This window comes from Gopherus evgoodei, chromosome 11 (assembly GCF_007399415.2).
Source record: "Gopherus evgoodei ecotype Sinaloan lineage chromosome 11, rGopEvg1_v1.p, whole genome shotgun sequence".
NCBI classification, from domain to species: Eukaryota; Metazoa; Chordata; order Testudines; family Testudinidae; genus Gopherus; species Gopherus evgoodei.
The window spans coordinates 67,144,987-67,205,751 of NC_044332.1; the positions used below are offsets into that span (position 1 = coordinate 67,144,987).

A 60,765-nucleotide genomic window follows, 5' to 3' on the forward strand; every position below is an offset into this window, starting at 1 on the left:
GAAAAATTTAATCAGAAAAATCTGAAATGATTCCCAGTTATCATTCATATCACCTTCTACATGTTCCAAAAGCTAAAATACCTCAACTGACAAAAAGACTGCATTCACTACAAAAATAAACAAACAACCTGGTTTAGCGGGGAAGTGAAGGCAGCTGTAAAATTAAATATATATTTAACAAATGGAAAAAAGGGGAAGTTGATAGTAATGAATATAAATCACAAGTTAGGACTGTAGACAATTGATAAGGGAAGTCAAAGTTCACAAAGATAAATCCCCTAATACTAACAAATCAAAGCAGATCCCTACTCCCTGAAGTTTGTAACACTGTTCCAAACAATTTCAAATGTAAAAAGAACACTTTGGGGGGGGGGGAGAGAATATTTCACCACCATAGTGATCTACACAACGCTAATACTCAGATGCAAAATAAAATCATTTTCATCCTCTGATTTCTTTCTTCAGGCAAGTGGCTTGTTTCTTTAATTCAAATTAGCTCTTCATATTCAAGTCTCATTTTATTTAATCTTCTTTTTCAATTAAATTCAATTGTCTGTGATCTTAACTTGGTTTGCTTCTCTGCATTGCATATTCAGAACGGAGGCCAATTTTTTATTTCTCTCTTTACTTTAAAACAAAAATTGGAAGATGTATTACTTAAAAAGACCATCTTCTGGAAGAGACAAAAGTGTTGTTCCAGCATCCCAATGTTACCAAAGGCTCTGTGACACTTCACAGATGTGCAATGGTGATGACTCAGCTTTATCTGGATATAATTTGCCTCATGTACATGTAAATAATAAGACTAAGGATGTTCAGAGGTGGATTCTATTTTCTATTAGATGAATGCATATAATTAGCTTATAGCAGTTACGGCTACCCAAATGCAATGAGATTTGCTTAAATAAATCCCGAAACTCAAACATAGCTACAAATCTAGAAGCTTTCTGCCTTGACCTGTCATCATGGAATTAAAGGAAAGCAAACTTCCCTCTGTTTTGCAAAGTGTCCCAAATGAGTCCCTGTCTCTGATTTACTGTGCTGTGACACAATTGCCATGGGCTTGTAAGCTACTATATGATCTTAAGCTGTTTATAAAAAGATAGAGTCTTTGTTATTCATCCTCTTTATATTCATAAACTAGAACTCTCCATATGATAGACACTTGTTATCTGATCACCCTAGCTCAGTGTTTCAAGTACCATGTGCAAGGTAATAATATGGAAGGACCCCACATTTCTGAAACTAAACTAGATCTTTATGAAGAAAACTATTTACAGAGATGTTGCAGCTGCAACTAGCATTCCAGCCACATGCACACAGAGTGACTTTCCAGTGCCTCCTCCAAACTCTTCCTTCTTGCAACCTGTGCTCCTCCCTCCAAGTTCCCTTAATCATTTTTGTTGCCCTCCTCTGTACCTTTTCCAATTCTAATATATCTTTTCTGAGTTGGGGTAACCTGAACTGCAAGCAGTATTCAAGGTGTGCGCGCACTATGAATTTATATCATAGCATTATGATATTTTCTGTCTCATTGTTTATCCCTTTCCTAATGGTTCCCAGCAGTTTGTCAGCTTTTTTTGACTGCAGCTACACATCTGATTTAGGGGCCATTGTTCCTCTGCATTTACACAGGTGGAGGGGAACTGGAAAGAGGAGTGAGACAGGAGAGCCACCAGTTCCACGATGTGCATATCTCACCCCCATCTATGCAGTAGCTAGGCAGCCCCATCCACACACAAGATTCTGTAGATCAGGGCCATCAGCGTATAACTGGAAAACAGACACTGTCAGCAGTCTGCTGCCCTTAGGACCCATGTGAGAGGTGATGAAGCTGCTTCAGTGGCGTCACTCCTAATTTACAAAGTGAGTTCAGAATCTGGACCCTTGTCTACCACACAGTTTATTGCTCATTTATAAATTCCAACAAAAACCGGATTTACAATGGAAATGCTGATAGCTGCTTAGTTACAGTGGAACTTGCGGGAGCTGTTATAATTAGGAGTTTTGGCTGTACTGGAAATCAAAGTGATTCCCGTTCCCTCCTTTAATTAATACAGGCTTTTTTTATCCGTGAAAGTGGAGCTGAATTAACATCGTGCTCTGGGCAAAGTGCCACCACTACGAAGCAATCCCTGGCACAGTGAGACTTTCTGTTTCCAAGGCACTCCAGAAATTCCCTGTAACTACAAACACATATTTGCAGTTTTTGCCTTCTGCCATAAAACAACCAAGAAAAATATTTATTAAAGGGTAACAAGCCTCAAATAAAACCACCAGCTTAACATTAAAACACCAGAGTATTTTGTACTGAGCATCATAGGTGAACATGGGTCTGTGCAAGCATAGAAGATGTAATAAGGAGCATAAGACTGATAAGTATTTAGGAGAGATGAATTTCTGTTAGGTATATGAGTAAAGTAAGGTGGCAATGCAAGGCCTGCAGGCTGAGGCCTGTAAGATTTCAGCTTTGGGCAGGTCAGGCCTCAGGTTTATGAAGGTTTGACATAAGTAGGTGACCCAGGAAATAGCCTGTGCTAGCAAAGTTACAAGATTACTGTGGCAACAGGCGATGTTCAGGAAAGTATGCCTCACTGTACCTGTCTAGACCACAATACATCTGATTGTAACATCATGGAAAGTTGTGCTCTCACCGCAGGTTACCATGGGAACATGTTTACATAGATACTAATGAGAATGGACAACCTATGAAAAGCAGGGCACCCCAAAATGTATGGGGTGTGGAAATATAGATAAGAACATGGGTGAGACGGCCCCAGAAGAAGACTCTAGCAGGAATCAGCCCTCTATCGACAGCCACTTGTTGAGAAATCCACCAGACTCGGTGATAACTTGGGGTATGTGAGTATGAATACGGCATTGGTTGCTGCATGGACTCACTCCAATTTTATATATGTACATGTGAGCATAACTTATAATACAAACAAGATTTCTTACTTTAACTTTGTTTGTGGTCACTGTCCTCGTTCTTCATATGTTCCTAGAATGTCCCAATCTAAGAGAATCACTGAAGGTAACTTTCACCCTGTTGATCTTAAGACTGTAGCAACACAGGAGCTAGACTCACTCATTAGGGACGCTGTGGTTTAACCCACAACTATCAATTCAATTTTAAATAGCAGCTACAATGGGATTCTAGCAACAGCAGCAACAACTACAGCTCCAGAGTCCAGCTCATCTCAGCTAACGTCCTCTCTTTTCCCTGAAAGGCCCGTCATCCCATCTTTAATAACCTCTAAGAGACGGTCGGACAAGGGGTATTTCCTTCTAAAATTCTCCCCAGCTAAGGGGAAAGGGAACGAGGGATGTTGGTAACACAAAAGCCTCACTTACCACTTTACATTTCAAATGCTGTAACTGTTTTTCTTTCTTTGTAGTATCTTTAATACAAGGTTAAGAGGATTGTTAATGGTGTGTTTGCCATGGTACTAAGCGGTCTCTGTATACCAAACCCCAAACCTTGGATGATGCTGTTTCATGTCCGAAAGTGATGGGGTTATGGTAACATCTTTGGCCCATTTATTCCATTGGGTTAATACAACAGTTAACTGTGTTAAAATCACACATTCCCCAGCCTGGGGAGCAAGGACTGGAACCCTGAACATACAGCGTGAAAATGCTAGCAGTGGCCAGGCCCATCATCCCCTCACTCTCACCCACACTTTCACTCAGCCAAAGCCAGGGTGATACAATTATCCCCAGAGGACTTTCCAATCTAATCCAACACTGATAACAGTTAAAGGCCTGGCTGGAAAGTATTGTTATTTTCACAGTTTGCTTATCCTGATCAGCTCTGATTACATATATAATGCCCAAAATATGCTAGGCCAATATCCCTGCCCCATTTATGCATATAATCTAACATCCATCAGTTTCAAATAGGGCCACAGGAAGATTTCACTTTCCGTCAGTTAAAAGGTGCTACCTGGTCGCTGTGTAGTGTCTTTGACATAATGTTTCTGTGGAGTTCTAGTTTTTTAATGTTTGGGCTGGAAGCTGTTGTACTTGAGCAACTGTAACTCTTACATATTAGAGTGGCTTTGTGTTCGGATAAGCCATCTTTGGGTCACCAGCAGAGTGAAACATACAATTGCTTAAGGGCTCCTAAAAGAAACCCATTATTTCCACTTTAGTCACTAGGTGGTGCTCAACATAACAGCACTGAGTCCTAACAGCACTACACAAAGCAGTCACTATCAAACTTCATAGTCTCATAGAAAGGTAGGGCAGGAAGGGCCTGTGAAAGTAGAATGAATTATATTGTAAAAATAAGAATGGATTAAAGAAATGTTGTATATACCTTTAAGCAGAAATAAGAAATGTTGAAATACAGGTGCCAGGAAAAGAAACATTAGGCATAAACAATGGTGCTCATGGCGAAACATTAACAGAAGATCGGTAATAGTTAGTAAGGAAATAAGATATGCATGCCTAGCCCAGGTAAACAAAGGAAGCAGAATCTGAGACGTTATCTTGTTAAGTTCTCGCCCTTTTATCTGTATAAATAAGATAGTTTGTGTCTTGCATGGTGCTCATATTATCTGAGTGTTATTAGCAGAGTGCTGTGCTAATAAAACAGAGTGGTCTGACAAACTGTGAGTCCTGAGTCTAACTTTGACAGGCCCTTGAAAAGCCATCTGATCCAGCCTCCTGGACTGAGGAAGAAGCTGGTAAACCAAGAGCCTCCCTGACAAGTGTTTGTCTGACCAGCTCTTAAAAGCCTCCACAGAAGAAGATTCCAGAATCTTTTTTGGAAGTCTAGTCCAGCACTTAACTAGATGTATAGTATGAAAGTTTTTCCTAATATTTAACCTAAATCTCCCTTGTTGCAGATTAAGCCCATCGCTTCTTGTCCTACCTGCACTGGAGAAGAAGAAGAATTGATCACCGGTTCCTTTTTATAACAGCCCTTAACATATTTGAAGACTGTTATCAGGTTCTCCTTCACTCTCCTAACCATGCCCAGTTTTTTAAACTCTTCCTCATAAGTCTTATTTTCTAAACCTTTTATCATTCTTGTTGCTCTCCTCTGGGCTCTCTCCAGTTTGTTCACATCTTTCCTAAAGCGTGGTGCCCAGAATGGATGCAGTACTCCAGCTGAGGCCTCACCGGTGCTGAGCAGAGCAGAACAATTACCTCCCATATCTTATATACAACACTCCCGTTAAAAACACCTGAAAATGGAATTAGCCTTTTTTGCAATTGCATCACATTATGGAATCATGTTTAATTTCCTTGAAGAGGAGCTCAGAGTAATCATGGCTAGCCAGAAATTAGCTGAAGAAGGCAGCCAATTAGTCTAAGAGGCCCAATTTCTGATAGGTTGACATTATATTCCTTTTAGAGGCAGTTTCCTGGAAGACATTGTCAGAGATGGTGTTAGACACCCACAACCCTTACCTGAAATTATACGGAGTGCGATCCATGGGTGGATCTCAGAGCACTTTGCCCACCTAAGAGCCCTGTGTGGTAGGGAAATAATATAATCCCCACCATACAGAAAAGAAGCTGCAGCACAGACAGTAACACTGTGGCAAAGCTGGGAAAAGAACCCAGATCACTTAACTCCGATTTGTGCTTCAGCCAATACTTCATGCTGCCTCCATTAAAGCAGGGGACTGGATTCAAGGATCCCATCATTTCATGTGCTGTAATATGTTGTCATACAGCATGGCCAGAGAGCAGCAGGAAAGAGTTAGAAGGGAGCTTTATTCCCTGTAGAGGGAAGAACGTTTGCTATAGATTAATTAAAGCACCTGAAGCCAGTCACCTGATAAAATAACCCCTGCATCAATCAGACAAGGGGAGGAGTTGAAGCAGAGTGGATTGGTGTTGGAGCAGAGAGCAGTTTGGAGGGAAGCACAGGAAAGTTTGGAGAAGTGCTGTGGTGGGCTAAGAAGACCAAGACCCTAGGTAAAGGGACACCTGGCTTGTGCAGAGGGAGGGCAGGAAGCCCCGACAAACTGAAGGGCAAGAGAGGGAAGTAGCCTAGGGGAAGGAACTGCTAGTTCAAGTGGTTTACTGCTATGCCTAGGGCTGGAACCCAGAGTAGAGGGTGGCGCTGGGTTCCTCCCTCTCCACTCCCCTCCTCTAAGACATTAGTGGGGCAGTTAATATCCCAGTTCAGGGGCAAGAAATGATGCCCAGAACCCCATCACCCCCAGAAGAAAAAGTGCAAGACCCATCATAGTAGTGCTTGCAATTTGCCACAATATATACTGCTTATTGTATTTTTTCTCTCCATGCATCTGATGAAGTGGGTTTTAGCCCATGAAAGCTTATGCCTAAATAAACTTGTTAGTCTCTAAGGTGCCACTTAAGGTGGACTCCTCACTGTTTTTACAAAATTCTCTGTTGCTCAGACACTCTAGGGCACCCACCTTTACCCAGTTCCTAGGGCTCAAGGCAAAAGGCACCTAACTTTACCTCTCTGTGGGCTCTGGGCAAACACCCTTTCCCTGTGGGCTCAGAGCTTAATCTTTTAGTGTCTCTTACCAGCGGAAAGAGCCTTACACAGTAATAGCCTATGTAATCTCTATTTATTAACAATCAGCAAAAAACAGAATACACTCACTACACATACAATGCTCACCACTCCCAATGAGACAGATGAACTTTCCTTGATGGCCAGTCACGGTCAGGTCCATCTGGAGGACTCCAGTTTTTGCATGGTGTCATTGGCAGAGTGTTGAGGTCTGGCAGCTCTGTTCTTGGGGCTGTTTCCTGGAGTTGGTTTCCCAAAGAACTTCCTTTTGGATCCCAGTTTATATAGTGAGACTTGAGCCGTGCTTAGCTATAACTTAACCAATCATTATACTAAAATTTTACTAGCCAATCGGACACAGTGTAACAAAATTCTCTAACCAATCCTATCCCACCACCTTAATTAATTTTGCTAGGGGTACATTAATTACGTAACATACAGGAACAATCAAAGTGGGGACCATAATGACAAAACAATAAAGAAACCAGGATGTCACAACCACAACTATTGATAAGTGATTTCTTGCCAGACAGGATGCTATTAAACTAAGTTTTCTTTAACCATCTTAAGATCTGTTTCTTTATCTGGTACTAGTGGGTGCTGTTAGTACAGGGTCTCCTTCTTAGCAGCCTGATATTACATCGTTTTAATGTAATTTAGATGGAATGTGAGGATGTGACTTCCTGCTTCTCAGCTAATGGCTGCTGCCTTCTAATCTGGCTGCAGACAAAGGCCTTAGGCCTTACAATATGGATGGCTACAGGAAAAGGCCTTATCCTTTCACGACTACATCCAAAGTTATGGGCCAAAGCGAAAGTCCATTGATTTCAGTGAAGTTGGCGCAGACCCAAAATGAGGCATGCGTCTCAAAATGAAAAGCACCTGAGACCTCTCCCCTCCTCTCATCCCCACCCACTGACAATAAATCATCCGACGATAGAAAAGCCACCACTATCCAACACTGAGCCCGTCAGCTCAGAAGCCAGCCTGACAAGACGAGTCTTGTGCTGAATCCTAAAGGATGCCAAGCTTGAGTTCTGGCAGACCTTGAAGGGAACAAGCTGCAGAGCCAAGGCCCACATACTGAGAACACACCGGGTTCAGCCTAGTGGACTGACACCGGGAGACTTGCAGCTGAGTACAAATAACTGCCTCTTCAGCTTGGAGCTGTGATTTGTGTGAGTGGAGACATTTAATCTGTACTAAGCACTGTGCAAACATAATTAATCCTCCTGGCTCCCATGTGAGGTAGGTGCGGAAGTATCATCCTCATTTTACAGTTGGGGAAATGGAAGCAGGCAAGTCATACCATAGCAGATGTGGCATGCAGAGTTCAGCTGAACCGCAGGGCTTCTCTCCTCTAGTTTGTTCCTGGTTTAGTTTTCTTTCAGATTTGGTCAGGCTCACCATGTCGATCTGGGTCGCCTTTCCTCTGCAATCAGGTCCCTGATGTCATCAGGGTCAGGGTATATTCTCCAGGGTTTCCAAATATTTCCGCAATCTTCTTTAGAGTTGTTTGGAAGGTGCTTCCTCCGCCATTCGTGCTCTATTTCTTGCCAGCGTTCTGAGCTGCCAGGCTCTGAGCCAGGCTGAGGCATTGCACTTCTTCCCCCGTTAGACTTTCTAACCTCATGTTCACGCGTTCTGCACATGCTCTTTCTTTCCTGGCTGGAGTTAGATTTATGTCCCTGGCAATAATTAACTCACACTTTAGATCCTACTCTTTGTCTAGTGTCAGAGGGGTAGCCGTGTTAGTCTGGATCTGTAAAAGCAGCAAAGAGTCCTGTGGAACCTTCTACCTGCATCTGACGAAGTGGGTATTCACCCATGAAAGCTCATGCTCCAAAACGTCTGTTAGTCTATAAGGTGCCACAGGATTCTTTGCTGCTTTTACTCTTTGTCTGAATCAAAGTCACTCACTTCTAGCTTTTCAGCCTCTTTCTAAACTATTATTACTGAATCCATGCACCAATGCACAGTTCTGGGAGTGAATGCTGCTGTCACTGGCAAACAGTAAATTCCTTTTCAGCTCGACTATGTTTCTGATTCCTCTGAGACAGCAAAAGGAATGAGGCTTTGGCTTTGTCTACACTATGCAGCTTTTAGCGACATGGCTGTGCCGCTACCGCCATGCCGCTAAAAGGCGCACAGGGCAGCTGCTGTTTGTTGGCAGGAGAGAGCTCTCCCACCGACAAAAAACTTCCATCCCCCAAGAGCGGCGGTAGCTGTTCACACTGGTGCAACTTTTGTCTTTCATGTGTGTATGTATGTGTGTTTTTCACACCTCTGGGAACAACAAAAGTTTTGTCATTCAGTTGCCCATGTAGGCAAAGCCTGATGGTAAAGCTGCCTGCAGGAGATGAGAAGCCTGGGGCAGACTTGCTAACCCAACTAACCCCACACCTGGTATGGGCAGGGAACTTCAAGCAGAAGAGAGCTGAAACCGTTGTGTGACATGGCTGACTCTGGGAAGGACTCTCTGGCAGAACCATTTAAGTCCCCCAGGCTCTGAAGTAAGAGTCCTGCCTCAGGGCAGATTTGGGGGACTTTGAGTTTGACTTTTGAGTTATTTGTCTGGATAAACCCAGAACCCCCAATAATGGTGGGGACTGGAAGAGCTGGAGCCTCTGAAAAAGGACCTGGATGAGGGAGAATAAAGGGCAGGGCATTCCTTGGCCACAAGAGGGAGCCAGGGGGGCAGTCAACTTATTTACATACCAGATACAAGTTAGTCCTTAGAAATGCAGCCTGGCTCTGAAAAGTGCAGATTCCACATGTATTGTGTCTCAATGATTTTCTACATCCGGTTACAAATAAAGAGACATTTGCCAGCTAAACGCATCTCGAGACCTGAAAGTCAAGCTGGGTTCTTTCCTTCTAGCATAGGCTCCCCAATAAAGAAGATCTCACCGGTCAAACTAAGCCCTCAGAGACACCTGTGCAACTCCACTGCTATCAAAACATTTGCACAGGTCTGACTGATTGACCCTTTCTTGGGAACTTAGCCGACTATTCTGTTGCTGCTGCACAAGAAGGAAAGAATCCAGCCTACTCTCTTGGTACCGCAGTGGCCCTGCTAGGCAAACTGTTTAATCATCAAAATGGGCATATATACAAATACACCCAAAGCAGAGCTGTTCAGAAAGACAGGGACATCTTTTCCACAGTGATTCTCCAGAGCTTAACTGCATTTTGATGTTACTTTTGCAGTTGCGGTGGAAGGAGGAATAACAAAGAGCCAGAGATGGGGGGAGGCACAACGGTCTTGCTTCTCCTGCTAGTGAGCATTGTTAGGTCACTTCTAAAAAGTTGAAATCAGCATGAACATTCTTCCACTGGCTCCAGGAAGATACTTTAAAATACTCAGATAATTTAATAATGCAAACCCCTTTAAGCCATCTTGCGAGTCAATTCTCTGAGAACAGAGTGACTCTCCTGTTTCAACAATTGAGGAGTTCTTTGGCCAAATGCACGTGTTGTTGGGTACGGCAAAAAAAGACCCATGGCAGCCAGGGCCGGCTCTAGCCATTTCGCCGCCCCAAGCACGGCGGCAAGCCGTGGGGGGCGCTCTGCCGCTCGCCGGTCCCGCGGCTCCGGTGGACCTCCCGCAGGCGTCCCTGTGGAGGGTCCGCTGGTCCCGCGGCTCCGGTGCACCTCCCGCAGGCGTGCCTGCGGATGCTCCACCAGAGCCACAGGACCAGCAGACCCTCCGCAGGCACACCTGCAGGAGATCCACTGGAGCTGCCTGCCACCCTCCCGGCAACCGACAGAGCACTCCCCGCGGCATGCTGCCCCAAGTATGCGCTTGGCGCACTGGGGCCTGGAGCCGGCCCTGATGGCAGCAAGTCTCAGAGCCCGGGTCAGCTGACTCAGGCTCGTACTATGGGGCTAAAAATAGCAGTGTAGACATTTGGGCTCAGGCTGGTGCCTAACCTCTGAAACCCAGTGTGGGAGGAGGGTCTCGGAGCCCACACACCAGCCCAAGCCCAAACATCGACACTGCTATCAAGTCCACAAGCTTGAGTCAGTTGACCTAGGCTCTGAGACTTGCTGCTGAAGGGTTTTTTGCTGTGTAGATATTTACCCATAACATCTTTTGTGGCCTGTTCCATGGGTAAGCTTTATTTAGCCTAGTGCTACCAAGAACAGCACTCTTATATGGTGACCTTTGACCTCTGCATGAAAATAATAATGCAAAGCAGGCCGACTGCACAGAGCTAGACAATGTCACTCAGCTGTAGGGGCCTTGGGTAATGTGCTTCTGAGCAGCCCCACTGCGCTGTTCTTCCTCTGCACCTACTGCTTCGATCCTACTGGAGGAGAGAGACTCCTCCCCAGCTCTGCTGGGGAAGCAGCAGTGTGAGCCTTGGAGACAGAAAGGAACAAAAATTGGGGGGAAATCCTCTCCTCCCTTCCTTATTCTATGAGTCATACACTGCCACTGGTTTTCAAATAGATCTCTTCTCTGCTCATGCTATTTGGCCTCCTAATCTGCTAGCAGCCTGACTACGCCATATCAGACTAATTTCTCATTAGACTATTTTGCAGTCACTGAGGATGAGGACTGAGTTTCTGCCTGAACCATGAAGGTTCCCTTCAGTGCCAGCTTTTGGGATAATGGAACTGAGCTGTGAGTTGTTAGTGACATGTGGTTGTTTTAATACACCAGTTCTCTCCCCATCTAGGGGTAGAACCCTATTATCTCCACCCACAGCTGCTTGCAGGGCTTTTAAGAGCCAGTAAGTGCATGGCCAGAGATAGCATGTACAGAGGCTCAATAAACCACACCCTCCCATCAAAACAAAACACTTGGCACTCTAAAATGCACTTGCTAACAGAAAACGAAGGCCTGCTTCAGCCTCTCGCCTGTAACGGGTACAGGGTCTGTCCGACCCAGTACACTGACAGGACAATAATCCTACCTTCCATATTTAACATCCAGGGGGCACTTTAGACTAGAGTCCGCATCATGTAATCTGGTCCTTGGAAACAACCTATTTCCCTTTCCCCGAAGTGACTGGGTAGCTAGGAGCATAACACAGCAGAATCAGAACAAATGCCACATTATGGGCCATGTTTTGCCTTCCAAGCCTAGTCTGTGGTCAGGTACAGTGAAGAGGAGCATGCCTCCCTGGCACTTGCTCAATGCCTCCAAACCCAGAGGGAGGACATGGCCTGGGTGCCACCCTTTGAAAGGGTGCAGAGTGTTCTGCTTTTCTGTGGGGGAGAGAAGGGGCGGTTAGACTGCTGGGAGTGGCTCAAGACTGGTGTATTCCTGGTGCTCCCTGAATGCCTGCCAGGTTCTGCCTGTGCCCTCTGTCTGGGCAGGAGAACAGCATAGCACGGCCCTCTGTGCTCCCTTCCCATCCTCCTGCTTGCAGACCTGTAAAGAGCCACTGGGCCAGACACTGGACAGAAGCATGGCTTTCCTCTCTGCCTCACAGAGCTCCACACTCCCCTCTACTCTGCCCCATGCTGCAGAGGGGAGCAAAGTGGGTTTGGCAGCAAATGGGCGAAATGAGGACAGTGACTCCTACTCACACACCGTGCATGCCCTTCCACTCCAGCTCAGTGCTGTCAGCCTCTGAGTTTCCCACAGAGATTGGAACCTTCCTGCCCTCCAGGCTGGTCCAATCTCCTCCCCCAGAGATCACTTTAACTTTGCAAGTGCTGTGCCAGAGCACAGGGGGCATTTTCTGCATCAGTCAAATTACAGGTAGAAGGGGACTAGTCACTCCACTATTGCACTCTAGCATCATTCTCAGTAAATAATCAAACTGAAAGAGAACCAGCAAAAACAAAGCACTTGCCAAACTGGATCAAACCTGAGTCCATCTCTTCTCAATTTTTGATCCATAGCAATACTTTCTCTCTCGCCTCATGACTACTTAGCTTCCTCAGTAGCCGCTTCTGCAGGACCTTGTCCAATGCCTTTTGGAAATCTACATAAATTATAGCAACCAGTTCTTCTTTATCCACTAGGTTATTGACACATTCAAAGTATTCAATAGATTAGTTGGACACCATTTGCCTTTGCAGAATCCATACTGGTTAGATCCTATCACATCATAATCTTCTGGATGTTTTGTTGTTCCGTTTTTAATTATCTTTCCAACCAATTTGCCAGGTACAGCTGTAAGGCTTGTTGGTCTATAATTCGCCAGATGACCCCTAGAACCAATTTTAAATATAGAGACATCATTGGCTGCTCTCCAATCCACTAGAAGAGCGGCTGCTTTTAATGACAGACTGAATATTTTTATTTGCAGCTCAGCCACTTCATACGTAAGCTCCTAAGGACTGCTGGATAGACCACGTGAGGCTGGTGACATACTGCTTTAAATTATCAGTTTGCTCCAGCAGCTCTTTTCCTGACACCTCAGTCTCTGACAGCGTTTCATCTTTGTTACCAGACGAGAGCAGGTCCACGGTAGGAATCTCCCCATCATCCTCAGCGGTGAAAGCTAATGCAAAGAAATTGTTGAGCTTCTCAGCAATGTCCTTAATTACTCATCCTTAATTGCCTTAATTACTTCCTTTAAGCCCAAGGAATCAAGAATACCCACCAATTCTTTCACAGACTTCCTGCTTCTCATACACGTAAAGAATCTCTTGTTACTTGTTTTTACACCTGTGGGTATTTGTTCTTTGAAATCTATTGTGGCCCCTTTGAATTCTTACTTTTTGCCTCCTGTAAAATAAAAAAAGCGACGGTCATGCACAGACAGACAGGAAGTCTGGGCTTTTTGCTTATGTGCTCAGATAGCCATTCTGGACTTGAGAACGTCCCCATTGTGTAGAAATCAAGGAAACACTAAAGGACATGGTAAAGTCTAACCTAGGTCAGAGACAAATCATCTATTATCATTGTCTGAATTAATAGAGGAATAGAGGAAAAGAATGCAGGGCTTCAATCCTCTTTTTTCAAAAATAAAAATCATTACCCCTATTCCATATGCATTATATTGTAATTAACATGAGTGCCACTATCCCCCACTGTATCGGCAGGTAGCAACCGATTGCTTGGGGATCGATATATCGCATCTCATCTAGACGCGATATATCGATCCCCGAACACGCTTATATCGATTCCAGAACTCCACCAACCCGAACGGAGTTGCGGAGTCGACATGGGGAGCCGCAGACATCGATCCCGCACCGTGAGGACGGTGAGTAATTCGATCTTAGATACTTCGACTTCAGCTACGTTATTCACATAGCTGAAGTTGCATTTCTGAGATTGATTTCCCCCCGTAGTGTAGACCAGCCCATAGGGCTCACACTAACAGTAATTCTCCTTTGGTAAGTAGCAAAGGCTTATGCTTGTGGGGCAGGAAGTTCCAGCTCCCATCCCGGCTGCTCACATTAAGTTCTAACTGGTCACTCTGTGAAATTCTGCATGGCCATGGATCTGCTACTAGCGTTAAGCATTACACCTGTACACAGCAGAGTACAGCCCTACTTACCTGAAGGGAGGCTCGGGGAGACATTGGAAGCCCACATTTAGATAAGGTTTGAGATCAACAGGGCTGTGACCAGCTTTGAACAGTTTGTGCCCCAAGTCCAGAGTTCAGGGAAAACATGCTAGCCAGTCATTGCTGTGAAACCTGCAGGCTGGGGACTGAAGGGGAGGCCCACTCAAGCCCCAAACTTTCCTAAGTCACATTCCTTGCAGCTGTGAGGGAGAAGAGGAGTTCCTGAAAAGTTTGAGCTCCAAATGTCCAGTCTTGGATCTCAGTAAAGAAACACCAGGTTTAAAAATCACATAGGGTCATCATACACATACTCTGGTTATCGCCCATTGCCCTCGAACAATAGCTTTGTTATCAAGCAAAGACTCTAATGCAGGGGGGAAATACAGTGGCTGTTAAAAGCCTTTGTGCCTCTAAAACAGGGGTTGGCAACCTTTCAGCAGTGCTGTGCCAAGTCTTCATTTATTCACTCTAATTTAAGGTTTCGCGTGGCTGGTAATACATTTTAATGTTTTTAGAAGGTCTCTTTCTGTAAGTCTATAATATATAACTAAACTATTATTGTATGTAAAGTAAATAAGGTTAAAATGTTTAAGAAGCTTCATTTAAAAATTGAATTAAAATGCAGAGCCCCCAGGACCGGTGGCCAGGACCCAGGCAGTGTGAGTGCCACTGAAAATCAGCTAGTGTGCCACCTTCGGCACAAGTGCCATAGGTTGCCTACCCCTGCTCTAAAATCACAATCCTACCAGTAGGATTGCATCTGATGAAGTGTGTATTCACCCACGAAAGCTTATGCTCCAATACAGTCTATAAGGTGCCACAGGACTCTTGTCACTTTTTACAGATCCAGACTAACATGGCTACCCCGATACTTGAATCCTACCAGTATGAGCACAAAATCCCAGCATTAACAAAGAGCATGTGTGTTTCAGAGGTGTTTTGTGTTTAATATTGCAGCAACTTCAAGGCAGCCAGGGCTTCCCTGTTGCACACCTGATCTGGGAAACCTGAAGGAATGAAGACTGGGCCGTCTCTTGGTGCGGCTTGTACAGTGCCTGGCACAATGAGGAACCAGGCAACTGCCATAGACAGAGCAAACCATGAGAAGCCAGGAAGAAGCTCCATTCCCAGCCAGCTGGCTCTGGTCTGCGGCATGCAGCAGATCAACCTGGCTTCACAGCCGCGAGCTGGCCCCGGAGATGAAACCGGCGGAGACAGTCACCGTGAAGCCTGCCTCGTGCTCCAGCCCCAGCCCGCAGCTCGGCCGGCCTGCACCCCGGCTAGTCCCCTGGCCCCGTGCCCGCAGCAAGGGGCAGGAGCCCGGGGCGGGCTCCGGATGCGGGAGCGGCGGCTGGCACATGGGGCCCGGGAGGAGGAGCTCCGCGCCGCGCATCACGGGGCGTTAGTCGCAACTACCCAAAGTAGGCGCCCCGCGCTGCCCGCTCGCTGCCCGGCCCCGGCGGAGGTGAGTGCACGGCCCCGGGGCCCGATCCGGCTCCGGGCTGGTGGCGCCGCGCCCCTTGCCGGCCCGCCTGCCCTCGGTGGTAAATGGGGACGGGGCGGGGGCAGCCGGAGTTTTGCTGCTGCCCGGGCAGGCAGAGGGGGGCTGGGGCGCGCGGATCCGTGCAGGGCTCCGGGGAGAGCGGGGCTGGTGATCCCGACCCCGCATCCGATCACCTGACCGATTGTGGGGGGGAGGCGGGGGCTGTGGCCGTGCTGCGCTCTCCTCCCACCCTGCTTTGGGGTGAGGGGAGTTTCTCAGCCCCGGGGTCCGCCAGAGCCCCCGCTATAGCCCCTCCTGGCTGCTCAGAAGCCCCCGGACACAAGTGGAGGGGCCAGACCCTGCGTCCAGTGTGACTGGATCGCACGTGGCCAACCCCTGTCCTTTTCGATTCGTCCTGCAGTGTTAGCGCTCCGGCCCGGCCCGTGGGCGTTGTGCCCTAGGCGCTCGGATGGCCACCAGGATGGCCTGCTGTTACTGCCGCCGGGGCCTGGCTTTCTTAAAACAAGTGGGGTGCGACTGGGCGTCTGGGTCATGCACCGCCCCGGGCAAGAGCCACAAGCAACACAGCTTGAGCCTGATTTTTCCCTCTGTGACTCTAGTTGGTGTATTCAAGTAACTTGTTTCAAATCAGGGAGATGGTATTGAACTTTAATTGCTTAGTTATTTGTGCGTTAATTCACGGGTGTTTGAGACATCATCTGGTGTCCGTGGTTTTCGCGATGGAAGTATTTGGTTGTTTTTTTTTCAGATCACAGCATCCTCTCAAACGAAGTTGATTTAGAAAAGAGTTAGAAGTGCTTTCGGGAAGTATCTGCCCTGAATCCTCCTGCCAGAGTCTGTGGTTTTACAGTTATATATTCCATTTTATTTTTTTTTAATTCTTCACTGTTGCTGTGTGAAACGCCCAGACAAATGGGGGCAGGGGAGATTGACAGTCTACATCGGGGAAAAGAGAAACTGACTCTACATTAAGTGCTGTCAAATGGACTCAGAAAATAGACTGAAACCAGATAAAATAGCTTTTCTCCTGCCCAGCTGTAGCCATCTTAGATGTGTCAACAGTTGGTTTAAGAAAAACACTAGACAGATCTGTACATTTTAAATTGACTGTGTCCCTTTAACAATAATTTACCCTTATACGATATATACTTTAATGCAGGGCCCCCAAAGTGCTTTGCAAATGTTACAATCTTCATGTAATAGATGAGGAAACAAGCCACAGAAGTGAGATGACTTGTCCAAGGTCACATCGGTAGCAGAGGGAGGAATAGAAATTCCATTTGAACAGAGAGATAATGGCAATAATTATATTATCACCATAGCTGCTCTGTAAAAGGAAGAATGCTTGAAGGCCACAGGGGAGTTTAGTTTGTGTTCAGTCTCAGATTAGTTAGAAACAAAGAACAATATATCAGGGTATAAATTAAAGAATCGGTGTGGGAGTTGTGGTCTGATTCTGGAATGACGTTTGTTCCTTGCCCAGGCCAGTAGAAACTCAGGAGATTTCTGAGTGCCATGCTTGTGATCCAGGAAAAGGAGGAAGTTTGCCTACCACTTAGCTATAGAAACATTTCCTTCCAGAACACCCACTGGGTGGATTGGCACTGGCATTTGAGTAGGCTGTTTGTCTTACCTGTCAGATGGTTAACACCTTGTTCGCAGAACACTGAAAGAGAAGGAAGGGAGAAAGGGGGGCACCTGGTAGGGTTCCTCAGAATCAGTCATTCTCAGCCAGTCAGCACACCACAGAGCTGCAGCCCATGTGACATCCTCAGGGCCATACAGCATGGCAGTGGGTGAGCCATGGGCTTGGGGAGGCTAGCCCCCACCCTGGCCCACTCTTTCCACCTGAGGCCCAGCCGACCCTTCCCCTCCAAAGCCAGAGGCCCTCCCCATGCAGCCGCCAGCCCTCCCCCACACCTGCAGGTCACCCGAGGACATCCAGTTGCAGAGCACCCGGTGGGTGGCACGGCCCCCCCCACCCCCAGCTCCAGAGTGCCAGACGGGCAGGTGGCACACATCCCCGCCCCACCCAGTCCCGGAGTGATGGGTGGGCAGCACGCAGCCCTTCCTTCATGGCCCCCCACCCAGCGCTGGGTGATGTGGCCCCAATGCCAGGCCCCTCCCCCAGCGCTGGGCAGCCCTAGCCACCCCAAGTCCCAGCTGCCCTAGCCCCAGCAGGCTTCCCTTCCTAGAATAGGAGCAGCCTGCCTGGGCTGGGGCCAACTAGCAGCAGGAGGGGACTTTAGGGCAGGATGTGGCCGGGGCCATGCTGGGCTGTTTGGGGAGGCACAGCCTTCCCCAGCCTATTATATGCATCACCCATGCATGGGCTGCAGGTATAACAGCCCAGGGAAGGCAAAGCCTTCCTGGTGCAGCCACTCCCGTGGGACACCTGGGCTGCAGTGGTCCTGCTCGCTCCCAGGGCCCCCAGCCTCCTCCCACTGCCTGCCTACCTGCACTCACCTCTCCACCCCAGCTCCCTGCTGCTTGCCGCATCACTTCTCCTTGGGCAGGGGAGTGAGAAGGGGCGCTGCAAGTAAGCGGCAGGAGCGGGGGTCTGGCAGGGGAGTGAGGCAGCTCCGCTGGACATGGGGCCACTGGCTCAGATGAGGGGAGCATCTTGGCTTGGTGCTCAGGGAGGGGGCAGGGGGGAGTCACTCGGCTTGGCGCTCAGGCAGGGAGAGTGCACAGCCTGGCACTGGGGGGAGGGTCGGGGCTCTGACGTGCAGGAGGGTGGAGCCTTAGGCAGAAGGGGTGGGGCCTGTGAACTAGCCTCACCGAAGCGGGGCTTCACCCGCCACCCATGCCATACAGGTAGTATTGGATGCGTCCCACAATGGTAAATAGGTTGAGAACCACTGCTCAGGCTCCTCAAGGAGAGCAACCTTTTTTGGAGGTTAGATGTGCTGAAAGAAAAATATTCCAAGAAAAAGAAGGGAGGGAAAGGGCACCATATATAATACAGGCCTTGATCCTGCAGTTGACTCCATGCAGGCAGGCCCACATGGACTTAAGTGGGACTCTGCACAGGCCAAACTAGTTGCAGGATCAGGTCCATAGGTTTTAAGATTTTTTCCTATTTACATCTGTGTATGTATACATAAATGTATTGTTAACACGGGGCTGTCCTTGTATAGTAACAACAGAACACTAACTTGAGTAGAGGCAGGAATCACAGAGCCAACCGACTGTGATTCAGAGAGCCAGACATGCAGGACAAGTGTACGCTTCAAATTACTTCATTGGGACCATCCAGAGAACTGACCACTCTGTGTAGACCTGAACACATAGATAAGAGTTTACAGGATCTGAGATCCAGGTGTGGTGAGTTGTTGGTTAAAAGGCAGGAAGTTCATGAAAGCATGTATTATTTATATTGCAGTAGTAGCACCTAGAGGCCTGCTCCTGCAAGCTGGGTGTGGCACAAGCATATCATAATGCACCAATGGGCATTTAAATCGGTATCTTCCAAATGAGATTTGTGCATTGCAAAGTGCCATCCTATGGAGAGAAATAAAACCTAAACATGCTGGGAGGAGGAAGAAAGTAGGTAGCTTATAGTATCAAAATTCCTGTTGATTTAGGATTTTTAAAATAAGATTTAAATACCACACCAGGCCTTAGTTTCCTCATCTCTTTTAACAAACTACAGTTGACATAAAAACCAGGTACAGTAATGCCAGATCTGATATTAAATATACATGTTTGATTTGCTGTGTAATTGTAAAGGAAAAAGTTGCAAGTGATGACTTAAAGATACTTATGCAAGAAATCACAGGAAAATGTGCCATTTGAAAAGCTTTTTAAAAAAAACCCAGCATATACACACACCTCATAAGGAACTGGGCTTTGCAACTTTACATAAAAAAAACCATAGAAACGCCCTCAGAGTCTAGTAAAAGGAGTGAAAATTTTCTTCTCTCAAACCCATTTGGCCAAGGTTACTAATGAAACCGACTTGCTGGAGAAAAGGAAAAGATGCTGATTGCTATGGTGATGAAATATGACCTTCCCAGAATAAATAAGCACCAGCTTTTGTAGGAATCAGTTTATCATCCTTGATTATGACATTCACCAAGCCAAACTTGTAATGGAGGTAGATGCTAATTGATTTTCAAACTGAAACGCTATTGTTCTTCATGGTGTGGTTTCTCCTCCCTCCTTACACTGACTAGGGCTCTTCTCTTGCTGAATGGGCATTAGCAGTAGTGTAGACAGGGGAAACATTTTCAAAAGCAACAAGTCACCTGGAAGCTTCTGAACATTTTAACCAAGGTCTTAGAAAATAATACAGAAAGCACAATTCACCGTTAGTTCTCCAGCTTCTCCTAACAGATTTTCAAAATCTCTACCTGAAGCCTGGATCATGCAAACATTTTATACATGGTCACCTTTATCCATGTGAGCATTTCCACTGAAGTCACTGGAAGTACTTGCATATGTAAAGTTACTCATATGTACTGGGGCACAAGGCATTTCTAGTGTGTCCATTACCAAAGTATCTGGGCACCAATTATTTATAATAAAAAGTACCATCACATATCAGTAAGCATCATTTATTATTTAGAATGAATTAACTTATTTCAGGACATTTCTCTCCCAGAGGGAGCACTCTAATAAACTTAACTATAAAATATGTATTAAAGACTCAAGAAAATAATACCAGATGGATAGAACCTAAAAGCAATAAAGCAGCAATTAATGTATCTTGCTAAGGGCCCTCTGAAATACAAAATACAGTTTAAAAGGGGTCTATTACCCTCCTTTTGCCTCACCAAAAATGGGATCACAGAGCCTACAAAAGTATGGTCCTTGTTCTGTCAGTCTCTGCAAACCGTAGGCTCCAGCAGTGCCTTGCCCTCTGACCTAAGGATAAGATGGTATAGAGTGAGCTATATAATCAGTAATGTGTTTGGACTCACTCCAGCAAGGGCTTTAAAGTTAAAACTCCAAAGATCTCTCTGTCTTGGTAATTGGTTTGCCCGCTCCCTGCTGTAGCAGAGGGGATGATGGAAGCAGGAGTCTTGTAGGTCAGTCGGCTGATTAAAGAGATGAGAGTAGATATTTCTCAAGCTATCTGATGTGGGGGACCAGCAATTTTTTTTTCCAATGTGCCAGGGACCAGTGCCATATTATTATCCTATTCGGCGCTCTTATGAGGAAACTTGCCACGGACCAGCAGCCAATGGCTCATGGACCGGCAGTGGTCCGTGGACCACCACTTTGAGAAGCACTGTTGTAGAGGACGAGCTGGATTATACACTGAAAAAGCCATTGCCCATTTAATGACAGGGCAGTGATCCAGCCAGTAGTTCCACACATCGGTAGTCAGGTAGCACAGTGGCTCTAGAGCTCTTTTATCTGAGGTTCATCCCTGCCTCAAAGAACATACAACCATAGTATTTGCTGTTTTTAGACCAAGTTTTCCTCCTTCCCAGACATGCCTCCTGACCCCCCACTCAGCAAAGTTAGACTGAATTTTAACTGTGTCTTCCAAGAGATCTGCCTTTGAACTGTTCCCTTCTTTGGCCTTCACCGGCACCGTCCAATCCTCTCTTTGCGAGCAGAATGGAAACTCTGGCTGCTTCTGATATCCCTTATCTCTCTTCCCTAGGTTCATGCTGTTCAACCCGCCTACCACACATGCCCTTTTTCCTTGCGGGATGTCTTTCTCGCTACACTTTCCCCTCGCTCGCCCTTGACTGTAGCTTTGGAAAAGCTTTAAGTTGGCTGTTTGGACAATACAAAGATGGCCACTAAAAAGCAGGCTAGAGGATCTCTAATAAGCTTGTACATATGGATATGCTGCTGTCACAGAGGATGCTTTGCTTAATGGCCAGAGCTTTACATTTGAAACACCTGGACTCCCTTGAACCACAGTCCCCATCCCAGCCAGGCTGACTCAGTCTTCTCCCTTCTGGGCTAGGTAATTAGAGTGCGGTGCTGAAGTGTTTGGGATGAGACCTTACCATCAAGGCCCTGTGTCTTTTGTGTAGGCATTTAACACCCTCAGTCCACAGCACTTTTCATAATAACAGGGGGTTGCCATGTAAGATCCTTGGCCAAAATATCCCCTCCCTGTGCCACGGTATTGCTTGACTCTAGCTGGTAACTGCTCTCCGCCTCAGAGTTGGCTGCATATCAGTAAGGGGCTTTGGCATCTCCTGGCTCAAAAGGCAATATATATACTCAAGATCTATCATTAGTCAGCTAGATGGATGCCACCAGTAGAAAGCCAGGGAGTACCTGTTTTTCTGGGTTGTTTTTTCCCCTGATTTAAGTCCCATCTGAATGACAAGTGAACCTCTTCACCAGGTGAACTGTGAGGAAACAGCTCAGACTAAAGCGCTGTCTGTTCGGCGCTGATGGTATTTTACTGGGTGTGGTGCTGCTTCTGTCTGGTGGGGTTTGGCATGTTTACAGCCTTCAAAGAGTGTGCAAAGAGTAGCAAGACTTCCTTTTTGCATATGCCTGGTGGCTTGGGCTCTGCTGTTTGTACCTGTTTCTATGGCTGAAAAGAATCAAAGTCCAGAGCCTAAAATGGAAAGCTGTTGTAATGAAATTGCTGGGTCGTAACCACCAGCTTGAATGTGCTGTGTTGAAATCTAGCCAGGAGAGGGCGCTATATTGCACAGTCCAACTGCTAGCGGTAGACAGCTCCATCAACACTAGAGAGCAGGTAAAAGTAGTAGCTTTCTGAGGGGGAGTGGACTCTGCAGAGAATCAGGGGCTTTGTGAGAGCAGGAGCCGAAGGCCAGAACCGGAAGGAGCTGGCTGCAGAAGGAAGGCTGGGCAGTGAGCAGTCTGAGAGCTGGGACTAAAAAGTTAAGAGCCAGTCAAAGCATCAGCCTGCTGCTTGCAGAAGCCCACCAGGAGAAAGAGGATATAGGACAGCATTGTGCAAGTAGGAGTGGGGTAAATGCACATGTGGATACCAGGAGACCATGAGCAAAGCCAGAGGTCAATTCTAGTGGGCTGTGTAGGCCAGGGCTTGACCCTGTCTAGGCAATGGATGGGCTGGAGGGAGTATCCTTAGCACTAGGCCTGGGGAATTCCATGGGGCAGTTATTTCACAATGGACATCCCCTAGAGTCTGGGTTGAGCTTTTGTTATGACTGTTAACGTTGTTGTGCCTAGAGTATTTGCACCTTTTAGGTACAGGCAGTCCTGGTGCTGTTACTTACTCAAAATGCATTGTGTGTGTTAATGGGGAGCACCAAAGACTAGAGTCTGGTGCTTGGACGCACGTGCTATAGGAACTCCAATCTTGCAGTACACAGAGCATGCTACCAGACATGCAAAAAGCACTGCTGTTCCACAGCCATTGCGGCAACGCCCCACAGTGGCAACAGCTACAGTCATAATTATTTATGGTAGCACAGCCTTGCCAAACTCACCGATGGCAAGACATTTTTGACAGGTGACTAAAATATTAGAGCTTGGGGGTTTTTAATCATTGTTGGAATGGGTGAACAAGGAGGTTATGTGTCTGGGCTAGTAAATGTCCATAGCAGTATGGAAAGGCACATGTGGCACTAAAAGCGTGCAGGGTGTTTCTTGGACACATACGAAGATAAGATCCGTGCACAGATGTGTATACAATCTATATAGAGAAAGACACGGAATGGATGGAGTACACAAGCAGACAGAGTGAGTGGTAATATAAGGGTTTTGTTTAAGGTAATGTAATCCGAGTAACCTCTCTCCTTCATCCTTCTGTTGTTTTTTTTTTCAATCCCATCCTCCACTTTCCGTTGCTTCAGTCCCGTTAGATTCCCCTGAATGGTTCCCTGTGTCAATAATTCTCCTCTCCCCACGTCCTTATAGATGTAGTGTTTAAGTGTCATGCCGTTGTACCATGCACTTAAGCAGGGGTGGGAGAGGGATAGAGATAAAGAAGCAGGCAATCTTGTAGTCATAAGTGTACATAGATAGGATCCCAGCTCCTGAGTGAGGGCCAGGCAGTTGGCAATCTGGTATAAGTGTCCCAGCGAAGGTTCTGATGTAATTGAGCAAGGGGAAGACGTGGGGTAGACCCTGGGTTGCAATTGAGCAAAAAGGAAATATTCCTAAACACATTTTGCATAACGGAACAGCTCCAGATTCTCTCAGCTACCATTCTTCTGCCAGTCTGACCATGTGGACCTCTCTGGGTAGGTGGCTGACTCAGCAGGTGTTTTCACTGTAGACTGGCCAAGAAGGCATCCCTGCCTTCTTTCCTATTGATGTCTCACATCCTCCACAAGCTTGAGAAAGGGAATAATAAAGTGATTCTCAGAGCCCCAGGATGGCTCGGGAAACACTGGTTTGCTGTCCGAAACCAGCCAGCATCAGATTGATTCTTGTGTCTGAGCATAGGGAACAGCTGCTCCTCCCAAATGAAGGGATCCGGCTGTGTCCTTTCGAAGCATCATAAAGGAACCTGAAAACAGGGCCAAACCTGTATAAGAGACAGTGTCAGGTCAAACATAAGCAAAAGAGGAGGAAACTACCCTTCCCCTGCCAGGGTCCTTGTATCAGTTAGACAAGCAGGGTAATTCAACGTAACTACAGTCTCTTTAAACTTGATTCTGGCCCTTTTTAATGGGTCTGCCTGTAGATGTTCCAAATCAAAGGAAAGGTGGGAGTCACATGCCCATAGGTTTCAGAGCAAAACCAGCACTTCAACCTGCCTCCTCCACTGGGGGAGAAGACCAGGCTTATTCCTCCCCTTCCCCTGGCTTATTTCGCAGGATGCCATCCCCCAGCCCGGAACTACTTTCCCCAGCAACCCTGCTCCCTGGGATCCCGGAGAGAGGCCGGCTGGGGACTGCCCTGGGCCAGCCTTGTCCCTCACCAGTGAGAGCAGATGGGGAGGGAGATCCTGCTCATGGAACAACTATCTCTCTCCTAAAAGCAGAGGCAGCAGCACAGTTTTCTTCCCTCAACCCCCAAACAGCCTCCCCCACAAACCACTGCCTTTCTTTCCATATCGCCTACCCACGGTAAGTTTAAGAGACAAAACCCAGCATGTGGGGTAGTGCTGGTCTAGGAGTATTTCCCACAAGTCTCAAAGGGCTGGCATACCCGGTTATGGCAACTTATGGTCTTAAGAGACCACCCAGAAATAGCCACACCAAGAACTCACTGAGTGCAGTTTTTCAGTGTCTTTACTAGACACATCCCGCCCCCCGTTAAGCAACCCAGGTTTGATCTTGACTTGAGGGATTGCTGAAGACAAGTTTTTCTGTCTCTGAACTCTCCACAGATAATAATGACAGGACTCGGGCTTGCATGTAACTTGACTCCAAACACAATCTGCATGCATGAAAGTGGAAAAGATTTGCTCTCTGTTAGCAGTCTCAGGAAGGAGTGCATCCTTGCATCACACCCATTATCTACAGACTGCAGGGTATTTTTAGATCCCTCTGAGAGGCTTCCTCCATTCAGGTAGTCAGCCTGATACCCCATGCCTCCATTTAGCTGCTATTCCTGCTTTTTGCAGAGGAAAGCTCAGAAAGGAGTGAGTCACCATTAGATAGTAATTAACGTGATAGGAGCAGCAAAGAAACCAAGACCACAGAAGAAAATGATAGCAGCCACAGGGACTTAAGTACTCAAGGCTCTTGCAAAATATCCATCTGAACCTCTCATCTGTGAGATGAGAATAGTCTTGAAAATAGTCTTCTTATTAGCCATTACATCAGCCAGATGAGTTAGAATATTACAGGCATTAACATTAGATCCACCATTCTTCAGTTTGGAGACTCTTCTGCACCTCAGTCATCGTTTACCTCCTTACCAAAACTCATTTTGCTGCATTAACCAGAAGATTAAACTCCGGACACTTGTGCCCCAAATCCTCAGATTCCAACTTTATGAAACTTTTATTAGAAAAGAGATCCTGGGGAGGCATTTTATTATTATATCAGTACGCTGGCGGCCCGCAGCAAATCCAGCAGACGGTCGCTTTCATTACAGTGGAGCAACAAAAAAAACTGTGTAAACATCTCCTTTGTCATAAAGGAATAAAAGTGAGACCTTTGCCTTTCCCATGTCTGTGCAGGCTATCAGGGGAATCAGTTTCCTGAGCAGAATTTGGCAGAGCAGAGATTCAGGATGTGTGGTACAGCCTGTTAGTAACCCTGCTTAAAAAAAAAAAAAAAGGCCCTCTAAAATCATAAACTCCTGTCTATTTGTTTTTCATTATTCCAGTTTTGCTTAGTCACCCGCCTTTATTACAGGCAGGGCTCGTAGGGCCGCTTACTGGTTGCCTATCAATTCCCATTATGAGACCCTGTTTTCAGTTGCTTAAAAAACTTTGCCAAACTTGAACTCTTTGGGCTGAAATTTCCTATGCCAGGTGTCTACTTAGGGGTGAATAACTCTGGAAAAATTTAGCCGAAACACTTCAGCCATTTCCAAGAACAAAGCTAGGGAAAAATGTATTTTGCCCCTGTTAAAAAAATCTGGCAACCTTTCTTTGAGAACACTGGACTGAATGAGGCAGGGGCCCTGTGGGAAAAATGGTATGTGATCTTATAATCAAAGACTGTATCATAATGCATATGCACAAGGGGTGCAATGAAAGTTGCACAGGCTATTCTCACATTTCCTAACTTCACCTCCCTGCCTTGCACTGTTTGGCAACTGATGTTTTGCGGTGAGGGGAAAAAGGGCTCAATTACTTCTTCCCATTACAAGTATTGCTTTCCCCCTCTTGGTTGCTTCTTCATGTTTTGAGCTTCTTGCATACCAGTCATGTTATTGCCCTGCTACCTGAATGGAAGTGAAAGGACTCCTGCAATGTACAGCAGAGTTCAGGATCAAGCAGCTTTGTATAAAAGGCCCTTGTCTTAGCTAAATCTATTCCAGTTTCAACAGGTACATGGCACCTGCTGTGTTCGCCTGCGCAAGCCTCTTTAGGTATGGAAAAGAAACGACATGGCTTCTTTTCACTTGTAACAAAACCGCTGTAGGTGAGGAGTGAATATTTTCGTTCTGGTAATGAAACAGTGAAAGCTAATTTCATGAGTGTAAATGTTAGGATCCAAATGCTTCTTTCCAGATCTGACTTCTTATAGTAAATACCTGGGAAGCTAACACTGGAAGTTGATGTTTTGCAATGTGAATTAGTAGGGGCAAAAAAGATCCCAATTCTGCAGTCAAGTCCATGAGGGTCCAGGGGTCTGTCCACAACTATCTGATCACAGGATCAGGGCATTAGATTGGATGAGATCATGTCTTCCTTTGTGTTTGTTCAGCATCTAGCACTTGGGCTAGCCCCGAATTGGGGGGGTGGGGGGAGGGCTCAAGCTGGCCCTGTGTGGTGTCCCATTTTCCCTCTGGGAAAATATGGTCACCCTAATAATGGACCTATGATCCTGACCAGGGCTTCTAGGAATTGATAGAGTGCAAATGATCTGATAGCTGAGAGGGACCATCTTGGTGCACTTCTATAGTGATTGCTTTTTACTTTTGTTGTTCTGCTTCAAGCAATGTGCTTATTAGCAGATCTGCATAATGAAGCATTTTACCTAAAATGATACCTAGAAATAGAGTCTGACTCAGCACAGATGAGGATCTGTAGCTATGCACATTTGATTCAGTCCATGGATAAGGGGCACCTGTGGTTGGGGCTCTGTGTACTTTTAAATGTCCAGTTGAAAATGCCCTCCCCTTATCTCCTTCAGTAGACTGGGTGGAAGAGACAAATACAGGCATTTTAGCCAAGACATTACAGGTCACCCTTGAAACGAGGCTGAATTGAAGATAATTATGTAAAAAGCAATAGTAAGAGACAAGACTTTGAAAAGTAAAGTTGATTTTCTTAGGCCATATTGTATCATTGTGTTGAAATAGCACTTACTGAGATCACTGCAACATTCGTTGGTGACACAATTTGGCTCATTGTCATGTAGAATGACACTGAACTTACTATTAAAGCGACATGTTTTAAAACTAAGATCTTTCACTTTATTTTTACAAGCACCTGCACCAAGACAAGCGTGCGTTGATCCCCCTCCCCCCCCCCAAAAAAACAAGTAGATCCTGTTTATAGCCAACATAGAAACACTGCAGGGGATTGTAATCTAAACATTGCATCACACTGCCAGTGTATAGGAACTTCAGTTATCCTAATTACAATCTACAGACAAAATGAACTGAGTAGCCTATTTTCGTTATCCAGAGGAGTGGAAAAAGGCCTGGTCTTTTGGTTAACAAACTCGATTTGGACTTGAGAGACCTGGATTCCTTTCCTGACTCTACCACAGATTCCCTGCAATGACCTTGGTCAAGTCATTTTACTCTGTGCTTTCACTTATCAAATGGGGGATAACGTTACTTAGTTTCTCTCACTCTTTCTGTTCTGATCATTTGGACTGCAAGTTCTTTGCGTCACGGGAGTGTCACCTCCTATGTGTTTGTGAAATGCCTACCCAGTGGGCCCCCAGTCTGTGTTATCACTGGTACAAATAAAAACTGAAATGCAATAAGTACTCAGCAGAAAGGGACAGACAGATCAGATTTTCAGAAGTTATTCACATTGAAGGATCTAAAGAGCTATGAATAGCCTAGCTAGAGGAGGAGTTGAGTTGGCTTTTGGTAACAGAAGAGTGGGAACAGCTTCACAGTTTAGGTTGCCACAACAAGCCTGATTTTTAGTCCCTCCCCCGCCCTTGTAACTTCCTCAATAAGAAACTGATCTTCCTGAAATTTCACACGTCATATCTCACCCCAAGGTAGCGTTGTCTTCTGGCAAGTGTGGTGACAATTGACAAAGGAGTTTTAAAGTTAGTGTTCTCGACATGTATCCTGTTTCCCTTTTCAGCGGATCTTGGCTTTCTCTGGCTCTGGATATCTGCATGGTGAGGCTAGCCTAGAAACCAACCTGTTTGTTTTGTCTGTGCTGACCTTGGGTTCCCATTTGGATGACAGAGTTAGTGGGTGGTTTAAAAAGGTGGCAAGCCGTTCATGCCTGTATAAAAAGCAGCATTGACGCTGTCAGTATAATAAAGATTTGTGAAACAGAACGGACTTGCTGCTGACTTGCAGGCCAACGTGAGGGGCATGGATTGCTTGGGGTGGTGGTGGAGAAGAGTAAGTGATACCGGGTATTACCCTAGCGTAGGATTCAGGGAGTGGTGTATGGAGAGGAGGACAGGGGCATAGAACGGGGGGGCTGTGGGCAGGCAGGATGCTAGAGGAAGTGGGGGCAGGATGCTGGTAGGCATGGAGGAGTATGCAGGGGATCCCAAGGGCCAAGAGGAGTATGGAAAGAGGGGAGAGAGCATGGGGTAGATTGGACACAGGTGCAGTGGACCAGAAGAGGAATGAAGCAGGGGTGCAGGAGAATAGAGCAGACATGGCTAGTGATGTATAGGGGAGAAAGGGGAGTCATTGAGCAGAGGTGGATTGTACGGGGGTTGATGGGGCAATAGAAGAGAGGGCATGGAAGGAGATGCAGGATTCTGGGAAGCCCAGGAGTCATGGAAAGCCCAGGAGAACATGCAGAAGGGATGATGGAAGGAGAGCATGGGTGGCGGTATACAGGGGAATGAAGGGTGTGTGTTCAGGGAAGAGATGGAAGTTATAATAATCCCAATTGCTATTCAAGGAATCTGTTCCCAGTCATGTAGTTTGTCTGAGATTTAGAGCCTCTCAGAGAAATCTGCTTACCAGGAGATCTAAGAGAGATTCCTCCCGTCCGCCAGTATTACACATAAACTGTTGTTAGATGGGCTTTTGAGGTAGGGTGGGGATCAATGAAGGGACTTAGATGGTTGCAGTGCTGAGTGTCCTGGAACCTAAACTTGTAGACACATACAAAATAGAAGGAACAACACTGCAATCCACAAAGCCGAGCTAGGCACCTAGGCTTCTAGACAATGTGATGGGGGGAGAAAAGTGCCTTAGAATGTGATCCACAAAAGCCTGTGCATTGGTGCAGAGCTGCCTAAACTCGCCAATGGAAGATACTGACCATTCCAGGTGAGTGCTCTAGCTAGTGGGCTATGAGTTTAAGGTGGGTTCCTCCTCCCTATGTTGAATGGGATCTGATAGGGCCCCTGCACCTGACTTAGGTGGCCGAGCATCTGTCTTATCATAGCTCGTGCATTGCTCTAGGGAAGTGGTCTCCAGCCTTTTAAAGCACAAGATCACTTTTTGAATTTAAGTGCAACCCGGGGCTATCCTATCCCTTCCCCCAAGGCCCCATCCTGCTCACTCCATCCCACCCGACACCCCCACGCTCGCTCTCCCCCACCCTCACTCACTTCACCGGGTTGGGGCAGGGGTTGGGGTGCAGGAGGGAGTTTTGGGGATCTGGCTTTGGAGAGGGGGCTCTGGGCTGGGGTGCAGAAGGAAGTTTGGGATGCAGGAGAGGGTATGGGGTAATGGCTTTGGGAGTGGGCTCAGGGCTGCGGCAGGGGGTTGGGGTGCAGGAGAGGGTCAGGATGCAGGCTCCCACTCAGTCAGCGGGGCTAAGGCAGGTTCCCTGCCTGACCCATCCCCGCACAGCTCCCAGAAGCGGCCAGCAGCACGTCCCTGCAGTCCCTGGGGGGGGGGCACATGGCTCCACGCACTGCCCCTCCTTGCAGGTATTGCCCCACAGCTTCCATTGACTGCAGTTCCCCATTTCCGGCCAATAGGAATTGCAGGGGCGGTACTTGCAGGCAGGAGCAGCGCACGGAGACCCCCTGCCCCTTCCCTCTGTAGGGGCCGCAGGAATATGCTGTTGGCTGCTTCTGGGAGCAACATGAGGCCAGGGCAGACAGGGAGCCTGCCTTAGCCCTGCTGCGCTGCCGGAGTTTTGGCAGACGGAGATTGCGATTGACTGGCAGAGGCTCCACGATTGACCAGTCGATCGCGATCTACCGATTGGTGACCACTGCTCTAGGGCTTAGGCAGGAGATAGGTGTCTGGATGCCTAGCTGAAGGCAGCAGTGTGCATGCCCATAGGCAGAAATCTAGACACCTAGGGAATGTTTACTCTGGAAAAACTTACTCACCAAGTGAGTTTAGGCACCTAAAGGGATCAGTGAAAGTTTTGTGGATCACAGTGGAGCCAAAACTGGGAGCTGGGCACCTAAATCTGAGGCTAAGGTGCCTAAGCATCAGGTTTAGGTGCCTAAATCCCTTCATGGATCCCAACCATAGAGCCTAGCAGCCCCAGTCGTGGACATGGGCCAGGACCCCATTGTGTAAGGTGCTGTACAAACACAGAACAAAAAGATGATCCTGGCCCCAAAGAGCTCATAATATAAGACTGAAATAGTGGGGCCCAACCCCGCACTTAATTTTAGAAAATATCTTTGTTTCTAAAATATTCTGCTTGGTCTTATTTTCAAATGCTGTTTAATTCTGTGATGCTTTTATTTTTCTCTTCCTTTTGAACCCAAGTAGCGGGAGACAGAGAGGCTGTTTATCCCAGAACATTGCAAATGTCTCTGTTTGTTTTGAATGGCAGTTGCAGGACAGAAATGTCACACTACAAAAAGATTATCTTCCAGCACAGTTCACAATCCCTTTGGGAGCTCTCGGAATGCTTTTGAGGTGGCTTTAGACCTATGATGAAATGAGTCCCTAGGTAACAACCATTCTGTCATCCTGAATGTTAATTTCCATTCATTTGCCTAAGAGCCAGAGAAGTTTGTCTTTGTTATAGAGTAACATTTTGTACATACATTTTATTAGGAAAAGGGGATGGTTTGGGGACTAAGGCAGCAGACTTGGCACTGACTTGGGTTCTACTTGTGGCGCTGCTGTCGTACTGGGTAGCCTTGGACAAGTCATTTAGCCTCTTGGGGCTCAGCCTCCCCATTGGTGATAAAACCCAGTGAATGCTGGGAGGCGACAGTCATTAGCGTTCGTAAAGCTTAGCGGGTTGCGTGGACGGAAGGTGCTGTAGATGTGCCAAATAATGAGACCTAGGTGGTGTAAAGCCCTTTGTATGTGGGGTTTTAAGCATTGTGTGTGTGTGTGTGTGTGTGTGTGTGTGTGTGTGTGTGTGTGTGTGTGTGTGTGTGTGTGTGTGTGTGTGTGTGTACATTTGTATTGCTTATGCAAGGTCTGGAGCTAAAAACACTTGACTGAAATTGGAAAAGGCAAGTGCTGCGTAAGCTGCATCACGTGCCTCTGCCCAGACACTTTCATTGTGACCCAAGATGCCCCGTCTAGAGTCCAGTTCTAAATCTGAATAACCAGGCTGAGTTGTTTGATGCTCTTTCAAAGTCTCCAGATGTGGATTGGGAGGATACCACCAGCCTAGTGTCCACTTATATGCAACAAGTCTGCTGTCTGTCTTATGTAGATTATAACATCGCATTCCCTGCTGCCTGTAAGGGAAATGCTGAGTCCCTGCCCTCTGTGGGGTAGGGGGCCTTCCCAGAGCACAGCCCCTCAAGGCACATCCTTACAGGCACCCACCCTCAATCCCCTCCTTGCACTGCAATTACATGATCACAGCCCACTCTGTAAAGTCAAGCTCCCCTTGCTGGGATTCAGTTTATTCCACCTTTAGGAACTGCAGCCTGCTTGTCCAGCTTCGCCCTCAATCCTGGCTCCTCCTCCAGATATCTCAGAGCCAGGGAGCTCTGCCAGTCCTTCTGACTCTCTTTGTTTTCTCCTCCTGTCCAGATTCCCAAGCTCACACCCCCAGCTTCCCTCTGGCTAAAGAACGTCACAGCCCTCGAGCCCAGGCTGCATAGCCCGGCACACTCCAAACCACCTTCCCTTTCTCTCCCTCAGTCATGGGAGGCAAGTTTGTAGAAATTTTGGTGGTGCCCAGAACAAACCCCCCCAACTCCGCCCCCTCAAACTCCGCCTCCACCTGCCTAAGGCTCTGGGCGAAGTTTCAGGGGGGAGGTCTGGAGTGCAGGTCCTGGGCTGGGGATTAGGGTGCAGGAGGGGTGCAGGCTTTGGGAAGGAGTTTGGGTGCTGGGTGCAGGCTCTGGGCTGGGGCAGGGGTTAGGTGTGCAGGAGGGGGTGAGGGCTGCAGGCTTTGGGACGGTGTTTGGGTGCAGGCTCTGGGCTGGTGGTGGGGGTGTAGGAAGGGGTGAGGGGTGCAGGCTCTGGGTGGTGGTGGGGGTGTAGGAAGCAGTGAGGGGGGCAGGCTCTGGGAGGGAGTTTGGGTGCTGGGTGCAGGCTCCGGGCTGGAGCAGGGGCTGGGTGTGCAGGAGGGGGGAGGGATGCAGGCTTTGGGACGGAGTTTGGGTGCAGGCTTGGGTGGGGTGTAGGAAGAGGGAGGTGGTGCACGCGCTGGGCAGAGGATCAGGCTGCAGGGGATGAGGGTTGGGGCTCGAGGATGACGGGTTCATGATGCAGGGGGGTCTCAGAGCTGGGGCAGAGGCTCAGAGTGCAGAAAAATGAGGGCTGGGGCTGAGGATGAGGGGTTCGTGCTGCAGGGGGGCTCAGGGCTGGGGCAGAGGATTAGGGTGCTGGCTGGGGATGAGGATTAGGGTGCAGAGGGATGAGGGCTCTGGCTGGGGATGAGGATTAGGGTGCAGAGGGATGAGGGCTCTGTCTGGGGATGAGGATCAGGGTGCAGGGGGATGAGGGCTCTGGCTGGGGATGAGGATCAGGGTGCAGAGGGATGTGGGCTCTGTCTGGAGATGGATTAGGGTGCAGGGGGATGAGGGCTGTGTCTGGGGATGAGGATTAGGGTGCAGGGGGATGAGGGCTCTGGCTGGGGATGAGGATCAGGGTGCAGGGGGATGAGGGCTCTGGGGGGATGAGGATCAGGGTGAGGGATGAGGGCTCTGGCTGGGGATGAGGATTCGGGTGCAGGGGGATGAGGGCTCTGGCTGGGGCAGAGGATTAGGGTGCAGGGGGATGAAGGCTCTGGCTGGGGATGAGGATCAGGGTGCAGGGGGATGAGGGCTCTGGCTGGGGATGAGGATCAGGGTGCAGGGGGATGAGGGCTCTGGCTGAGGCAGAGGATTAGGGTGCAGGGGGATGAGGGCTCTTGCTGGGGATGAGGATTAGGGTGCAGAGGGATGAGGGCTCTGGCTGGGGAAGAGGATTAGGGTGCAGGGGGATGAGGGTTCTTGCTGGGGATGAGGATTAGGGTGCAGAGGGATGAGGGCTCTGGATGGGGAAGAGGATCAGGGTGCAGGGGGATGAGGGCTCTGGCTGGGGATGAGGATTAGGGTGCAGAGGGATGAGGGCTCTGGCTGGGGATGAGGATTAGGGTGCAGGGGGATGAAGGCTCTGGCTGGGGATGAGGATCAGGGTGCAGGGGGATGAGGGCTCTGGCTGGGGATGAGGATCAGGGTGCAGGGGGATGAGGGTTCTTGCTGGGGAAGAGGATCAGGGTGCAGGGAGATGAGGGCTCTGGCTGGGGATGAGGATCAGGGTGCAGGGAGATGAGGGCTCTGGCTGGGGATGAGGATTAGGGTGCGGGGGGATGAGGGCTCTGGCTGGGATGAGGATCAGGGTGCAGGGGGATGAGGGCTCTGGCTGGGGATGAGGGGTTTGGGGCATTGGAGAGGCTCAGGGCCAGGGCAGAAGAGCAGGGTAAGGGCAGCCTGCCTTGCCATTAGCGGATGGCAGGCGCTAGGACCCTGAGGCAGCAGACAGCAGTTCTGCCGGGAGCCATTCTCTGGCAGCACAAGCAGGCAGGGACGCAGCGGAGGGGAGACGCAGGGGAAGGGGTGGAAGGCGGAGGCCGGGACCCGCTCCAGGCAGGGACGCGGTGGGGTGGAGCGGTGGGGGGAGACCCGCCAGGGCTGGGACCCGATCCAGGCAGGGCCGGGGGAGAGATCCAGCTCCAAATATTGCTGGAGCAGGGCACCCGGCCCTGAATATTCCTGGAGCCCGGGCACCTCGAGCCCATATAACCTGCCGCCTATGCCCTCAGTCAGCGAACAGCTGGGCTTTTATCCTGTGCAGGAAGTAGCTCACTGATTACACCTGGCCCCCCAGTCACCAGCTTGTCTACTACTCCCTTAAACACCAGGTTCTTAAAGGGGCCATGCCCTGGACCAAGTCTGGCTGGCCCCAAACCCCCTTGCTCCGGAAACGGTCCAGACCACCCTGTTATGGTGTGGCAGGCCCACACGCACCACAGGCATCAAGGCTGCTGTGGTTTTATAGCCCGGAGAGTAGGTTTGGGGCAAGGGTAGAGGCAGGCAGAGGACAGCATTGGGGAGTGGTCACGGATCTTTGCACATGTCTAGAGGCTGTCACAATGGAGTCATATAGCTACTTTGCTCCTTTAACTCATACCTACTTGGTCTGGCGCTCTATCCTCCACTAGCAGTGGCTGGTCCGCGTATAGATGGATGGATGAGCCTGCTACCGCTTTGCCAAGTAGAGGTGGGTCTCTGAGCTCACGCAATAGCAGTTCTGCTTTTACATCCGGAGGTTCTGGCTTCAATCCCTGCTGCCAATGAGCCCTGCAGGGGCACAGCATTATACAACCAGTTTGCAGCTTCAGGGGATTCTGTCCTCTCTGAGTCTATGGTGGGTTCCCACACAGACCCTGTTTGCAATGGCTGTGTGTGTGGCATGTAGCATTCGCCACACTACTGCAGGTTTGTTTCTATCGTACGTAGACTGAGACAGGGAGATACGATTTTGAAAATGCTGTTTATAGTGAACTTGTCCTTTGTGCTTTTGCCTAAAGGAATGCCAGGAGGAGACATGGCAAAACCACTCCTAGGTCGCCGGAATATGGAGAGCAATCCAGATCGCCCCGGCTGCTGGCCGAACCGTAGGGATCTGGGAAGTGGAGACTTTGCACGCTCATTGGCTACACGTCTGGTGTACTCGGGTTTCCAGGTGGTGGTCGGAAGCCGCAATCCAAAGCGCTGTGCAGGCCTCTTTCCTTCAGCAGCTGAAGTAACTGCCCAGGCGGATGCTGCAAATAAGACAGATGTTATTTTTGTGGCAGTTTTCAGGGAACATTACTCCACGCTCTGTGACCTGACGGATGTGCTGGCTGGCAAAATACTGGTGGATGTCAGCAACAACACTGAAATTAACCATCACAAAGAATCAAATGCCGAGTACTTGGCTTCTCTTTTCCCAGCCTGCACTGTCGTCAAAGGATTTAATGTGATATCCGCATGGACCTTACAGACAGGTCCCAGAGACGGGAATAAGCAGGTATTGTTTTCTTTTATTAAGGGCCAAAGCCTACAGACCTTTCTCAGGCAAAACTCACCTGGACTTCAGGATTTGGGATCTGACTGTGTGTGTTAAGTGCGTTACTGGGAAAAGTGAGATCTAATGGATGGAACACAGGATGGGGCGGGGACAACAACCAGAAATTGCTAAGATTTAATCGTAGCACTGGTGTGGAAACTGTCTGTGGCCTGGGACAAATTCATTTTATTTCTCTTCACAGAAGTAAGCTGTGTGGAGCTGTTAATTTTGTAAGGTAGTGAGCAGCTGCTAAAAGCACCATGTGGCTAAGTAGCATTGCTATTTTAATGTGAGATGTAAATTTTTATTTATTTTTCCCAATCTAGGCCAAAATGGTTCTGTCAGCCAGTTTTAGTAAGAAGGAAGATGACCAAAAGTACTCGAAGTTTCCTAACTTCCTTATCTCCTTGGTGCCTTCTCTATCAGAGGAGGATAAAAGCACTTTCTTGGCTCACAGTGCTGGGGCAAGGTTTAATTAGCTTTGTAAAGCGCTTTGTGATCTTAGGAGAGAACAGTCCATATAAGTGCAACACATTATTTATGTATGTATTTACTTGGACTTAAACACACATCTAAATGAATTCCTCTCCTGGGCTTCCTGCACCCTTGGCATCCATTAAAAATACAATATGAAATGGCTACATTGCTGTTAGGGGTCCAGGCCCTTGTTAATCCATATTCCTTCCCAAGTGTCTGTTTCCTTCACTTCACGTCTCTGTTTGCCCGTTAATGTATTTTTTGGTTAATTGCAGGTCTTGATTTGCTGTGATAATCAAGAAGCCAAGCGTACAGTCGCTGAAATTGCTCAGGTCATGGGGTTCACCCCTGTGGACATGGGCTCCTTGTCTTCAGCCTGCGAGATCGAGAACATTCCCCTGCGCCTCCTCCCAGCTTGGAAAATCCCTGTCTTTTTGGCCCTGGGTCTCTTTCTCTGTTTCTACACCTACAACTTCATCAGACAAGTTTTACACCCTTACATCTGGGAACAGAAAAACAAGTTCTACAAGATCCCAGTGGAGGTGATCAATAGCACGCTGCCCTGCGTAGCCTATGTCATGCTCTCTCGTTTATCTACCCGGGGTCCTGGCCGCCTCCTTCCAGCTGCACTATGGCACAAAGTACAGACGCTTTCCAGACTGGCTAGACCAGTGGCTGCAGCACAGAAAGCAGATTGGCCTTCTGAGTTCTTTTGTGCAGCCTTGCACGCCGTGTACAGCCTCTGCTTGCCCATGCGCCGATCCCATCGGTATCAGTTAATTAACGCAGCCGTCAAGCAGGTAATACCTTCATCGCCCAATCAGTGCATGGCATAATCTTATACATCTGCCCAAAGCCTGTGGAGCAGATTTAGGATTTGAGCCATATGTTTAGCTTTCAGTGTTTCCCACAGAGTGAACCCAGTCTCATGTGAATTATTAGCTGTGCATACGCCCCTTTCCCAAAGGTGACACTGGGTCACTGTGGAAGAACAGGTCAGGTTGGCTGGCGCTCTGCTGCCCAGCTGATAGCTGTACTTGGAACTGATGATGAGCCATGATAAGTGCCATTCCCAGTCTCTTGTGTCAAGTTAGAGAGTCGAGTTTCCCATTGCTCCTGAGAGGAGTAAAGTCAGCCGAATCCGCCTCCTGTCTTCAGGGATTGCTGAGCCCTGTGTAAAGTTGGGGAAGTACTGGAGGCAGAGTGGGGCAGAAATCCTAACCCAGTGGACAAGAGCGGGGGATTCCCCCAGGTTTGGAATTTTGCTCTTCCCACTGCGTGTTACTTGCAGGATTGCAGGCTTTAATTCTGGACACACTATTTGTGCCATTCTATGTAATTTTGAGTTCCCAAAACCTTTGTGGGGTTTTCCACTGTTTGTTTCTTAATACGTTTTCAAGTAAAGTGTAGGGGCGTGGGGGTTGGGGAGGAGGGAAATCCTGCTAGTGTTACTCTGATTCTCTTGGAGAAGTTATTGCACTAATTCCAGTGGGCAAACTCATGCTAGAGTAAACTAACTCTACTCATTGGAAATTGCTTTATTTGGGAGGTGCCTCTGGCTGTGCCATGATCTTTGCTTTTTGGGAGGTGAGGTTCCCTCACTCTCACCTGTGCTTTTCATCTGTGCCAGTCACAAATAAATGCCAGACAGGATTTATGTGTTCACTTCCCTTACACCTCCTATTTTCGAGCAATGTCCTTGCTAAGTGAATTAAGACCATTTAACGAGATAAATGGATTGTTCTAAATGTTGACCTCTGCCATACAGTATAAATCTCATCTTGGCTTCAATTAGCTTGAACAGTTTTCCTCGTAAGTGCGCTTAAAATGAATACCATTAGGAGGCCACTTTGTATTCAAGTATTCAAAGATCTGTACTTTTGCTCTTGGCTTTAAACTGACTTTTCATGTTAATTGCAGTTCTAAATGCAACTTCAGGGCTTGATCCTGAAGGTGCTGAGTACCTGAAAGTCTTCTGGAGGGTAATGGGAGCTGTGGAGACTTGACACCTCTTAACATCAGGCCGTAAATTGGGTTTAGTGGATCATGAAGGCTAACTTATCCCATTACTCCCAAATAAAGTTCCTCCAGAAGAGGCATGTTGGTAGGAGAGAGTGGGGGAGCTTCCCCTGCTTGTTCTGCACCTGTTATGAGGCTAAATGACCACAAGGTTAGATATCTACTCCTACTGCTTCAAAAACACAAAGCTAAAGGAGATTCTCCGCTCGCAATAGAGAGGTCTATGACACATGCTGTTAAGCAGTTCTGATTCCATCCACGAGAAGGCAGTGGTGCAGTTACGCTAGCCAGCTCATTGTAATTGTGACGGGTTGGATCACAGAAACCCCCCTGGGAACTGCCAACTGATTTGCCAAGGCTACTCCTGCCCCTGCTTTCCCTGCCAGTTTAAGACTCCAGCACCCTGTCTTGTTGAGCCAGACACACCAGACTGCTCCAGCACAGATTCAGGGTCTGAACCACATGCCCCAAAGCTGCAGACTTAGCTGAAAGCAGCTTACAGAAGTGTTCCTGTCTTTAATACTCAGATGCCCAACTCCCAGTGGGGTCCAAACCCCAAATAAATCCGTTTCACCCTGTATAAAGCTTATACAGGATAAACTCATAAATTGTTCTCCCTCTATAACACTGATAGAGAGATATGCACAGCTGTTTGCTCCCCTCCCCCCCCACGTATTAATACGTACTCTGGGTTAATTAATAAGTAAAAGTGATTTTATTAAATACAGAAAGTAGGATTTGAGTCGTTCCAAGAAATAGCAGACAGAACAAAGTGAATTACCAAGTAAAATAAAATAGAACACACAAGTCTAAGAAACTGAATGCAAATAAAACCTCACCAGTTCCACTAAGCTTCCTTTTACAGACTAGTCTCATGCTAATCTGGGTCCAGCAATCACTCACACCCCCAGTAGTTACTGTCCTTTGGTCCAGTTTCTTTCAGATATCCTTGGGGGTGGAGAGGCTCTCTCTTTAGCCAGCTGAAGACAAAATGGATGGGTCTCCCAGGGGTTTAAATATACTTTCTCTTGTGGGTGGAGATCCCCTCCTCACTCCTATGCAAAGTCCAGCTCCAGGATGGAGTTTTGGAGTCACATGGGCAAACCACATGTCCATGCATGACTCAGTTTTTACTAGCCAAGCCACATTCCTGGGAAGGCTCAGATGTTGATTTGCATCTTTAAATTCATTGTTGGCTTAAGTGGTTTTTGACTGGGCACTTAATTTGCACTTTCTCAAGAAGCTGACCAAATGCTCTACTAGGCTAGTTAAAATCAAGCCAGTACCCAGCCAATATTCATAACTTCGAATACAAAAATGATACACGCATACAAATAGGATGAATAGATTCAGTAGATCATAACCTTTACATAGACATGTTACATGGCATATGTAGTCTAAAACATATTCCAGTTATGTCACATATACAATCATAAGCATATTCCATAAAGCCTTCTTTATAGGGGGCATCCTCACAGTAAGTATTAGTCTAATTAAATAAGAATCAAACATTTATCCAAGACAACTGCTTTCAATGAATCAGTCAGTCAATTAATGATCTCTGGCACTAACCACTTCCTGTAGAAAAAGCTGCTTAATCTTCATTGTTGTACTAGGTCATGGAGAAGAAGACTGATGCCTGGATAGAGGAGGAGGTCTGGAGAATGGAGATTTACGTCTCTTTTGGAATAATGGCCCTAGGCCTGCTGTCATTACTTGCCATAACTTCACTTCCTTCCATCGCAAACTCTCTCAACTGGAGGGAATTCAGTTTCATTCAGGTAAAGTCAATATTTGCCTATTCCAGAGGTTAAAGGCAGGATTAGAGCCAAATCCTCCAACAGAGCCCGCAGCCTGTTCCTTGTCTGCAGGAACTGAGCATGGGGGGCTGGGAAATGGAATCTTCACTGCAGCCAGCAGTACCAGCGGGCAGCTGCTACAGCAGGCTGTGGAGAGAAGAACTGGGGCAGAGTCTGCTGCTCCACCCACCACATGACGTTTTGGGCCAGTGGATTCCTGCCCAGTCCCACCGCACTCTTGCCCAGTGAGTGCTTTCTGTGGCCCATAGGGGATGACGTGGAGTCTTGCCTGCATGGACATCCTACCGTCCAGCCTGGAGAAACATTTCCACTCTGCTCTGTTTGGGGCTTTGCTCTCTTGCTGGAGGATCTAGCCTTTATTTTGAAAGGTGTTGGGTTTCTTCTTGCCCCTGTGCAATCCTGTGCCGTCTGTTAGTGAGCTGCATGCTGATTAACGGCAGGCTTTGTGCGCATGAGCGACTCTGCTACTCATTTAATGTCTTGTCTGAAACTTTCTCCCTTTGGTTTTTCCTTTGCCACTTTAGAGGGATTAACTCTGATTTCCTGGCAACATTCCAGCAAAGGCTTTGCGTGCCTAAAATTCCTCCTGTCTGTTCAGTTGAATTCTCCTTCTCTTCCCAGCCTGCACCCTTGCATGATGCTGCCCTGCAGTGTTAAAAAACTCATAGCAGTTAGAAATGCAAAATGCCTTTTAGCTCATTTTAGTCCCTCTCCCTGCCAGGGTAAAAACATTCCCTCCGGTTGGCTTGTTCCCCCACAGAGATGGCTGCGTTTCAGTCACGCATAATCTGATGATCGTGCGGTGTAGAGCTTGCAAAGAGCATTGGGACACATCAGGATGAAAGGCACTATGGAAATGCAAGCGATTATGATTGCTGCAAGCAGAGATTTGTGATTGTTAGGGCTTCTAAAAGACAGCTTGTTAAAGGCATTCAGCAGAAGTAGTGTGCTGGGGGCATAGGCTGGCAAGCCTGCAATGTTAACTGAAGTCTTAACTAAGGAACTTCTGCCTAATATTATCCATCCTAATAACTATAGTGACAAATACATATAGGGCTTATGAAGTAAAGAGAGGATTCCCTAATTGTTAAGTGCTCCTGCAAAAGGCCCCATTCCTCCCCCTACCCCCACTCCCCCCCATTAAAACAACAAAACTTGAGTCCTGCGGGCATGGAGGAAGTTAACTGCAATGTCAACATTTAAAAATAGAGGAAGGAGTTGAGATTTGAGTCCTGCGCTTGGAGAATTGTTGGTGGTACATCAAAACAAACAAAAGGAAATATTTTTTCACACAACGCAGAGTCAACCTGTGGAACTCCTTTCCAGAGGATGTTGTGAAGGCCAAGCTAAAACAGGGTTAAAAAAAGAACGAGATAAATTCATGGAGGATAGGTCCATCAACGGCTATTAGCCAAGATGGGAGGGATGTGTCCCTAGCCTCTTTGCCAGAAGCTGGGAATGGGTGATGGGATGGATCACTTGCTGATTACCTGTTCTGTTCATTCCCTCTGGGGCACCTGGCATTGACCACTGTCAAAAGACAGGATACTGGGCTAGATGGACCTTTGGTCTGACTCAGTATGGCTGTTCTTATGTTCTTATGTAATCTGTGTAATGGCACCTTGAGCCCATGGAGATGAACAACTGGAAGCACATAAAGGAATAACGTAGCATTTCCATTACTAATGCTTGGCCCTCACATAGCGCTTTAACGAACACACTGAATTGAGCCTCACAGCCGCACTGTCGTGAGGCAGGCAAGCATTATCCTGATTGTACAAGTGGGTTAAGGCAGGCAGCAAGGCTGTGACTGACCCAGAGCTACCCCACGAGTCAGTGATACAGCCAGGCTTTGAGGGGGAATTCTCTTGCAGGGCTGTGTTCATTAGACCACACTGCCGCTCATCAGAACGGGAGCAGAACAGGTCTCCTTTGGTCTGCATTTCAGGGTTTGGGTTGTCATGTAGGTGGGTCATCAACATACAGGAGTCTCTCCATTGCAAACCCCCAGTAGCTATGGGATTGCTTTTTAAATGGCCAGAAGGGTCTGGCTTTGATGGCCTCAGAAAAAAGTGCTCATCTATCCCAGTGATGGGCTTAGTGAAAGAACTTAAATAAAACAGGATAAGCATAAAATAATAGTCATAACGTCTACACTGCTATTTTAGCCCTGCACCTGAGCCCCTGTAAACTGACCCAGGCTCTGAGACTTGGTGCCTCATGTTTGTTATCGCAGTGTAGACATACCATGCACACACGGTCCTGGAAGCCAGCACAGCTGTCTCTTACTAGTGTATTTAATAAGAGCATAGTACAGGCCCTTTGGCAACCATCCTCAATTCATTCTAACAATGTGTTAGCATTGGTATCAAACAAATAAATGACTCCCTATCCCAAAATAGCTCCTGGCCCCTGCATTATGATTGGCAGGCTTAGTGTATGGAAATCTCAGCTCACTCACTCAGGAGGGGCAGCAGGGACAAGGAGAAGGGAGGCTTAGATGGGGTGGGGTCCCAGGGGGCACTTAGGGGCAGGGTCCCAGAGGGGCAGTCAGGAGAAACATGCAGGGGGGGGTTGGATGAATTGGGGGTTTTGTGAGGGGCAGTCAGGGGGCGGGAAGTGGAGGGAGTGGATAGGGGGCAGGGCTACCTCCCCCCATGGAGTGTCCTGTTTTTGGAAGTTCAAATATGGGAACCCTACGCTTACATATTTCTGTAAGTGCAGGATAACAATACGACTTTGTAACACAAGCTGCCCAGCTGATTGGAATGCAGAAAAGGCAATGAAGGTATTGAGACTTCCTGCCTGTGGACGTATCTTGTTGGAGAAGCAAGTTTAAACTTTTTTGGAATCCTAATTTCTAGATTTTCAATGAGGAATTTTGGATGATTAGTGTTTAAGCAAATTGGCAATGCATTTCCTGATAGTTGGAGAAACTAACCAACAGTAATAGATGCATTTGTTATCCTTGCACACTAGCAGTGAAAGTGCACGTGCAGATGTTTTTTTCCTGCTAAATGAATGCATGGTGGAATATAAATATTCTTGTTCACTGTCTCTGGATGCAGTCACTATACAGTGCAGACACTTTATCCAAAGTGTTTAGGAGTTATAATCAACTTGAGATTTACATAGTTCTTCATATTCAAAATGCTGTACAAAATGTTTGAAAAGACTGAAAGATTTGAAAAGGTGCAAATTGAGCATCTATCAGTATCAAAGCTCTGCTCCCATCTTAGCCTCATCAGTGATGTGTTTAAAATGAAATTCCAAGTTCAGTGCTCTTTATTTGCCTGCTTTGAGGCAAATAAAATTGGCCGAGGGTCTTCTGAGAGTTCTATCCATCAGCAATTTTTAAAAATACAAATCCAGGCATTATTTTTATCCAATTCTCATCTGGATCATTTCAGGCCTCATTCAGTAGTGTGAGCACCGTATATTTGTAGTGTTTGATCTCTTACTCTGTTAAAATATGCTTTTGGTGCTTAACTGGCCAAAAACTCGCTTGCATGTGCAACCTTAAAGTAGCAACATATGCATTCATTTAGCAGCCTCTAGGATTAGGGTGACCAGATGTCCCAATTTTGTAGGACAGTGCTGATATTTGGGGCTTTTTCTTTTATAGTTGCCAGTTACCCCCTACCCCTGTCCCGATTTTTCACACTTGCTATCTGGTCACCCTACTAGGGATACGTCTGCAGAGCAAAACAAACGAACATGGCAGCAAGTCTCAGAGCTGGAGTCAAATGACTCATCCTCACAGGTCTGCACTGTGGGGCTAAAAACAGCTGTGTAGACATTAGGGCTCAGGCTGGAGCCTAGGCTCCGAGACACTCTCTGCTTGCCGGATTTCAGAGCCCAGGCTCCAGCCCGAGCCTAAATGTCTACACTGCTCTATTTAGCCCTGCAGCAAGAGCCCTGCAAGCCCCAGTCAGTTGACTTAGGCTCTAAGGGCTTGTCTACATCAGAAAGTTGCAGCGCTGGTGAGGGAGTTACAGCGCTGCAACTTTGAAGGTGTACACATCTGCAGGGCATCACCAGCGCTGCAACTCCCTGTTGCAGCGCTGGCCGTACTCCCGTTTTGTCTCGGGTGTAGAGGATCCAGCGCTGGTGATCCAGCGCTGGTATCCAATGTAGACAGTTACCAGCGCTTTCTTGACCTCCGTGGAAGGAGGAAGCCTCTGGTAATCAAGCTGGTTTCCTTCCCGGTTTGCTCTCTCGGTCCCGGAGCCACCCAGCAAACCGCAGGGAAGGAGACCTGCTTGCTCGGGGTTCCGGGACCGAGAGAGCAAACTGGGAAAGGAAACCAGCTTCGCCGCGGTTTGCTCTCTCGGTCCCGGAACCCCGAGCAAGCAGGTCTCCTTCCCTGCGGTTTGCTGGGTGGCTCCGGGACCGAGAGAGCAAACCGCGGCGTTCCCGGTTTGCTCTCTCGGTCCCGGAACCCCGAGCAAGCAGGTCTCCTTCCCTGCGGTTTGCTGGTGGCTCCGGGACCGAGAGAGCAAACCGCGGCGTTCCCGGTTTGCTCTCTCGGTCCCGGAACCCCGAGCAAGCAGGTCTCCTTCCCTGCGGTTTGCTGGGTGGCTCCGGGACCGAGAGAGCAAACCGCGGCGTTCCCGGTTTGCTCTCTCGGTCCCGGAACCCTGAGCAAGCAGGTCTCCTTCCCTGCGGTTTGCTGGGTGGCTCCGGGACCGAGGAGAGCAAACCGCGGCGTTCCCGGTTTGCTCTCTCGGTCCCGGAACCCCGAGCAAGCAGGTCTCCTTCCCTGCGGTTTGCTGCGTGGCTCCGGGACCGAGAGAGCAAACCGCAGCGAAGCTGGTTTCCTTTCCCGGTTTGCTCTCCTCGGTCCCGGAACCCCCCCTTGAAGCCGCCCAACAGCGCTGCAGTGTGGCCACATCTAACACCACTTGCAGCGCTGGTTGCTGTAAGTGTGGCCACTCTGCAGCGCTGGCCCTATACAGCTGTACTAATACAGCTGTAACAACCAGCGCTGCAAAATTTTAGATGTAGACATGGCCTAAGACTCACTGCCGCAGGTCTTCTGTTGCTGTGTAGATGTATCCTAATGACTTGGTGTCTCAGCTTATGTGCATGTTTTAGCCACTTGGCAGTGCTGATCCCACATACTGACACTTTAGCCAGTGGAGGGCAGTAGCACACAACACACACACACATTGCAGGAGGACAGAGGGCCCAATACAACTCCCATGACGATCAAAGATGCCCATTGATTGCTGTGGAAGTTGGATCAGGCTCAGACATCATATTATTATATAGATGCTCATTTGTATAACATAAATTAGCCCACTGTTGCATCTAAGGAACTTCTATGCTTCTGGACTGAGTACAGCCTTATCTAGGAATTCCTTGCCTATTAGTGTTTTGGTTGGGTGATTTAAAGGTAGGCTTTTTTTCATTTAATACTAACTGATCCACTGTGATACTTTGTCTCCTTTTGTTCTAACTTTTGCTTCTGCTTCACTTCTACCAGCAGTTGTTTAAAAGAAACTGAAGGGGGGAAAAAAATTAACTTCAGCCTCAAGTGCCATAAGTTATGTGAAAACCCTTTTGGATTAACTCTCCAAAAGAACACCTTGCCTAATGCGGAATGTTATTGCTTCACTTGGTACATATTTTTCCTCCCCATTTTAATCTTTTCTCTGAAAGATTAGTCATAAGCTGGTACTTCCTGCCACTTTTCACCCAGGGAATTTGGCTGCCAGTGAGAGCTAACAGCAAATAAATGATGTATGAGCCATGATGACTCGATTGCTGCTGTTAGGAGCCACTGTCTCTTACAACTGCAATCAGGGCACATTCCGGCTAGTTATCATTCTTAATTTTCAAATAAGATGAACCTCTCCTCATCTAGTTGGGAGGGGGGGTTGTTATCGCTTAGGCTTAGGAATTTGATGAGACTTTGTGTAGGAAGGAAGGATGGGTTTGGTGTGAAGGATACTCTAGGGGTACAGTGCTGCAATGGCATTCAGCAAACCCATGTTGAGTCCTAACTCTGCCACAGACTTCCTGTAGAACCATGGATACATTCCCCATCTGTAATGTGGGGATAATATTTACCTAAATCATAATGGTGTGTAAGGATGAAATCCAGTAATGTCTCTAAGGTGCTCAGAATGATGTGGGTCATTAACTAGCTAGCTATATACCACTTATAGGGAAGTAGACTCCACCTCCCAATCCTTTTAAATGCCCAGTTAATTACACTGAGGAACAGGTACAGTTGGTCTGTTTGTCATTATTAACCAGGTTACTTTTGAGAAATCTGGTATAACTGTCGACTAACATTCACAAACCAGGAGGAAACATTTTAGAAGCAGCAATTTTCCCAGCTGATTTTTGTTTCCCAAATAGAATGATTTGATCTTTACTCACCCCATCATTCCTGCTGCCCCTCCTCCCGCGCATTCCCCAATCACCCAGCTTGGCTTCTGGAAGACAGTGTTTCTTGGCTATGATTAACAAGAAGCATTGATCAAGATTTTGGGAGGCTAAAGTTAAGCGCCTAAGTCAATATTTAGGCTCCTCAATAAGTGGCTCTGCAGCAGATGCTGGCTGTGCAGGCCTCTTAAAAACAAGCCATTTAATGTGTGCTTCCACCATAGCATACACTTGGGATTGTCCCAGTTGCAGCTATCAGTGGGACCTGCACAAACCCAGAGGGAGACAGGGAAACCACTGCAGGCCATCATTTACACCAGCTTGTTTCTGTTTCAATTATTCACTCACCCTCTGTACACCCAGTTTCCCCACCACTAACTGGAGGATAGCACGTATCAGAGGTGGTGAGAGTTCGTTAATGGTTATACTGCGCATCGAAGATGCATGCCTTGTCTAGAGCCCGGTCCTGCTCACAGCGATGCCAATGGCCAATCCCCCATTGACTTCAGTGGGAAGGGATTTTGAATCTTTAGCTATTATGCCCTGCAGACAGGGAATGTCTTACTTTAGTAAAGTGCCATGTAAGTGTTCAGGGTTTTATTTATGCTAAGTATTACTACTGTGAGAAGTGTGGCACCTCAGTAAATAGCGTGTTTCTTTTCCTTGTAGTCTACCCTTGGATTATTGCCCTGGTAGTCAGCACCCTACACACCTCACCTTTGGATGGACAAGGGCCTTTGATGAAAACCAATACAAATTCTATCTGCCGCCAAGTTACACACTCACACTACTAGTGCCATGTACTGTGATCTTAGCGAAAATATTCTTTCATTTGCCCTGTATCCACCAAAGACTGCGGCGCATTCGGAACGGCTGGGAAAAGGGAAGGTACGTGAAATTCACACTGCCCAGTGCAACTGGTGAATATTCAAGCGGAGAAAGTTCCAGTAATGTGTAGCAAAGCCTTCTATTATGATGGAGAATTTCAAAGCACTATGAAGATTTCTTGAGGTTTTTCATAATTGTGTATGTTTGGTATAATTGCCTTGTGGGTTGATACTCATAGTTGGTGACTTAGAAAATCAGTTAATGTTAAATTAGTTTATGCAGTAATATTTAAAATATATTGCTGATTTGCTAGCATGATTGTTGCCTTAAAAAATCATCATGACATTTGAGAGAGCAGCTGTAAATATATGTAGAAAACAAATGGAATTCTATAGGTCATATTGGTCAGTTGAGATAGTAGCTGGTGGTACTCTGTACTGCTTCTCTGCTGGGGCCCCAGCTGCTCTCTTTTTTAAATAGCAGGGGGGACAATTTGTATCCCATATGATTATGAGAAGAACTCCTTCTGCATGTGACCTGATGGACCATCTGACTCTGCTGCTAAACCAAAACAATGGTTCTGAGCAGTGTGAGCAGTCCCTGGGGTTGTTCCACATGGGAAGCTGGATGAGGACAGTATAAATCTCAACATAAACTACTTAACTCCTGCCACTATAGCAGAAACATCCAGTGACTTGGAGAACTGTGGGATTTGCTTCAAACCTGACCCCTGGAGACAACAATTGGATGGCACATCTCAGTATTCACTACTTTCTCAAATGTGAACAGTGCATTTTTTGATCTTGTAGATGTGGGCGATGCATGTGCATATTTGTACAGTTGGAAGAGTTGATTTATTCCAAAAGTTATAATAGATTTTGAAGACAGCGCCGTGCCTGAAGTGCATTTACACCTTAGTGTAATCCGCAGTGGTCATTGCGATCACACGTTCTCAGCGATGTGAAACCAAAGTTCAGTGCATCCCCTAATGGAAGGTGTGTAAAGATAAGCTCCAAAAGGACTCGCAGCTTCACGATATTGACTCTGGGCACTGGGGAAATGACAGCTGCCAGCTGAATTAGCAGTGAATAATGGGCCGACGCTGTTTGAAACTACGCTTATTAACTCAAATCAACGTGTCCAACTACATCTACAACAACAACTATCAGGTGTATCTGTTTCACCACCAGCAATGACACGTCTGCCCTCTCTGTGACAGATCCAGAACCTCCAAAAAATGGGACTTTACAGCTGTGAACATTCTCACAAAGGCTAAAACTCCTCTGTCTCTGACCAAGTCTCAGTCATGGAATGGACACCAACACAGCTACACATTATGGGCCTGATTCTCCAGTACCTTGCACCTTCAAGAGTCATTTACTCAGTTACAAAGTGAGTATCATACACTAGCATCATACGCTGTTACATGCCTCCATGTGTATCATCTCTGGCACCCTGCGTCCGACTCCACTCCCACGGTTTCCAGTTCTGAGCAATATTGCTCCTCCTCCTGTCAGACGAGAGGTTGCCACTGGCAGGTTACTGGAGAAAGTACATGCCAACTTAAGCCTGCCGCTGCACAATGACCTTTTTAAACCACCAGCTGCATGTTTGCCATCACATCATCCATTATGGTCTCATCTGCCACATCAGGATGTTAGGGCGGAAACATTCTGGTGAGAGAAATGGATATCTGTTATAATCCCCAACCAGTCCCTCGTCACCAACCCCTCAATTTTCCTGCTTGGTTTTGACCTGCCCCGTCGCCAATGGTCCCTGTTGAACGGGTTCCGGACCAGGCAATGTCTCTGTGCAGCCAACCAGTATCACTGGGGCCTTTGTGACAGCCCTTTGTGCAGCTGAAGCACAACACAGACAATGTCGTACGTTGTCAAGTCAACGGTGTCCTAGAAGAACTGCATCACACCACTGAAAATGCCATTGCTTAGCTAGATGCCTATGCACACGCGAAATAAAAATACTAGCATCATTTGGCAGAACTTCTCATTTACTTAGCACAGGAGTGAATGATGCCCACACTCTGTGCAAGGCAGTGGAGAATCAGAATCAGATATTCATTTTTCTTTAACACACAATTGTTCAGACTGTCCACAGTCTAAATTAATACACCATTCTTGATTGAAAACAAACAATGTCATAGAGGCTTTACAACACATACAAATCCACGGTCTTTGCCCCATAGAGATTACAACTTGTCTGTCTACAACATTTGCCATGCTTTACACAGATCCTTTAAAAGGAGAATCAAGAGGAAACAGAAGAATGACAACAAAGTAAGATATTAGGATCTGGTTGTAATAACCTTGTTTCCTACAATGGAGTAAAGTACACAAGTTGCTGTGTTGGACAGTGCCTTGAAGACAGGTGTCAATACCTGAATCACCAGAGAATTTTTAAAGTTGCTGCTGATCAGAACTTGCTGTTCAGCCTTAAACTGTTGGAGAGAGTAAGACTTACAAGCTGCTACTATTAGTCTCCCGATGATGTTCAGGTATTTCTGCTGTTGTGTAAGAGTCACCCTGGAATCTCAAAACACCATATCTTCCGAATGAATACAAGGAAATCAAGACAAGAGTCAGTGTGCTGGATTTCACAATCACATAATAATCCTTCAAGAAGAAGGGAGTTATTGTGTGTCCCTGTTGTGCCTTTCAGGGCAGGAGAATTATCGAGAACCCCTCCATGCCAGATCATTATCTGCTAATGTTACTCACAAAGCAGATAGATTTTGACAGTAATATGTGCAACTGAATGGCAAATTACAGCTTCTGCGAGAGGTCTGAGCCAAAATCACCTCTGGTGTAATTCCATCCACTTCAATTTAACTCCTGGAAGTGAATTTGAATTCAGTCCACTTACTCATTCCAGCCTCCTGCTGTATTTCATCATCAGGCAAAACTAACATAAAATCACTAGTTTTCACATTTTCTGGCTAAGGTAAAGAATCCTGATTCTGATGCTTATTCTCACATCTGTGCTTCCTCACTCCTCTGCAGCAGGCAACCTGGTAGACTGTTACACTGTTAGCAAAAAAAGAGGTGGGGGAGAGAAAGTTGCATGAGCCTTAGGCTTTGTCTTCAGTGTGTGTTTTAAAAAAAACAAAAAAACCTTTTTTTTATATCAAGATAACTTTTGGACTGAGACACAGGGTTTGACATCAGCAGGACCACTCACGGAACAAGAAGTGGTAGGGCTGAACCTGTAGATCAGGGGTAGTCAATAGTGGGCCATGGGCCAAATCTGGACCACCTGTCACTTTTGATTGAATCCCAAAATATTTGTATTGACATATTATTGTTATTGTTGAGTTTCTTATTATTTTCTTTGGAGTCTGGATCTTGCCTATACCTTGATCAAGAAATTTGGACCTTGACAAAAAATAAAATTGACTACCCTGGGACCAATTTTTCTACCTACAGAACCTAAGTCCTAACTCATGCAACTTTCAGAATGGCTCTACTCTTTGGGGTCTGTATTCTAAATCATTGATACTAAAATTTTGAATAATTTATTCTGACTTTGTAGAAATAATATTTTTTAAAATGTGTAAAGAAAACTTTGGAAATGCTCTTTGGAAATGCTCTTTGCCTTTTTAACTTCTTTCCCCATTGCATTATTTGATGTAGCTAGGGGATGGAGGAATGTTAGCTTAAACATTTCCTTGTTACTGTTATTATTTTGTACTTGGTGTTTGTATATTTTGTTGCAAGATTTATAACTGAAATGGCAAGCTGTTTGTATTTTTATTTTCTGTTTTGCTTACTTTGGGGTATAAGAACCTATTGCAAAGCTGTGAGAACAGGACCAGTTTTAATCCTCTTTCATCATTGCCCTCTTAGTCTTACAATTACAGCTCTATAAAGATAGAATGACTGTGCCTGTATAATGGCATCATTACTCGCTCATTCTTGTGTGCTGTCTCTTTTTCTATAGACAATTCCATGTTAATCTAAAGTATCTTTCTATTAAATAAAGCTATCGATAAAGTGACATGATTGTCCAGGATTTAAATGTGAGAAACAAAACACACTAACGTAAGCAGCTGGTATTTGCTATTGTGATGGGAGAAGATACTACCTAGAAGGATCAATGTTCTGATAGACGTGTCAGTTCTGTGTCATATGAGTCTAGGAGGGAATATTCCACATATTTGCATTAGTTACAGCTGTAATAGATATTTAATTACATAGGCTTCTGTGGGTGCTGACTATGGATATTATACAAGCTGTAGCACCTCAAGAATAGCAGAGCTTAATTCAGTAAGCAAAAAGTTGCCTTAATATAGAGCTAAAAAGAAGGAGACAATGGATGAGTTTAATGAGAGTGGAAAGATGCAATCTTTCATACTGCCTCTTTGGCCTCAGTTCCTTTAGTCCAGGGGTTCTCAAACTGGGGGTCGGGACCCCTCGGGGTTGCGAGGTTATTACGAGAGGGTTGCGAGCTGTCAACCTCCACCCGAAACCCCTCTTTGCTCCAGCATTTATAGTGGTGTTAAATATATTTAAAAGTGTTTTTAATTTATAGGGGGGGCACACTCAGAGGCTTGCTATGTGAAAGGGGTCACCAGTAAAAAAGTTTGAGAGCCACTGCTTTAGTCACTACCTCAAGGAAGTGGGATAACAGATCTACCACTTCTAGATCCACAGTGTTGCATTTTAATGAGCTAATTTGTAAATTGATTTTAATGAGTTAATTTAAATTCCTGTGCTAAAGTTTAGCCTCTGCAGGTACAGCTCTCTGACACTTTCCTTATTATACAGGGCTTTTAGCAATGTGTTTGGTCTCCCGCTCTTCAGGGATTTACTTACAAAGTGATTTATCAAACTATGGTTAAATCTTAAGGGGGACGCAATTGCTTGAAAACTGCTATAAGGTGTATTTCATAAAATCTCTCCAAGTCACCAAGAAGACTAGCACAGGCCCACTAGCTGTTACATCTGAACATTTTGTCACTGTCTGTGTATTCTGTATCCCAAAATTTCATGCATCAAGTTAGTGGAATCTGTAGATCATGCCTTAGCTTTGAAACAATGGATTTGTTACACTAGGGAAGTTTGGTTCAATGTATTGTTTAGTGAGTGACAGTTTTTAAGAACTCCTATACAGACTAGTTTCCCACTGCCAAGAACTTATGTGAAACTCAGAGCCAGATAATTTAAATTAAACATGTGATGTACAATATAACCTTATTTGCTGTTCTTGTTCATGGAGCAAATGAATCACTTTTCATAGTTGTAGGGCTGGCAAGGATCATTATGACAATCTAACTTGACCTGTGTAGTACTGACCATGTAATTTGGTGATTCCTGCAACAACCCAATGGCTTGGAATTGACCTAGAGCATCTGTCTTAGACAGACGTCCACTCTTGATTTAAGGACAGCAAGTGATGGAGGATCTACCACATCCAGCTGTTCCACTGGTTAGTGACCCTCACTGTTAAAAATATTTGTGTTTGCCTCTGATTTGAGTTTATTTAGCTTCAACTTCCAGCCAAAATCAGCTGTTATGCCTCTTTCTCCTGGATTAAAGAGTCATCTACTATCAAATATTTGCTCTTAAATAGATGTATCAGTCAGTACTCTAGAGGCAGCAGTAGGAAAGCAGATGCTAGAAGAAAACCAAATTTGCTTTCTGCTAAGCCAGATCTTCCCCCTGATAAAATGGAAAAAGAAAATCAGAGGCTCAGCTAATACTAATGATTTATAGGAGGGCCTTCCTCTCTGCACCACTTGTTTAACTCTATGTGGAGTCACTGATTAAAGACCATGGATCTGATTCAGTTCATGCCAGCTAGATGGTCGTTGAGCCTGAGGCTTGACTGCACACCAATGTGGGAATAGCCCAATACTTGACATTTTAAAGTTAAGGCCATGGAAGCAAAGTAGCTTCCTGATCTGGCCTCTTAAGCAGCACAGATGGACTATAGAGCAGGAGAAATATAGATGCCTTGGGCATGTTTTCCCAGCCCATTCGCACCCTCATCCCTATAGACCCCATAGGTGCAGATAACAACATTGGCAGAATGAGACCCAAGTGTGATGTGAAATGAGAGCCTACAAGCAGCTCTCAGATTATAGGGAAACTTTCAGCTGTGCAGCACTACCTGCCACACTGGCAGAATGTGAGGCCTAGGGACAAATGCAGAGGTGAGTCTAAGTTGATATACTGTGCACCTTCTTCTGGTCTCTTCAGTGTAGCCACAACCAACTTAGATTTGCATCCAATTTACACTCCTTCCCAGGAGCAGCTCCAGGTGTCAGCACGCCAAGCACGTGCCTGGGGCAGCAAGCCACGGGGGGGTGCCCTGCCGGTCACCGTGAGGGCGGCAGGCAGGTTGCCTTTGGCAGCATGCCTGCGAAGGGTCCGCTGGTCCTGCGGCTTCGGTGGACCTCCCGCAGGCGTGCCGCTGAATCCGCAGGACCGGGGACCTCCCGCAGGCAAGCTGCCGAAGGCTGCCTTCCTGCCGTGCTTGGGGCAGCAAAATACCTAGAGCTGCCCCTGTTCCTACTCCCACCCCTCTGAATTTTGCCTCTACATTATAAAGGAATTGGTTTCTGTAAATCAGGACTTGCCATAAGATTCAGCCCACCAATGAATCATGAGGGGATGCCTGCTGAGCTGCACCCCATGGATTGCAGGTGAGGTGAAGCAAAATCGTGGGTTCTAGGGTGCAACAGAGGGTGTAAGAAGGTATCAAAAGTTCACTTTTCCTGCTGTCCCTCTCTGCTCTATCCCTAACCCAATCTCACTTCTGCTCCTCAGTCTTCTTCATTCCTTCCCAGCTCTTGGGAGAGCTGTGTTTCACATGCCAACAGTGCCAGGCCCACAACACTCTTGAAGCAAGTCTGCTGCTGGGGAAATAGAGAACACTCCCCCATCCTCCTCACCACCCCATTGGCACCACCAGCAACCCACCCACTACATTCCCCTACTACCTCATTTGTGCATTAGGGGTGATGGATATAAATGAAATTTGACAATTTAGTATGCATCACTAATGGGAACTAAATGGGATGTGGATTATTGAACTGATATTCTGGGGGCTTAGGACAATTTTTTGCTTATGCACAAAAAAGGTTGAAAATCCCTGGAGTAATTTCCACAGTATGAGGCCAGAAGAGAGGAGTAAAGCAAGGGAAACAAAACTGGAAGATTTAAGGAAAAAACATCAGACAGGCCAGCCCACACCCACACTTCAACTTTACTTTCTTTCATCTCCTCTGTAGCCAGCCTTGCACTGGTAACAGGGGCGGCTCTAGACATTTCGCCATCCCAAGCATAGAGGCATGCCGTGGGGGGTGCCCTGCCGGTTGCCGGTCCCGCAGCTCTACCGGAGCCGCGGGAACAGCGGACCCTCTGCAGGCATGCTGCTGAAGGCTGCCTGCCTGCTGCCCTCCTGGTGACCGGCAGAGCACCCCCCACGGCATGCCGCTCCAAGCATGTGCTTGGCATGCTGGGGCCTGGAGCCACCCCTGACTGGTAAGTTAATACATGTAGATAGATGGGAGACTACATGTAAGGAAGTCCATTACACTCCCTTATACACCACTTGTCGCCCATTACCTGGGCATAATCTATGTGAACTTCAGCCATCATAGTTGAGTGAATCAATTCACAACACTGCAGCCTGTCACCTCTGTACACCAGAATTCACATCCCACCTGAGTTGATCAAAGCTCAGATGTGATGGCCTGGAAGCCACAATGCAAGATTCCCCTTTTTTCGCTGCACAGTGAGGACTAACAGGACAGTAGGGTGGAGGGCATTAAGATGATGTGTGTGTTCTGGTTTATGTTGTATTGCTGAAGATTTAGTGATGGATTTTGCATGTATGTTTGTGTTTGCTCTGGGTGCTTCACCTTGAAGTTAAGACCAGCTTATTTTAAAGCTAGATAAATACGCCTCAGAAAATTAAAACTGGTATTTTCCAGACAACGCACCAAATGAATGATATGGGGAGATTAACATGCAGGGTGTGCAAAGGTTTAGACACGCTGGAACTGGCTATGCAAAGGATGCTCTTATTCTAACAGAAGGAATTTACAATTTGACACCAGCGTTTTGACTTCAATTTAAAATGCAACACTGTCTCCAGGGAAAGCGTCAGCGCTTGGCCCCAGAGAGCTAGCACAGGCTCTGCAAGTAAAAACTAGTTCACAGAGAACTGTTCTTTGCAAATGCTATTTCCTTGCTCATGCAGGCGCTCGAATATTGAAGAACAGGCTGTGCTGACACCTGCTGGCTTTCTCTTCAGACAAAGATACATCACGCGAGTAGCTCTTGGGCTTTGTTATAGTTCTCCCCACTCATTGCACACAACTCTATGTTTAAACCAAGAAGTGGACAGGGTTTTGTTATATGCAATTTTCTGAGAACCTGTTTCAGAAGGATCCTTTGACACTCTCCTCATTCAGGTCATGGCTGGGACATACCTTCTGTTTCGGGAAGGGCACACATCCCTTAATGGGTGCAAAAAAGAGTTGTGCACCACTAGAGTGAGCCTTTGCTGTCCCAGCTGTACAGCAAATGCTGCATCCATGAAAACCTGCTGCAGTGAAGACATGGGCGGGGGGTGGGGGCAAGAAGGGAAAAGAAGAAAAGCACAAGGAAGGACTGAATGGATTGAGCCAGAAAAGGGAAGGCTTGACAAGTTACCTTGTCTAAGGTAGGAAACAACCAGTCCAGTGCCACAAAGAGCTGCAAAAAGAAATCTCACCTCTCCTGCCCCTCTTTACTAGGCTCATTCATAATTGGCAGGTCTCTGCGCAGAAGTCCAGCAAAAAGAAATAATGGGGAAAAGATCCGGTCTCAAAGAAAAGCAGAGCTCTCCTTGAAACACTGCCAGACAATATATAAAGAGGGGCAAGGTGGGCAAGGTAATATATTTTTGGACACATGCTTTGAAGCCACACCAAGCTCTTCTTCAGGCCTGGGAAATGTAGGCTATGTCTACACTACCACTTATGTCATGTAGGGATGTGAATAAGATACACCCCACTGCCATACCTTGGTGGTGGATTAATTATGCCGATGCGAGAGCTTTCTTGCATTGTCGGCACAAAGCAGCTACACTAGAGATCTTACAGTGGCGCAGCTGCATTGGACAGGATAGATACCGAGTGTCACAGCTAAATACGAGGTGAAACAGACTGTTTAGCGTAAGTAGTTAACACATATTGTAAAAGACCATTCAAGGTGAAGTGGCCTATTAACACCTCCAGTCCTAGGGAGGAAAGGGGGGGGCAACAACTGGGGGGGCAGCTTTTAGTGGGTTATAGATTGTTGTTATAAGCCATAAAGCCAGTGTAGACAGACACACAACTTTTGCATTTGTATGTAATTTAAATGCTGGTCTACACTGCCAAGTTTGTTCACGAAAAGGCAGCAGAGGTGTATGCACTGCAAAGCCACTTTTTTGCACCGACACTCCTCAGTTGCAGCGCTGTAAAAAAAACCACGTTGACAAGAATCATAAGGCTTTTTTGCATGAAGGCTTTATCGCCGTAGTGCCAGTGTAGACACCATGCCTGATTTTAGCGCTGTATTTGGCCTCCGGAAGGTGTCCCACAATGCCCATGCTGATCACTCTGGTCAGCAGTTCCAAACCTTCTGCCCCTCCCCCTTTAAAGCCCTAGGAATTTTGAAATTCCCCTTCCTGTTTGCTCAGCATGCGGAGCTCACATCACATCCTCCCTGGTGACCACTGCGGCTCCACAGTCCTACCCGTTTTTCATTAGTTGTCCCAAGTACTCATTGGAACCCGGGTCCAGTGCTCCCTCCCACGGGGCTGGGGGAGGGGCCTTTAGACATGGGCGGGCTTGCACCCACCTCCCAGGTTTTTCCAATAAGGCTTCACGCAGCAAACCATCTCCCATTTTGACTACTGCAGAGCTACTGAATCTGATGAGTGGGGAGGGGAGGCTGTCCAGTCCCAGCAGTGCGCCAGCTGTAGGAATTTCAATATCTATGGCCAGATTGCGTGCAGCTTGCGTAAAAAGGGCTATGATCGGGACAAGCTGTAGTGCAGTGCAAAGATGAAGGAGCTGAGGAACGCGTACCACAAGGCAAGGGAGGCAAACCATCGCTCCAGTGCTGTGCCCCAGACCTTCCATTTTTATAAGGAGTTGGACTCTACCCTAGGTGGCGACCCAGCCTCCACCCCTAAGAGCACCATGGATACTTCGTCAGGTCTGGAGCCAGTGGAAAGTGGTCCTAACCCAGAGGAGGAAGTCATTGATGAAGAGGAGGCTGAAGATGTGGAGCCCACGGCAGGGCCGGCAGGTGGTGCATCCAGTCAGAAGCTGTTCTCCACTCCAGTGGTGGATCACCAGTCTCAGCAGTTGCTCTCTGGCAAGCCTGGAGACTCCTGATAAGTGGTTTTGCTTTGTGAAGTTCTGAAGCGGGTTGAGGGCAGAGAAATGTACAAGGCTGGCTGTGTTTGTGTGTTAGGCATTTCCACACGCAGCTAGGCAGAATGACGGAACAGGGAGTTGATGCACTCCAGGATTTCACAAGACTCCTCCAGAGAGAAACTTTTCTGGAGGTACTCAGCGATTCTCTGCCAGAGGTTCCTTGGCAGAGCTGCTTTGTTCCTTCCTCCATTGAGAGACACTTTCCTGCACCACTCTTCAATTATTTGGGCAAGGACCAAAGCTGCACACAGGCAAGCAACGAAGGGACCAGGGCAGAAGTTGCAAGCATGCAGCAGATGCACCTTTGCTTCCTTCCTCAGGAGTGAGATTTTTTCCATAGTCACCCCCACCTGTGGAAAACGCTAGGAGAGTTTAAAGTGTTGACCCCCATAAGTACCCTGCGACCCTTTCACATTGCTTTTCTGGGTTCACTCTCCATTCTTGGGGTGTTCTCCGGCATGTGTGCTTGCTTAGGGTCACCGAGAAAGTGATATGTATGCTACAAGCAATGTTTCAATGCTCTGTCTGTAGTTGACAATAGTGTTTCTGTTTACTGTTAATTATGCCTCTCTAGACATGACCTTGAGAACCCCCTCCAACAGCAGGAAAGCATCTGCGCCAGATAAGAAAATGCCTGAGATGGAGCAAGGAAGATATGTTCTGGGAGGTGCTGCTGCAGTCAGAGGCAGAAAAGACTGAATGCAAGAAGTGGAGGGAAAGCAACAAGCAGGAAAGAAAAGAAAATGATGCTGTACAATAGGGACGCGATGGAGAGGCTGATAAAGATGGAGCATCAAACTGGCCTGCTTCAGTCTCCTGTAATGGTCCAGACTCAGCAGATGCATGCTCGCCCTCCCCTTCAGCACATTCAGACTTCTCCTGGGGCATTCCTTCCTGCTTTCTGAGACTTTGCACTCTCCTCTAAACTCCACCCTCTGTAGACAGTGTTTCAAACAAAAGATGGACTTATGCTCAGCTCTGAAAGTCACACACACCCCAGTACCTTCTCCCCAACTAAGAATCTGTGTGTGTCTGTGTGTATGGTGTTGGGTTGTTGTTTATTTGGCAATAAAAGAAAAGTTCTTTCAATTATAAGCACTCTTTGTTTCCATGATAACAGATGGCACCTGCAAATCAACAGGCACTTTTATCAGTTCCTTACATTGAATCCTAGGCCTTAACAATCACAACTGCTTCCTAGCATATCAAATTTAATTAATCATTGTAGTCCCAATCATAGCAACAAAAGTTACTGGTTTTTATCTTCAAAGTGTTGCCTCAAGGCATCCCTTATTCTTATTGCCCCACATTGCACCCCTCTAATAGCACTTGGCAGTTCATCCTCAGTAAATTTTTCACCCTTCCGTTCACAAATATTATGCAGTGTGCAACATGCGGCTCATTAAGGTCTAACCCGCCATACAGGCATCACCAGCGCATCTTTAATCGGCCAAATGCACATTCAACAGTCATTCTGCACCTAACTCAGGCTGTTGTTGAACCGCACCTTACTGCTATCTAGGTTTCCTATGTACGACTTCATGAGCCATAGCATTAAGAGGTACGCCAGGTCTCCCAGGATCACTGGGCATTTCAACTTCCCCTATGGTGATCTTCTGGTCTGGAAAGAAAGTCCCTGTTTGCAGCTTTCTGTACAGGCCAATGTTCCCAAAGATACGGGTGTCATGCACATTTCCGGACCATGTTGATGTCAGTGAAATGTCCAGGGTGATCCACAAGTGCCTGTAAAACCATGGAGAAATACTCCTTCCAATCGATGTATTCTGTTTCAAGGTGATCTGGTGCCAGAATTGGAATATGCCTGCCATCTATTGCAATGTTTCTGAAATGCGGCCACCATGACAGCATGCAGCCACCACGGGATTTTCATGCAACCTCCTGGGCGAGAAGGGTGGGGGGAAGAGAGAGGTGGCAAAGCATTGGCCCCTCCCCCTCCCTCCTTGTTGCTCCTGGATGCACCGCCTGCACTGCCTCTGGAGAGAGGTGGGGGCACAAGGCTGCAGGTGTAAAGTGAGTTTTTGACCCACACTGGGGAAATGGGGTTTGGGCGGCAGGATCCAGCGGCGGGACTTCAGGAACCTGGCCATGTGGCCCCAGGCTCCGACCGCAGGGCAGCGGATACTGACCACACACCCTGGCTCTGGCCAAATGGCCCTGGCCTCCAGCTGCAGGGCTTCAGCCTCCAGCCCCTGGCTGCAGCTACGTGGTAGCAGGCGCTGGCTCCCGGCTCCAATCTCGGGCTCCAGCTGTGCAGTGGCAGGCGCTGACACCCCAGCCCCAGCTGCAGGGCAGAGGGCTCCAAACAGGGGGCTTAGGGCACCAATCCCTGGCTCTGGCTGCAGGGCAGCAGCTGCTGACCCCCGGCTCTGGCCGTGGAGCTTCAGTCGGCCTCTTGCCCCCAGTTCTGGCTGTGCAGTGACAGGCACTGGCCCCGGGCTCCAGCCACACGGCCCAAGCCCCTGGTGCTGATCCCCTGCCCCAGCTACATGGCAGCAGGCACCAACCCATAGCTCTGTTCCCAGGCTCCGGCCACACGGACGTGGTGCCGACCCCTGGCTCTGGCCACACAGCAATGAGCACTGACTCCAGCCACGTAGTGGCAAGTGCTGACTCCTGGCTCCAGCCATGCACTCTTGAGCTCCAGCACCCGGCTCTGGCCATGCAGTGGCAGGCACTAGCCCTGGGTGCTGACCCACAGCTCCAGCTGTGTGGCAGTGGGCTCCAATCCCTCAGTCCAGCCAGGCAGTTCCCAACCCCAGCTCTGGGTTCTGGCCACGGATACTAAGCCCCAGCCTTGGCCGCATGGCAGCAGATACCAGGCACTGGCTCTGGCCCTGGCCACGCAACTGTGGGGCTCATCGCCCACCCCCATTGCCCCAGGTCACCGCTACCTCCCCAGCAGTGCAGCCATCCCACCATTGCCACTGGCCCCTGCTGCCTCCCCCTTCAGCCCCCGCATCCAGGGCTTAATGAGTCCTGAAGCTTGCTGAGAAAAGTGATATTAACAAATATGCAAGTATCACTTTTCACAGCAGATTTATAAGCTATCTGTGAAAAGTGATATTGTATGTTTGTTAATATCACTTATCACAGCCTGATAGGTAGCTACTAAGTGTGCTGTGATATTAACAAATATACATATATCACTTTTCACA

The 60,765-nt window shown here is 47.3% G+C and overlaps 1 protein-coding gene across 1 annotated transcript; it reads left to right on the forward strand.

Moving 5' to 3' along the window:
* Positions 1-15,316: 15,316 nt before the first annotated feature.
* Positions 15,317-51,165, forward strand: STEAP3 (STEAP3 metalloreductase). Its single transcript, XM_030580805.1, is given in 12 exon segments — positions 15,317-15,445; positions 16,233-16,287; positions 35,094-35,157; positions 35,159-35,184; positions 35,187-35,575; positions 36,367-36,671; positions 36,673-36,794; positions 36,797-36,891; positions 39,727-39,891; positions 46,996-47,005; positions 47,008-47,037; positions 47,040-51,165. Coding segments are annotated over 10 exon segments (1,449 nt in total). The 5' UTR covers positions 15,317-15,445; positions 16,233-16,287; positions 35,094-35,095; the 3' UTR covers positions 47,285-51,165.
* The last annotated feature ends 9,600 nt before the right edge of the window (positions 51,166-60,765 follow it).